General features: G+C 35.6%; 1 protein-coding gene and 1 pseudogene across 1 annotated transcript; both read right to left on the bottom strand.

Annotated features, from left to right (window-relative positions):
* Positions 1 to 36,235: 36,235 nt before the first annotated feature.
* LOC139892693 (protein IQ-domain 26-like) lies at positions 36,236 to 38,827 on the bottom strand (annotated as a pseudogene).
* A 384-nt stretch (positions 38,828 to 39,211) lies between these two features.
* On the bottom strand, positions 39,212 to 41,725 carry LOC139889467 (uncharacterized). Its single transcript, XM_071872419.1, has 2 exons — positions 41,638 to 41,725; positions 39,212 to 40,125 (listed from the first exon to the last, which is right to left on the bottom strand). The coding sequence occupies exons 1-2, from the start codon at positions 41,723 to 41,725 to the stop codon at positions 39,212 to 39,214; spliced, it is 1,002 nt and encodes a 333-aa protein (XP_071728520.1).
* Positions 41,726 to 72,089: the final 30,364 nt, after the last annotated feature.

The following is a 72,089-nucleotide window of genomic DNA, read 5'->3' on the forward strand; positions in this document are numbered from 1 at the left end:
AAACATACCAATCATACATAAACACTTTTCCCAACTATAAACATCAAAATCTAGCATTTACAATCAAGATTTGGGATTAATTCATCCCAAAATACTCACTTTATCATAAACTCAAGTTCTAACACACAATTCATCATTTTTAACAAGTTCTTGCTCAATTCACAGCATAATTAGATCATATAAACTATATAGCAACTATTTCTAACATCAATTAAACATAACAAACACAAATCATGAAGATTCAAGCTTAATTTCATCAAAAACCCATTTTACACCCAAAACCCAATTTCTATAAATTAAAGCACGAATTCAAGCAAGCTAACCTGGATAAATGCTTATAAGAATGATAAGATTCAGATCCTAAAGCTTCTTAATTCAATTTGTGACTTGGATTCAATTAGGGTTTTGAGATGATGAAAGTTAGGTACGGGTCTTGTTCTTGCACAAATTGGGAAATAAATGGAAGTATCCAGATATTAGTTACTTAAGTGGGTTATAAACCCACACCCCATAACACACGGGTATTTATCAGTTATCTGATATCTTTCGTACTTAATTTGGCAATCCTAACGGAGTCCAAATTCAACAAACGAACCATTTCTGTGACCCTTGTCACAAACTGGTCTTAACCAACTAATCAATTAATAATAAACATATTATTAAAATAAAAGCATTTTTAACCACAAATATAAACCTAAGGGCAATTAAGTAATCTTACTTCTAACCCCGGTTTCAGTCTGTTACAAATCCACCACCCTTAAAGAGATTCCGTCCTCGGAATCTGGTCTTGGTCAATCAGATGAGGGTAACGTGTCTTTATCAACTCTTCTGTCTCCCACGTCAAGTTAGCCCCTAAACTGTGCCTCCATTCTATCAAAACCATCGGGATTTCTTTCCTTCTTAACTTAGTAACCTTTCTGTCGACCACTCGGATAGGTTCCTCAACCAACTTGTTACTCAAATCAACTTTCAAATCTACTAGCGGTACGATTTGTGTCTCGTCATCGACTTTACACTTACGCAAATAACACACATTGAAGGTATTATGAATACCAGCTAGCTCAGAAGGAAGATCTAACACAACTGTCTTGTCATTAACTCTCTGAATAATCTTGAACGGTCCAATAAATCTCGGAGCTAACTTTCCTCGCTTACCAAACCTGGTAACACCCTTCCACGGCGAAACTTTCAAGTAAACACGATCACTTACCTCAAAGTTTACTGGACGTCTACGTGGATCAGCATACATCTTTTGTCTATCCCTGGCAGCTTTTAACTTATCTCGCGCGATAGCAACTTTTTCAGCTGTCATCTGAACAATCTCGGGACCAGCAAACTGTTTCTCTCCAGCTTCTAACCAACAAGTCAGAGTTCTGCAACGACGGTCGTACAACATTTCGTAAGGTGGCATCCCTATGCTCGAATGATAAGAATTATTATACGCGAATTCAACCAACGGCAAATGTGTATCCCACGAACCACCATATTCTAATACACATGCTCTCAACATATCCTCTAGCGTCTGTATCGTTCGTTCACTCTGACCATCTATCTGAGGATGATAAGCAGTACTTAGATTCACACGTGTACCTAGATTCTGTTGTATACTATTCCAGAAGTTCGACACAAATCTAGAATCTCTGTCTGACACAATCGATAATGGCATACCATGCCAACTAATTATCTCTTTCACATATAAATTAGCAAGTTCTCTTAATGATGCTGTCTCACGAGTAGCAAGAAAATGAGCACTCTTGGTCAAACGATCAACTACTACCCAAATCATATCGTGTTTTCTCTGAGTTCTAGGTAATTTTGTCACAAAATCCATCGTGATATGCTCCCATTTCCACTCTGGAATATGTAACTGACGCAACGAACCATACGGTTTCTGGTGTTCTGCCTTCACTTGCGCGCAAATATGACACTTTTCAACAAAACGAGCGATGTCTGATTTCATGGTCGGCCACCAATACATAGATTTAAGGTCATGATACATCTTATTACTGCCTGGATGTACTGTCAATCTAGATTTATGAGCTTCAGTTATGATCAAATTCCTCAAGTCTCCAAGCATAGGCACCCAAATACGGTTATTTAAAGTCTTAATTCCACGAGAATCATCAATTAGGTCAAATTTTTGTTTAGTCATAAGTTCAGATTTAATATGTTCATCCTCCAAAGCACAGGCTTGAACTGTTCGTAGTTGATCAATCAAATCTGAAGTTATACTCAAACGCAGAAATTTCACATTCTCATCAGACTTTTTACGACTTAACGCATCTGCTACGACATTTGCTTTACCAGGATGGTACTTTATTTCACAATCATAGTCTTTGATAAGTTCTATCCACCGTCTCTGTCGCATATTCAGTTCTTTCTGCGTGAAAATATGCTGTAGGCTCTTATGATCTGTACATATTACACACTTTGTACCATATAAGTAATGTCTCCAAAGCTTCAACGCAAATACTACTGCAGCGATTTCTAAATCATGAACCGGATAGTTACGTTCATGTGTCTTTAACTGACGAGACGCGTACGTGATAACTTTATCTCTCTGCATCAGTACACATCCCAACCCGGCAAATGACGCATCACAATAAACCACAAAGTCATCTGAACCCTCTGGCAATGCTAACACTGGAGCCTGACACAACAACTGTTTCAGAGTCTGAATAGCCTGTTCCTGTTGATCTCCCCATCGGAAACTTACATCCTTTCTAGTCAATTTGGTCATCGGACCCGCTATTTTAGAAAAATCTTTTATAAATCGGCGATAATAACCAGCAAGACCCAAGAAACTCTTAACTTCTGTCGGCGTCTTCGGCGAATTCCAACCCATTACCGCTTCTATTTTTGACGGATCCACTTTAATACCTGCCTCACAGATAACATGACCCAGAAATTGCACCTCTCGAAGCCAAAACTCACACTTCGAGAACTTAGCGTATAACTGCTCTTTCTTTAACAACTCTAACACTAATCAAAGATGTGTCGCATGATCAGCTTCTGTATTTGAATATACCAATATATCGTCGATAAACACAATAACAAACTGATCTAAATATGGTTTACAAACCCTGTTCATCAGATCCATGAAGACTGCTGGAGCATTTGTCAACCCGAATGGCATAACCAAGAACTCGTAATGCCCATATCTAGTTCTGAACGCTGTCTTCGATATATCTGATTCTGCAACCCGAACCTGATGATAACCGGATCTAAGATCTATTTTCGAGAAATACGATGCACCCTGCAGCTGATCGAACAGATCATCGATTCTAGGCAGAGGATACTTGTTCTTAACTGTTCTCTTGTTCAATTCTCGATAATCTATACACATTCTCAGCGAACCATCTTTCTTCTTTACAAACAACACTGGTGCACCCCACGGCGAAGAACTTGGTCTTATAAACCCTCTGTCTAACAGTTCTTGTATCTGAGACATCATCTCTCTGATTTCAGAAGGTGCTAACCTATAAGGAGCCTTAGCTACTGGAGTTGTTCCCGGAACTAACTCAATCTTATATTCTACTTCTCTTACCGGCGGCAACCCCGGTAATTCGTCAGGAAACACCTCAAGAAATTCCGAAACCACAGGAATATCAATAACAGATTTCTTCTCTATCTTAGCATCAATAACATAAGCCATAAAGACTCACATCCCTTAGAAAGTGACTTCCTCGCCTTCATCATAGAAATCAATGGAAAACTAAACCCACTTCGTTCCCCTCGGGCCACAATACGGGTTCCATCGGTCAAACAGAAAGTCACAATCTTCTTATCACACTTAATGTGGGCCTTATGTAGGCTCATCCAGTTCATCCCTAATACTACATCAAAACTAGGGATAGGCAACACTAAACAGGACATAGCAAGCGGTCTACCATCAATTTCTATACTAGCTCCAGACACATACGTTGTGACTAGAACCGTCTTACCATCAGCTACCTCTACTCTAACAGGCTCAGGCAGCACAGTAGCAGGTAACCCTAATTTAGTACAAAAATCTATAGACATAAATGTCCTATTTGCACCCGAATCAAACAATATTCTAGAAGGTATTGAGTTGATCAAGAACATACCGGTTATGACGTCATCATTATTAGTAGTAGCCTCAACTGTCATCTGAAAGGCCCTGGCTTCCGCAGTCGGTGGGTTCTTTCTCTTATGTCCACTTGAGGCTGTGGAACCCCCGACAGATGCCGAACGCGCCCCTGACCCTGCCCCGAAACTTGCGCCCTTTGACGCCTGACAACTTGCTGAACGATGACCCGACTGATGACAACTCCAACAAACATTTTCTCTGAAGGAACACCCCTGAGATTCATGACCTACCATACCACATCTTAAACATCTTCTTGTTGCCTCAGAACACTGACCACTATGTGAAGACTTACAACCTTTACACCAATCTTTCTTTCCAGAACCTGAACCTGATCCACCTTGGTTACCCTTACCCTTTTGTCTAAACCCAAACAATTTCTTAGACTTCGAACCTGATTGACTGGTAGCCTGACTACCCTGTGGTACCACATTTTCCCAATTCATACCCCTAGCTGCTCTTACATCACTTTCCACCATCTTTGCCATCACAAAAGCTTGAGACAATGTCGGTGCTGACCTCACAAAGGTCCTATACTCTGGCAAGATCATGTTTACAAAGTGCTGAATTCGGGATTGTTCATCCGGCACCCATTGTTGCACAAATCTTAGCTTGTCCATGTACTTCTCAATCACCTCATCAATTGACATCTGCGGTGTCATCCGCATTTCTAGGAACTCCATCTTAATTCTATTCATGTCAAACACATTACAATACTGTTCACGTACCTTCGTATAAAACTGTTCCCAAGTAATCATCTTAACTTGCTCTGGAGGGACACCAGCTATCACAGAATCCCACCACACCATTGCTCTATCTTTCAACAACCTGCTTGCATAAATCACCTTTAACTCAGGCTCACACTGACATGCATCAAACGCCTTTTCAACCTCCCGTAACCAATTGAGAGTCACGGCTGGGTCATTACTTCCTGAGAAAGGAGATGGTCCACAATCCCTGAACTGTTTAAAGGTACATCTTTTTGGTGGCTGATATTGTTGTTGGAATTGCTGTTGTGGGAATGGTTGTTGGTATGTAGGTGGCTGAACTTGGTTCATCATCATGGGATGTTAGTATTGGTAATAGTTCTGTGGTGGCATGATATGCTGAGGGAATTGGTTCTGTAACGGGTATTGGTATTAGTTCTGGTTTATCTGTGGTACGGCATGCGACTGTGCAGTGGAAAAACCTGGCGGTGTATCCTCATTACCCGACTGTCTAGCTAACTCAAGCTCAGCAATCTTTTCCTGAGCTTCCTTAAACTTACTTTCAAGCTCATGTACATAATCAGCATCATATACTTCTACCTCATCCTCCACATCAGGAGCACTGAAGGTTCCGGGGTGGATCGGGTTTGTAGCGTTCGCATTCCTGTTGTCTGCCATCAGTGCTACAAAACACTCGCACAAAAGCTTAGTGGATAACTGTTAGCTTACTAAACACTAACATGCACAACATCCTATATTCACTTAGCCCCACCCCATGGACATGTTTGACTTAATTCAAGGTTTAGGAACAAATACGCGCACGTACTTGCTGCTAAACCACGCTCTGATACCAACTTGTAACACCCTGATTTTTTTTTATATCACAGCGGAAGACTGAATTACATAAATACCCTTAGATAACATTTACAAACCATAGTTATCAGTTTAGCTTAGTTAACGTTATTACAATATTCCAAAACGTTGGTGTTACGTGAAAATATTATAAAACCAGAAAACATCAGAGTTAAGCACGTAGACAAACATGTCTTCAACCCAACAGCAACACCCTTCCTAACCAGCAGTACCTAAACCTGCAAGGGGTGGAAATGTGGGGGGAATTAGCACATAGCTAAGTGAATAGATACTATCTAACAGACCAAGCATAAGCAACTGAACATGCAAGGGATCACAGACATGCTAACGTCCTGAACTAGCATATAATAACTGACAATATGAGGATCGGCGGCTTGTACGAGCACACGACGTAGTTGATCAAGCTACAGTCTACCGATAGTCCTCTTTACTGATTTCACTACATAACCGTCCAGGCGCAACACATGCGTCCATCTATGCTATACTGAACAATCAGTAACTCATGACCCGACCAGGCTACCACAGTCAACCTCACATCAACCCTACCTTGCCGCCTTGGTGGGTTCCCAACCTTGCCGCCTCGATTGGTGTCCAACTAATAGTGTGCACATAAGATCACAGATAAAAATTCATGCAATCGTCCTAACTAGCATGGCAATATCTAACTACGCATGGTAATCGTAATGAACATAATCATAGTAATAAAGAGTCTGAACAAGTAGCGTGTTAGCTACTTAATACTCTATCCGGAGATAGACCCACTCACCGATTACCCGCAACTGAAGGTTCTCAGAGGTCTAATCTTTCCGAGCCTTCACCTTTTTGTTTATCACCTGTGAATCATCACATAATATCTCAAGTTAGTATTATATCCAAATATTAATACACAACTTTACATTCAATTGAAAATATTCACATAACAGGCAAGGTTTTCGAGCAACATGGGGTTCTCGAGCAAATTCGAGTTTTTCGAGCGAATTCGAGTTTTTCGAGCAGAAGGTTCTCGAGCAACTTGAGTTTTTCAAGCAATCGAGTTTTTCGAGCAGAAGGTTCTCGAGCAACTCGAGTTTTTCGAGCAATAATATGTTTTCGAGCAAAAGGTTCTCGAGCACTGTTTTCGAGCGAGTCTCGAGCACTGTTTTCGAGCGAGTTTTTCGAGCAGTTTCATCTTCACCATCAGCTTCGCTGATTTGGTGATTTTAAGCCCAAAAAACTCGATTTCAAGGTTTATAGTCCAAATTCAAGCATAAAGAAACATACCAATCATACATAAACACTTTTCCCAACTATAAACATCAAAATCTAGCATTTACAATCAAGATTTGGGATTAATTCATCCCAAAATACTCACTTTATCATAAACTCAAGTTCTAACACACAATTCATCATTTTTAACAAGTTCTTGCTCAATTCACAGCATAATTAGATCATATAAACTATATAGCAACTATTTCTAACATCAATTAAACATAACAAACACAAATCATGAAGATTCAAGCTTAATTTCATCAAAAACCCATTTTACACCCAAAACCCAATTTCTATAAATTAAAGCACGAATTCAAGCAAGCTAACCTGGATAAATGCTTATAAGAATGATAAGATTCAGATCCTAAAGCTTCTTAATTCAATTTGTGACTTGGATTCAATTAGGGTTTTGAGATGATGAAAGTTAGGTACGGGTCTTGTTCTTGCACAAATTGGGAAATAAATGGAAGTATCCAGATATTAGTTACTTAAGTGGGTTATAAACCCACACCCCATAACACACGGGTATTTATCAGTTATCTGATATCTTTCGTACTTAATTTGGCAATCCTAACGGAGTCCAAATTCAACAAACAAACCATTTCTGTGACCCTTGTCACAAACTGGTCTTAACCAACTAATCAATTAATAATAAACATATTATTAAAATAAAAGCATATTTTAACCACAAATATAAACCTAAGGGCAATTAAGTAATCTTACTTCTAACCCCGGTTTCAGTCTGTTACAAATCCACCACCCTTAAAGAGATTCCGTCCTCAGAATCTGGTCTTGGTCAATCAGATGAGGGTAACGTGTCTTTATCAACTCTTCTGTCTCCCACGTCAAGTTAGCCCCTAAACTGTGCTTCCATTCTATCAAAACCATCGGGATTTCTTTCCTTCTTAACTTAGTAACCTTTCTGTCGACCACTCGGATAGGTTCCTCAACCAACTTGTTACTCAAATCAACTTTCAAATCTACTAGCCAATAGATGCAACTGGTAGCCAGGACCCTTTAAATCGAAAATCCACAACTCGCCACTAACAAATCCAACTATTACTACGAACCAGAAAATTTAGGATGTCTATCAATTTAACCGCTTAAAATAATTTTTCGTCGAAATTTAAAGAAGATAAAAAGTCTATGTCCTAAAAACTAGAGCGTATAAATGAAAAAGAAAAAGCGCGTCGAAAAATAAGAGGGCGAAAAACAAACGTCGAAAAACAAAAATAAGAAAGTAAAGCGTCGAAACTTAAAAGTCTAAAAACTAAAAATTAAAACTTGCATCTAAAGGTATTAAAGCTTAAAAAGAATTCTAAACGGAAAACGGCAATTACTTAAAAAGGCACTAAAATCTAAAAATTGCGTCGCAAAATTCTAAAGCGCCTAAATCTTAATCTAAAGAAAAAGCACTTAAGGAATTTTACGGCAAAGCTTAGAAATCTAGAAATATAAAATAACTATAGCAAAAACTATAACTTAAAACTACTTACGAACGATAAAAATACAAATTACGAATTATATGTTTAAAATATACAATTTATAAAAAGAAACAAAAAATGATAAAATTACTTCTTTTTATAAAAATGTTATTTTTATATTATTATTTTATAAAAATATTAATTTATATATTAATAAAACTACTTAAAACTTAAAATACAAAATTAATTAAAACTAAAACTAATTATTATTTAATTAAAACCCTAATTAGGTTAATTAATAATAATAATAATTAATAAAACCCTAAACCGTAATTAATGAGTACTAGGTTTCCTGTCAGACACGCTCATGCGATCGCATGAGTTCTGGGTGTCTGGGCCATGCGGTCGCATGGAGTGCATATTCAAAAAGGTTGCAGGCCGAAATTTTGCAGGTTCAACATGTTTTTTTTACTTTACTTTGATTTTTATTTTCTGTTTTTAATTTATAGAAAATATAATTTAAATAAAACTTATATTTAAAAAAAATACTTATTAGTTTTTGTAACTTAAAATAAAAATTTTTAATTTAAACACTTAAAAATATAGAAATATATTTTTCTTTTTATGTTTTTATGTTTTTATATTTTTGTATTTTTATGTTTAAAACTTCTTATATTTTTACAAAAATAGATTAAAAATAAATAAATATATTTTTTTTAGAATATAGCGTTTCACTTCGGCTTTTTGTTCCCCGGCAGCGGCACCAAAAATACTTGATGTGTGCGAGGGGTAGTACGAAATACTATTATTTTTATTACGAAAAACTATTAAATACGATACAATTTACACAAGTTATTTATTTATTTATTGAATGGATATATCTAAACCTTGCAACAACACTTATAGGCAGTGTACCTAATTGAAGAGTAGTGTAGTTTTTAGTAAGTCCGGTTTGTTCCACAGGGAGCTAGCTGAGTTTAACGCTATATTTTTTTACAACTATATTTGTGTGTGTGTGTATGTGTGTGTGTGTGTGTATATATATATATATATATATATATATATATATATAAGTAGTATTATTATTATAATAAAAGGGGTTTTTACCGTTTAATGACCGGTTTGTCGATTTTAAAACTTAAGTCACAATTAAAACCTAATGCAAAATATTAAATATAAATTAATTTAAAGCGTAAAGTAAATTACGATAATTAAAAGTGCGATAATTAAAAATACAAGTAAAGCGTAAAAATAAAAGTGCGATAATTTAAAGTACGATAAATAAATGACAATAAATAAAAGTACGATGAGATATAAAATAAAGGAATAATGCTTTTTAAACTTCCGTAATCATGATGTTTGACGTGTTGATTTTAGTTTATTACCAAGGGTTAATTGTCCTTTGTCCTGGTTTATTTGATACGTCCATCTGGTTTTTATTCATAATAGTCCATCTGCCATAAATATAAAATACGAGTGTCCTCGTCAAATTACCCTTATACCCGAAGTCAAATATTCCAACTAATTGGGGATTTAAACTGTAACAAGGTCTTAATACTTTGTTAATGATTACACCAGGTTATCGACTGTGTGTAAACCAAGGTTTGAATACGTTGTTAACAATTACACCAATTATCCTTGTATGTAATCCACCCCTGTTTTAATGAGTCCGTTGACTATTAATTCATCCCCGTGTCCGGTCAAATGAACGATTATTAGTATTTATAAATATCCCGCCCATCGTATCCGATCGAGTGTATGTGGTTATTTATAGATACGTCAAATTGTAAATCTCTATATTAAATTAACGAACTATCATTCAGTTAAACAAATATAAAGCCCATTAATAGTCCATAGTCTAATTTCCGCAAGTATCGGTCTTTTGTCCAAACCCCAATTATGGTCCAAAACCCAATAACCCCATCTTAATATTTAGTCCAACATCACGATTACTTCGGCTTAAATAAGCATAATAATAACTTAGCTACGAGACATTAATTTAAAAAGGTTGAACATAACTTACAATGAGTATTAATCGCGTAGTGTTACGGACAGAGTTTCGACTTACAAAACCTTAAAACATTCGATACTATAACCTTATTATTATTATTAACTTAATATTAAAAGTATAATTAAAAAATAAATATAAATATATTGAGAGAGTAAGAGATAGTTGATGAAGGTGTACTCAAACTCGGCAGAAAACGTTCCAATTTATAGCACTTGGCATGCTACAGTAAGCCATGCGATCGCATGTAGGGATGGCAAAATAAACCGTACCCGATGATGAAACTCGAAATCCGTTATAATTGGGTCGGGTCTGACCCGAGTCCATCGGGTCATGGGCCGGGTATGGGGATGGTTACAAAAAAAATTCCGGGTTTGGGTTCGGGTATGGTTTTGGATACAAACCCGTTTACCCGACCCGTATACCCGACCCGCATACCCGTATACCCGGCCCGAGGAATTTTAATAATAATTTTTATGTAAAATTTTAGTATTAGTATTATATTGTTAATGCATGAAAGAATTCTCTTATTTGTTTTGAAAACGAGTATAGTTTTATTCAATATAATCATATACCACAAGTTTTCGAGATATGATATTTTATATACTTTGTGTATATGAGAATTTTTAGAAACTTTTCAATCAAATTTTTGTATGTGATATTTTTTAATACTTTAAACATGAAGTAGTTAAGTTATTTTTCGATATCTTGATTTGGTAACTTATTGAAAAATATATAATCGGGTATACCCGTTTACCCGTGGGGAAACCCGAAACCCGATAGTATGTAAGTAAATGGGGACCCGACGGGTTTCGTACCGGGTTTGGGGCGGAGTTTCTTAATCGGGTTCGGGTATGGGATTACCTAAACCCGACTCAAACCAGACCCGATGCCATCCCTAATCGCATGGGTTTAAGCCTTCTTGCCGCCTTCCACTGGTCCAAATGATTCCAAAACGTGGGCTGCTGTGATTTATTTAATATATATAATATAATATATATAATTTTATATAATTATATATATATATATTATATTATATTCTTGTGCATCGTTGACTTGTAATTTTAGCTCCGTTGCGTCGCGCATTGATAGTTGGTTCAGGTCTCGGTTCCGGATTTTCGAACGTCCTTTTGTACATTTAGATATCTTGTACTTTGCATTCCGCGGCTTGTACTCTTGTAATTTTTAGACGTTTCTCATCAATAAATTGAACCACTTGGATTGTATCTTGTACGTTTGAGCTTTTTGGCCATTTGCGTCTTCAAATCGTCGAATCTGTCTTTTGTCTTCACCTTTTATTATACAAACGAATATCACTTGTAAATAGAACAATTACAACTAAAAGCTTGTCTTTCTTGAAGGATAATGCTATGAAATATATGTTCGTTTTTAGCATTATCATGTATCCGAGTTCCTCCAATAACATCTTTAACCATACTGCCTCTTTAGCAACATGACTAGTGCTACATATTCTGCCTCTATTGTTGACGTGGCCAAAACTGACTGCAGTTTTGAAACCCAGCTTACTGTTCCACCACAAAGTATGAAAACATATGTAGTGGTAGATTTCCTGTTATCAATATCTCCTGCATAATCTGAATCAACATACCCTTTGACAATAAATTCTCGTTCCCCGTAACATAATGCAACATCTAAGGTTCCCTTGATGTATCTTAGGATCCTCTTAACCGCATCCCAATGCTCTCTACCAGGATTAGCCATGTATCGACTAACTACTCCCACTGCATGTGCAAAGTCTGGTCTTGTACATATCATTGCGAACATTAAACTTCTCACTGCTAATGCATACGGTAATCGAGACATCTATTTCCTCTCATCTTCACTGCTAGGACTCATGACGGAGGATAACTTGAGATTAGTAGAAAGCGGGGTTGAGATTGGCTTACTATCTTGCATATTGAAGCGCTGCAAGATTTTCTCAAGTAATTCTTTTGAGAAAGCCAAATCTTCCTATTATCTCTGTCTCGGTGAATTTGCATCCCTAGAATCTTGTTTGCAGCACCCAAGTCTTTCATTTCAAACTCCCTAGCCAACTGAGCCTTCAACTTATTGATACGATCTTCGTTAGGGCCTACAACTAACATGTCGTCTACATATAACAGCAAAATGACAAAATCATTGTCTCCAAACCTCTTGAAATATGCACAAAGGTCTGAATGAATTCTGCTATATTCAAGGCTCATTATGAAATAATCAAATCTCTTGTACCAACATCTCGGTGCCTGTTTGAGACCATACAGAGATTTCTTTAACCTGCAAACTGTAGTGACCCGAACTTTTCCATGTTTATATATATTAATTGAGATTAATATTTACATGATTAAATGTTTCCAACATGTTAAGCAATCAAACTTGTTAAGACTTGATTAATTGAAATAGGTTTCATATAGACAATTGACCACCCAAGTTGACCGGTGATTCACGAACGTTAAAACTTTTAAAAACTATATGATGACATATATATGGTTATATATATAGTTAACATGATATTATGATAAGTAAACATATCATTAAGTATATTAACAATGAACTACATATGTAAAAACAAGACTACTAACTTAATGATTTTGAAACGAGACATATATGTAACGATTATCGTTGTAACGACATTTAATGTATATATATCATATTAAGAGATATTCGTACATCATAATATCATGATAATATAATAATTTAAAATCTCTTTTGATATTATAAACATTGGGTTAACAACATTTAACAAGATCGTTAACCTAAAGGTTTCAAAACAACATTTACATGTAACGACTAACGATGACTTAACGACTCAGTTAAAATGTATATACATGTAGTGTTTTAATATGTATTCATACACTTTTGAAAGACTTCAAGACACTTATGAAAATACTTCTACTTAACAAAAATGCTTACAATTACATCCTCGTTCAGTTTCATCAACAATTCTACTCGTATGCACCCGTATTCGTACTCGTACAATACACAGCTTTTAGATGTATGTACTATTGGTATATACACTCCAATGATCAGCTCTTAGCAGCCCATGTGAGTCACCTAACACATGTGGGAACCATCATTTGGCAACTAGCATGAAATATCTCATAAAATTACAAAAATATGAGTAATCATTCATGACTTATTTACATGAAAACAAAATTACATATCCTTTATATCTAATCCATACACCAATGACTAAAAACACCTACAAACACTTTCATTCTTCAATTTTCTTCATCTAATTGATCTCTCTCAAGTTCTATCTTCAAGTTCTAAGTGTTCTTCATAAATTCTACAAGTTCTAGTTACATAAAATCAAGAATACTTTCAAGTTTGCTAGCTCACTTCCAATCTTGTAAGGTGATCATTCAACCTCAAGAAATCTTTGTTTCTTACAGTAGGTTATCATTCTAATACAAGGTAATAATCATATTCAAACTTTGGTTCAATTTCTATAACTATAACAATCTTATTTCAAGTGATGATCTTACTTGAACTTGTTTTCGTGTCATGATTCTGCTTCAAGAACTTCGAGCCATCCAAGGATCCGTTGAAGCTAGATCCATTTTTCTATTTTTCAGTAGGTTTATAAAAGGAACTTAAGGTAGTAATGATGTTCATAACATCATTCGATTCATACATATAAAGCTATCTTATTCGAAGGTTTAAACTTGTAATCACTAGAATATAGTTTAGTTAATTCTAAACTTGTTCGCAAACAAAAGTTAATCCTTCTAACTTGACTTTTAAAATCAACTAAATACATGTTCTATATCTATATTATATGCTAACTTAATGATTTAAAACCTGGAAACACGAAAAACACCGTAAAACCAGATTTACGCCGTCGTAGTAACACCGCGGGCTGTTTTGGGTTAGTTAATTAAAAACTATGATAAACTTTGATTTAAAAGTTGTTATTCTGAGAAAATGATTTTTATTATGAACATGAAACTATATCCAAAAGTTATGGTTAAACTCAAAGTGGAAGTATGTTTTCTAAAATGGTCATCTAGACGTCGTTCTTTCGACTGAAATGACTACCTTTACAAAAATGACTTGTAACTTATTTTTCCGACTATAAATCTATACTTTTCTATTTAGATTCATAAAATAGAGTTCAATATGAAACCATAGCAATTTGATTCACTCAAAACGGATTTAAAATGAAGAAGTTATGGGTAAAACAAGATTGGATAATTTTTCTCATTTTAGCTACGTGAAAATTGGTAACAAATCTATTCCAACCATAACTTAATCAACTTGTATTGTATATTATGTAATCTTGAGATACCATAGACACGTATACAATGTTTCGACCTATCATGTCGACACATCTATATATATTTCGGAACAACCATAGACACTCTATATGTGAATGTTGGAGTTAGCTATACAGGGTTGAGGTTGATTCCAAAATATATATAGTTTGAGTTGTGATCAATACTGAGATACGTATACACTGGGTCGTGGATTGATTCAAGATAATATTTATCGATTTATTTTTGTACATCTAACTGTGGACAACTAGTTATAGGTTACTAACGAGGACAGCTGACTTAATAAACTTAAAACATCAAAATATATTAAAAGTGTTGTAAATATATTTTGAACATACTTTGATATATATGTATATATTGTTATAGGTTCATGAATCAACCAGTGGCCAAGTCTTACTTCCCGGCGAAGTAAAAATCTGTGAAAGTGAGTTATAGTCCCACTTTTAAAATCTAGTATTTTGGGATGAGAATATATGCAAGTTTTATAAATGATTTACAAAATAGACACAAGTACGTGAAACTACATTCTATGGTTGAATTATCGAAATCGAATATGCCCCTTTTTATTAAGTCTGGTAATCTAAGAATTAGGGAACAGACACCCTAATTGACGCGAATCCTAAAGATAGATCTATCAGGCCCAACAAGCGCCATCCAAAGTACCGAATGCTTTAGTACTTCAAAATTTATATCATATCCGAAGGGTGTCCCGGAATGATGGGGATATTCTTATATATGCATCTTGTTAATGTCAGTTACCAGGTGTTCACCATATGAATGATTTTTATCTCTATGTATGGGATGTGTATTGAAATATGAAATCTTGTGGTCTATTATTATGATTTGATATATATAGGTTAAACCTATAACTCACCAACATTTTTGTTGACGTTTTAAGCATGTTTATTCTCAGGTGATTATTAAGAGCTTCCGCTGTCGCATACTTAAATAAGGACGAGATTTGGAGTCCATGCTTGTATGATATTGTGTAAAAACTGCATTCAAGAAACTTATTTTGTTGTAACATATTTGTATTGTAAACCATTATGTAATGGTCGTGTGTAAACAGGATATTTTAGATTATCATTATTTGATAATCTACGTAAAGCTTTTTAAACCTTTATTGATGAAATAAAGGTTATGGTTTGTTTTAAAATGAATGCAGTCTTTGAAAAACGTCTCATATAGAGGTCAAAACCTCGCAACGAAATCAATTAATATGGAACGTTTTTAATCAATAAGAACGGGACATTTCAGTTGGTATCCGAGCGTTGGTCTTAGAGAACCAGAATTTTGCATTAGTGTGTCTTATCGAGTTTGTTAGGATGCGTTAGTGAGTCTGGACTTTGACCGTGTTTACTTGAAAAATGATTGCTTAACAAATTTTGTTGGAAACTATATATTTTTAACATGTGAATATTATGTGATATATTAATCTCTTAACGCGTTTGATATTATGTGATAGATGTCTACCTCTAGAACAAGTCTCATTGACTCACCTAATAATAATAAAGAGTCAAATGTAAATTGGAATGATTCATGGACTGATTCACAAGTTCCCGAAGAGGAACCGGAAGAAGAGTCGGAACCGGAAGAAGAATCGGAACCGGAAGAAGAATCGGAACCGGATGAAGAAATAGAACCGGTGGGGGAAATAATAAAACGGTTAAGTAAAAGAAAATCCTCAACCAACCGACCAAGGTTAATTATGGTCAATGGTGTTTCCGCCAAGGAAGCAAAATATTGGGAGGATTACCAATTCTCCGATGAATCGGATTCCGACGAGAATTCCGATGATGTTATAGAAATTACCCCAACTGAATTTAAAAAGGCAAAAGAAAATAATAAGGGAAAGGGCATAAAAATAGAGAAATCTAATTCCAACCCCGATGAACTTTATATGTATCGTCAACCCCCGAAGTCCTTAAGTTGTAACAATGACCCGGGAACCTCTAAACCACCAGGTTTTTCTAAACCAATGTGGAAAACAACGGCTCGTATTAGGGAAACATCATATATCCCTAGAAACTTGGCAAAACGAACCAAAACCGAAGAAGAAGAAACAAGCGAGTCGGAATGAGATAGTTGTATTCGTGTGGTGTAATATATGTAATATAGTGTGCTTATGCTTTATGATATATGTAAAAATTGCTTGTATTAATAAGTATTTTTTTTTATGAATCTAACTCTTGTCTATTTTACAGTATAAAAACACAAAATGGATAGACAACCCAATATTTTAAGAGACCTACCCGGAGACATGATTGATGAAATCTTGTCTAGAGTCGGTCAAAATTCTTCGGCACAACTATTTAAGGCGAGATCAGTTTGTAAGACATTCAAAGAACGTTCCAAGAATGCCTTGGTTTATAAAAGGCTTTCGTTCGAAAGATGGGGGATATCACATTGGGAAATCCATAAGTTACGATGTGTTTACTTTGACGCATATATTGCGGGGAACCCAAATGCTATTTTACGCAATGGGTTAAGAAATTATTTTGACTCAATATATCCGAATATTGAACTTGGTGATTTAGAAAAAGCGGCTAACATGCAACATAAAGAAGCATGTTATGCTTACGGATTAGTAATGTTCGCTTCTCACCAAAGTGAGAACAAGAACATCGGGCTATAACTATTAAACAAAACGTTCCCACAAGTGACGGAGTCGGTAATTGGGGTAAGAAATGAGGTTTTTAGATTGTTACGGGACTGTTGGACATTACGTAACCCTCGTCCCTTTGACGACGTTACAACACGCTCTCTTATCAACGGCCATAACGGTTATGTTTCACAAGACCAAGGATGGGAAGTAATCCTAGTAAAACCAGAATGCATGATTTGTTTCTGGACGTATGAATTACGTGTCTTTATTGCCTTTGCAGAACGACTTGTGTACTAGCTAGAATTATCTTCACAACCATCTTGTATCAAATTTATTGTGTGCTATATTTCATGCTATATGTAAAATAAGCGGTATTGTAAGTTTGTAAAATATTGTGTAAAAGTTTGAACGCGAAATATTATTATAATCAGTTTTTAATATAGAATTGTAGTAGTTGAATTGTATATTAGCTACTAAGTATGAACTTAACGGGTAGGTACTACCCGAATTTAAACTTATAAAACGCTAATATGAAGAAAAAGCTTTTATAAATGAGTTCATATTATGCTACGAAATACTAAGAACTACTCTTAATATTCTGTATGATTAACTTGTTCCATTTGACTATTTTGAAGGAAATGGCACCGACTACTCGACACACCGTGAATATGAATGAAGAGGAATTCCGTACTTTTCTAGCTTCAAACATAGCCGCAGTACAGGCTGCGCTACATACCAACAATAACCTTGGATCTAGCAGTACAGGAAATCGTGTAGGATGCACCTACAAAGAATTCACTGCCTGCAAACCTTTGGAATTTGATGGAACCGAAGGACCGATCGGATTGAAACGGTGGACCGAGAAGGTCGAAACGGTGTTTGCCATAAGTAAGTGTACTGAAGAGGACAAAGTGAAGTACGCTACGCATACCTTCACAGGTTCTGCGTTAACATGGTGGAATACCTATCTAGAGCAAGTGGGACAAGACGATGCATACGCACTACCGTGGTCAGTATTCAAGCACTTGATGAACGAGAAGTACCGTCCCAGAACCGAGGTCAATAAGCTCAAGACAGAACTTAGAGGGTTACGAACCCAAGTATTTGATATTACAACGTACGAAAGACGATTCACAGAATTGTGCCTATTGTGTCCGGGAGCATTCGAAGATGAGGAAGAGAAGATCGACGCGTTTGTGAAAGGATTACCGGAAAGAATCCAAGAAGATATAAGCTCACACGAGCCCGCCTCCATACAACAGGCATGTAGAATGGCTCACAAACTAGTGAACCAGATTGAAGAAAGAATTAAAGAACAGACTGCTGAAGAGGCCAATGTGAAGCAAGTCAAAAGAAAGTGGGAGGAAAACGGTGATAAGAATCACCAATACAACAACAACAGCAATTACAACAATAATCGCAACAATTATCCCAACAATCGCAACATCAATCGCAACTACAACAAACGGCCCAACAACAACAACAACAACAACAACAACAACAACAACAACAACAACAACAACAACAACAACAACAACAACAACAACAACAACAACAACAACAACAACAACAACAACAACAACAACAACAACAACAACAACAACAGCAACTACAACAATCATCCCAACAACAATAATAAATGCAACAACAACAACAATCAGAAGTAGCTATGCCAAAGGTGTGAAAAGTATCACTCGGGGTTCTGCACCAAATTTTGCAACAAGTGTAAAAGAAATGGTCATAGCGCGGCGAAGTGTGAGGTCTACGGACCAGGGGTTAATAGAATGAAAGGAACAAATGGTGTCGGAACGAGTAATGGCGGAGCAAGTAGTGTCGGAGCAAGTTATGCCAATATAGTTTGTTATAAATGTGGAAAACCGGGCCACATTATTAGAAATTGCCCGAACCAGGAGAACACGAATGGACAAGGCCGCGGAAGAGTTTTCAATATTAATGCGGCAGAGGCACAGGAAGACCCGGAGCTTGTTACGGGTACGTTTCTTATTGACAATAAATCTGCTTACGTTTTATTTGATTCGGGTGCGGATAGAAGCTATATGAGTAGAGATTTTTGTGCTAAATTAAGTTGTCCATTGACGCCTTTGGATAGTAAATTTTTACTCGAATTAGCAAATGGTAAATTAATTTCAGCAGATAATATATGTCGGAATCGAGAAATTAAACTGGTTAGCGAAACATTTAAGATTGATTTGATACCAGTAGAGTTAGGGAGTTTTGATGTGATAATCGGTATGGACTGGTTGAAAGAAGCGAAAGCAGAGATCGTTTGTTACAAAAATGCAATTCGCATTATACGAGAAAAAGGAAAACCCTTAATGGTGTACGGAGAAAAGGGCAACACGAAGCTACATCTTATTAGTAATTTGAAGGCACAAAAACTAATAAGAAAAGGTTGCTATGCTGTTCTAGCACACGTTGAGAAAGTACAAACTGAAGAAAAGAGCATCAATGATGTTCCCGTCGCAAAAGAATTTCCCGATGTATTTTCGAAAGAATTACCGGGATTACCCCCACATCGATCCGTTGAATTTCAAATAGATCTTGTACCAGGAGCTGCACCAATAGCTCGTGCTCCTTACAGACTCGCACCCAGTGAGATGAAAGAACTGCAAAGCCAATTACAAGAACTTTTAGAGCGTGGTTTCATTTGACCAAGCACATCACCGTGGGGAGCTCCTGTTTTGTTTGTCAAGAAGAAAGATGGTACATTCAGGTTGTGTATCGACTACCGAGAGTTGAACAAACTTACCATCAAGAATCGCTACCCACTACCGAGAATCGATGTCTTATTTGATCAACTACAAGGCTCGTCTGTTTATTCAAAGATTGACTTACGTTCCGGGTATCATCAAATGCGGGTGAAAGAAGATGATATTCCAAAGACTGCTTTCAGAACACGTTACGGTCATTACGAGTTTATGGTCATGCCGTTTGGTTTAACTAATGCACCAGCTGTGTTCATGGACCTTATGAACCGAGTGTGTGGACCATACCTTGATAAGTTTTTCATTGTTTTCATTGATGACATACTTATTTACTCAAAGAATGACCAAGAACACGGTGAACATTTGAGAAAGGTGTTAGAAGTATTGAGGAAGGAAGAATTGTACGCTAAGTTTTCAAAGTGTGCATTTTGGTTGGAAGAAGTTCAATTCCTAGGTCACATAGTGAACAAAGAAGGTATTAAGGTGGATCCGGCAAAGATAGAAACTGTTGAAAAGTGGGAAACCCTGAAAACTCCGAAACACATACGCCAGTTTTTAGGACTAGCTGGTTACTACAGAAGGTTCATCCAAGACTTTTCCAGAATAGCAAAACCCTTGACTGCATTAACGCATAAAGGGAAGAAATTTGAATGGAATGATGAACAAGAGAAAGCGTTTCAGTTATTGAAGAAAAAGCTAACTACGGCACCTATATTGTCATTGCCTGAAGGGAATGATGATTTTGTGATTTATTGTGACGCATCAAAGCAAGGTCTCGGTTGTGTATTAATGCAACGAACGAAGGTGATTGCTTATGCGTCTAGACAATTGAAGATTCACGAACAAAATTATACGAAGCATGATTTGGAATTAGGCGCGGTTGTTTTTGCATTAAAGACTTGGAGGCACTACTTATATGGGGTCAAAAGTATTATATATACCGACCACAAAAGTCTTCAACACATATTTAATCATAAACAACTGAATATGAGGCAGCGTAGGTGGATTGAATTATTGAATGATTACGACTTTGAGATTCGTTACCACCCGGGGAAGGCAAATGTGGTAGCCGATGCCTTGAGCAGGAAGGACAGGGAACCCATTCGAGTAAAATCTATGAATATAATGATTCATAATAACCTTACTACTCAAATAAAGGAGGTGCAACAAGGAGTTTTAAAAGAGGGAAATTTAAAGGATGAAATACCCAAAGGATCGAAGAAGCATCTTAATATTCGGGAAGACGGAACCCGGTATAGGGCTGAAAGGATTTGGGTACCAAAATTTGGAGATATGAGAGAAATGGTACTTAGAGAAGCTCATAAAACCAGATACTCAATACATCCTGGAACGGGGAAGATGTACAAGGATCTCAAGAAACATTTTTGGTGGCCGGGTATGAAAGCCGATGTTGCTAAATATGTAGGAGAATGTTTGACGTGTTCTAAGGTCAAAGCTGAGCATCAAAAACCATCAGGTCTACTTCAACAACCCGAAATCCCATAATGGAAATGGGAAAACATTACCATGGATTTCATCACTAAATTGCCAAGGACTGCAAGTGGTTTTGATACTATTTGGGTAATAGTTGATCGTCTCACCAAATCAGCACACTTCCTGCCAATAAGAGAAGATGACAAGATGGAGAAGTTAGCACGACTATATTTGAAGGAAGTCGTCTCCAGACATGGAATACCAATCTCTATTATCTCTGATAGGGATGGCAGATTTATTTCAAGATTTTGGCAGACATTACAGCAAGCATTAGGAACTCGTCTAGACATGAGTACTGCCTATCATCCACAAACTGATGGGCAGAGCGAAAGGACGATACAAACGCTTGAAGACATGCTACGAGCATGTGTTATTGATTTCGGAAACAGTTGGGATCGACATCTACCGTTAGCAGAATTTTCCTACAACAACAGCTACCATTCAAGCATTGAGATGGCGCCGTTTGAAGCACTTTATGGTAGAAAGTGCAGGTCTCCGATTTGTTAGAGTGAAGTGGGGGATAGACAGATTACGGGTCCGGAGATTATACAAGAAACTACCGAGAAGATCATCCAAATTCAACAACGGTTGAAAACCGTCCAAAGTCGACAAAAGAGCTACGCTGACATTAAAAGAAAAGATATAGAATTTGAAATTGGAGAGATGGTCATGCTTAAAGTTGCACCTTGGAAAGGAGTTGTTCGATTTGGTAAACGAGGGAAATTAAATCCAAGGTATATTGGACCATTCAAGATTATTGATCGTGTCGGACCAGTAGCTTACCGACTTGAGTTACCTCAACAACTCGCGGCTGTACATAACACTTTCCACGTCTCGAATTTGAAGAAATGTTTTGCTAAAGAAGATCTCACTATTCCGTTAGATGAAATCCAAATCAACGAAAAACTTCAATTCATCGAAGAACCCGTCGAAATAATGGATCGTGAGGTTAAAAGACTTAAGCAAAACAAGATACCAATTGTTAAGGTTCGATGGAATGCTCGTAGAGGACCTGAGTTCACCTGGGAGCATGAAGATCAGATGAAGAAGAAATACCCACATCTATTTCCAGAAGATTCGTCAACACCTTCAACAGCTTAAAATTTCGGGACGAAATTTATTTAACGGGTAGGTACTGTAGTGACCCGAACTTTTCCATGTTTATATATATTAATTGAGATTGATATTTACATGATTAAATGTTTCCAACATGTTAAGCAATCAAACTTGTTAAGACTTGATTAATTGAAATAGGTTTCATATAGACAATTGACCACCCAAGTTGACCGGTGATTCACGAACGTTAAAACTTGTAAAAACTATATGATGACATATATATGGTTATATATATAGTTAACATGATATTATGATAATTAAACATATCATTAAGTATATTAACAATGAACTACATATATAAAAACAAGACTACTAACTTAATGATTTTGAAACGAGACATATATGTAACGATTATCGTTGTAACGACATTTAATGTATATATATCATATTAAGAGATATTCATACATCATAATATCATGATAATATAATAATTTAAAATCTCTTTTGATATTATAAACATTGGGTTAACAACATTTAACAAGATCGTTAACCTAAAGGTTTCAAAACAACATTTACATGTAACGACTAACGATGACTTAACGACTCAGTTAAAATGTATATACATGTAGTGTTTTAATATGTATTCATAAACTTTTGAAAGACTTCAAGACACTTATGAAAATACTTCTACTTAACAAAAATGCTTACAATTACATCCTCATTCAGTTTCATCAACAATTCTACTCGTATGCACCCGTATTCGTACTCGTACAATACACAGATTTTAGATGTATGTACTATTGGTATATACACTCCAATGATCAGCTCTTAGTAGCCCATGTGAGTTACCTAACACATGTGGGAACCATCATTTGACAACTAGCATGAAATATCTCATAAAATTACAAAAATATGAGTAATCATTCATGACTTATTTACATGAAAACAAAATTACATATCCTTTATATCTAATCCATACACCAACGACCAAAAACACCTACAAACACTTTCATTCTTCAATTTTCTTCATCTAATTGATCTCTCTCAAGTTCTATCTTCAAGTTCTAAGTGTTCTTCATAAATTCTACAAGTTCTAGTTACATAAAATCAAGAATACTTTCAAGTTTGCTAGCTCACTTCCAATCTTGTAAGGTGATCATCCAACCTCAAGAAATCTTTGTTTCTTACAGTAGGTTATCATTATAATTCAAGGTAATAATCATATTCAAACTTTGGTTCAATTTCTATAACTATAACAATCTTATTTCAAGTGATGATCTTACTTGAACTTGTTTTCGTGTCATGATTCTGCTTCAAGAACTTCGAGCCATCCAAGGATCCGTTGAAGCTAGATCCATTTTTCTCTTTTCCAGTAGGTTTATCCAAGGAACTTAAGGTAGTAATGATGTTTATAACATCATTCGATTCATACATATAAAGCTATCTTATTCGAAGGTTTAAACTTGTAATCACTAGAACATAGTTTAGTTAATTCTAAACTTGTTAAACAAAAGTTAATCCTTCTAACTTGACTTTTAAAATCAACTAAACACATGTTCTATATCTATATGATATGCTAACTTAATGATTTAAAACCTGGAAACACGAAAAACACCGTAAAACCAGATTTACGCCGTCGTAGTAACACCGCGGGCTGTTTTGGGTTAGTTAATTAAAAACTATGATAAACTTTGATTTAAAAGTTGTTATTCTGAGAAAATGATTTTTATTATGAACATGAAACTGTATCCAAAAATTATGGTTAAACTCAAAGTGGAAGTATGTTTTCTAAAATGGTCATCTAGACGTCGTTCTTTCGACTGAAAAAAGACTACCTTTACAAAAACGACTTGTAACTTATTTTTCCGACTATAAACCTATACTTTTTCTGTTTAGATTCATAAAATATAGTTCAATATGAAACCATAGCAATTTCATTCACTCAAAACGAATTTAAAATGAAGAAGTTATGGGTAAAACAAGATTGGATAATTTTTCTCATTTTAGCTACGTGAAAATTGGTAACAAATCTATTCCAACCATAACTTAATCAACTTGTATTGTATATTATGTAATCTTGAGATACCATAGACACGTATACAATGTTTCGACCTATCATGTCGACACATCTATATATATTTCGGAACAACCATAGACACTCTATATGTGAATGTTGGAGTTAGCTATACAGGGTTGAGGTTGATTCCAAAATATATATAGTTTGAGTTGTGATCAATACTGAGATACGTATACACTGGGTCGTGGATTGATTCAAGATAATATTTATCGATTTATTTCTGTACATCTAACTGTGGACAACTAGTTGTAGGTTACTAACGTGGACAGCTGACTTAATAAACTTAAAACATCAAAATATATTAAAAGTGTTGTAAATATATTTTGAACATACTTTGATATATATGTATATATTGTTATAGGTTCGTGAATCAACCAGTGGCCAAGTCTTACTTCCCGACGAAGTAAAAATCTGTGAAAGTGAGTTATAGTCTCACTTTTAAAATCTAATATTTTAGGATGAGAATACATGCAAGATTTATAAATGATTTACAAAATAGACACAAGTACGTGAAACTACATTCTATGGTTGAATTATCGAAATCGAATATGCCCCTTTTTATTAAGTCTGGTAATCTAAGAATTAGGGAACAGACACCCTAATTGACGCGAATCCTAAAGATAGATCTATCGGGCCCAACAAGCCCCATCCAAAGTACCGGATGCTTTAGTACTTCGAAATTTATATCATATCCGAAGGGTGTCCCGGAATGATGGGGATATTCTTATATATGCATCTTGTTAATGTCGGTTACCAGGTGTTCACCATATGAATGATTTTTATCTCTATGTATGGGATGTGTATTGAAATATGAAATCTTGTGGTCTATTATTATGATTTGATATATATAGGTTAAACCTATAATTCACCAACATTTTTGTTGACGTTTTAAGCATGTTTATTCTCAGGTGATTATTAAGAGCTTCCGCTGTCGCATACTTAAATAAGGACGAGATTTGGAGTCCATGCTTGTATGATATTGTGTAAAAACTGCATTCAAGAAACTTATTTTGTTGTAACATATTTGTATTGTAAACCATTATGTAATGGTCGTGTGTAAACAGGATATTTTAGATTATCATTATTTGATAATCTACGTAAAGCTTTTTAAACCTTTATTGATGAAATAAAGGTTATGGTTTGTTTTAAAATGAATGCAGTCTTTGAAAAACGTCTCATATAGAGGTCAAAACCTCGCAACGAAATCAATTAATATGGAACGTTTTTAATCAATAAGAACGGGACATTTCACAAACCAAGTTCTATTGTAGTTCAAAACCTTCTGGTTGAAGCATACAAATTTTTCCTTCAATGTTTCCATGAAGAAATGCAGTTTTCACATCTAGCTGCTCTAGATGTAAATCAAATGTTGCACACATTCCTAGAACTACTCGAACTGTTGTAAGTCGAACCACGGGGGCGAATATTTCATTAAAGTCTATTCCTTCTTTCTGAGCATATCCTTTGACCACCAGTCTTGCACGATACCACTCCACTTGATCATCGCCATTTCGCTTGATCTTATACACCCATTTATTTCCAATAGGTTTTCTACCTTCCGGTAATGGCACAAGTTCCTATGTTTTATTTTTATGAAGAGCTTCACTTTCTTCCTTCATAGCTGCCATCCACTGAGATGCATCTGAATGATTCAGTGCCTCGAGAAGAGTTACTGGCTTTCTTTCCTCTGTTAGAAGATAATATGCAACATTGGTTTCCATAATATAATCTGAGTGCCACCCTGGACGTTTCCTTTCCCCATTAGAAATACGAGTCGCTGGAGCTTCATCAACGACTACTTGATTTTCATCGTGCTCTGGTACTGCTTCAGAAGAATTTCTATGAAATTCATTTACCACCTGTATTAGTGTAGTTTCTTTTGAAGTGCTAACATCTTCAAAATCTTTTTCTTCTGTAAAGATAACATCTCGGCTGACGATTACTTTGTGGGCAGTGGGGTCCCACAAGCGATACCCCTTAACTCCGTCAGCATATCCCAAGAAAAAACACTTTCTGGACTTCGGATACAACTTTTTCGTTTCTTGAGAGTTGTACATTGCGTACACAGGACTTCCGAATACATGAAGGTCTGAATAATCAACCGGTTTTCCAGTCCACATCTCCATCGGCGATATCAAATCAATCGCAGTTGACGGTGACTGATTTATCACATAACAGGCAGTACTGACTGCTTCTACCCAGAATGATTTCCCCAAGCCTGCAGTTGCCAATATCGCCCTTGTTCTATCTAATAAGGTTCTGTTCATCCGCTCTGCTACTCCATTTTGTTGAGGAGTGTATGTCGTAGTGAACTATCTTTTGATGCCTTCTTGTTTGCAGAATTTATCAAATTCATCACCAGTGTATTCTCCTCCATTATCTGTCCTCAAACACTTGATCTTTTTACCATATTCAAGTTCAACCCGTGCTTTGTAAACTTTGAAAACTTCAAACACATCTGCTTTCCTCTTGATTGGGTACACCCAACATCTCCTAGTGTAATCATCAATAAATGATACAAAATACTTTGCTCCTCCTAGGGATTGAACTGGTGCTTGCCACACATCGGAGTGAACCAATTCTAGAACCAATTTACTTCTAGAAGTTGATGTGTTAAACTTTAGGCGATGCTGCTTGCTGATTACACAATGCTCATAGAAAGGTAGCGATACCTTTGTAAGACCAGGAATAAGATTTCTTTCAACAAAAATCTTCATAACTTGTTCAGACATATGTCCAAGCTTTTGATGCCATGTTATAGCAACCTTATCACTTGAACTATTCGAAGCAATGGATGCTTCCGCTTCCCGTATCGTCTCGCCTTTCAGAATGTATAGATTAGCACCCACATTTTCTCCTTTCATAAGTACAACTGCATCTTTTATGATTTTCATAATTTTGTATTGTATCTCCATCTTACAACCAAGATCATCCAATTGTCCTAAAGACAATAAGTTCTTCTTTAAACCCTCCACATGTCGTACACCTTGAATAGTACGAACTGTACCATCGTGCATCTTCAGAACAATATCTTCAATCCCAATGATCTTTAGTTTGTGATCAGTGCAACTGTACACAGATCCTCCTGAGATACGTTCATATTGTTTGAACCATTCTCTTCTAGGGGTCATGTGAAAAGTAGCTCCTGAGTCAAATAACCAGACATCAAAAAATGTCTTTCTGCCTTCATTTGCTACCACTGCTTCACTAACTAAAGCAATCCCATCTTCTGAAATGCTTGCAATATTTCCTTGAGGATTAGAGTTATTTAAACTCAGACAATCTTTCTTCAGATGACCTTTCTTGCCACAATTGTAGCATGTATAGGTCTTCTTCTTTCTAGACTTCGGTTTACCATGATTGTGACTCTCACTTAGGCCACACTCCGAAACCACCAAGGCCTCCACTTGTCGTGAACCGGCCTGTCTGTCTTCCTTATTATTGCGCCGATTTTCTTCTTCTAGAACAGCAGCCGTAACATCATCATAGACTAAATATTCCGTGAGAATATTATTGGTTAGGTTGATAATGAGTTGATCATACGAGTCAGGTAGACTCCGAAGTAGAATTTCAGCACGTTCTTGTAACTCTATATTGCAACTCAATGAAGTGAGTTGAGAAAATAGAGTATTTAAGTTATTAATGTGCTCATTCACTGAAGTGGATTCACTCATGCGTAAAGCATATAGCTTCCTTTTTAGGAATATCTTGTTGTGGAGTGATTTGGTCTCGTACAATTTTACGAGGTGATCGCAAATCTCTTTTGCCATCTTCTTTTCATCAATGCTAGTAAAACGCCATCTGCTAGTGCCAGATGAAGATTTGCGATAGCCTGACCGTCCATCTCTTCCCATTTTTCATCAGTCTCGGATGACCATCCACTGATTGCCGCCAAACACTTATCCTTTCTCAGGATAGCTTTCATCTTTAATTTCCATAATGAGAAATTACTCCCGTTAAACTTTTCAATTTCAAATTTCGTATACATTGCTATAATTACAATCTTCTTTTCGACAACACTATTTTTCGAGAGATAGTACTTGAAATCTTATATCGAGTGAAAATAATCTTACTTAGATAAGTAGATTAATACACACTAGATATAAGAACCTAGCTCTTGATACCACTTGTTGAGAAAAGCGACACCGAATTATAGCAAACCGCTAGTAATATTTGATATAAAGACAATAAAGGAACACCAATAGGATAAAAACCACGGGCAAGGAAAGAAACGTTTTACTAATAAGAATAATAGGAATTACACTTCTCTCTAATTACAAGGATAAGCACCAATCTTTATATCTCTTTTGATTAGGAGATTAACACTCACTAACTCTATATAGACTCTTTTAGTATACAAGAACACTTGTGATTTGGGATGTATAATGTTGAAAGCTTCGACGAGCCCAACACACCCACTATAGAGGACCTAGGTTATACTCACTCACTAGACCAACACTTTGACGTTGGTTAGCCTTTAATTTTATAAATCCTTAGTGCACAATAATACTTAGGCGACAGTGTCGACCATATATCATTCAGGCGGTATAACCGACCCTATATCACTTAGGCGGCAGAGCCGACCATATAATAAAAATAACACAAGTGCACTAAGAACTTAAACATTAACTAAGGATTAACCGGGAAACTTAACAAAGAACACTTTTATTAATACAAAATACAATTACAATATTACTTACTTACAAGCTTTTCTTCTCTACTCACACTCTTCTCACTTCTTACTTCTTCTCTACTTCTCAACTCACACTTTTCACAACTTACTCACACCTTACACAAATGAACTACTCATCACCCATATTTATACTACCCAATGGAACATTCTAGAAACTAGATATTTCCATGGATAAATATCTAGATATTTCTATACAAATATCTATATTTTTCTTTTCTAGATTTTTCTTTTCTAGATTTTTCTTTTATTTTCTAATATCTAGATATTTTCTTATACATATTAATATCTAGATATTTTACATATATACATCTACAAATTCCATATTATTTTATAATACCAAATTTGCATTGCATTTTAACACTCCCCCTCAATGCAAATTTTCTTCCGTTGATGACTTGCAGATCATTCCAAGTGCTTCTCTGAATTTTTCAAACTTTGGTTTACTTAGGCTCTTGGTGAATATATCTGCAACTTGTTCATCTGTCTTTGTTGGCACCATCTTGATCTCCCATTTAAGGACCTTCTCGCGAACATAGTGATAGTGCACTTCTATATGTTTTGTTCTCGCATGAAAGACTGGATTTTCTGCTAGACGTATAGCTGATAAGTTATCGCAGAAAAGCTTTACTTGATAATCTGTTGATTGATGAAGATCTTCCATTAGCTGCTTCAACCAAGTAATTTCTTGTGTTGCTGATGCTGCCGATCGATATTCTGCTTCAGTGCTTGATAAGGATACTGTTGGTTGTCTCTTGCTGCACCATGATATTACTCTCGATCCAAGACTAAACATGAATCCAGTTGTTGACCGTCGTGTATCATAGTCTCCAGCGTAATCGGCATCACAATATCCAGTCACATGACATTCTTTTATTTTCTTGTATAAAATACCAAAGTTGATAGTGCCTTTAACATACCTTAAGATGCGTCGTACAACATCAAGGTGAGGCTTCTTCAGATTGCTCATGTATCGACTAACCACTCCAACTGCATAAGATATGTCTGGCTGGCTTAGTGTGAGATAAATAAGACTTTCGACCATCTTTCGATACATGGTAACATCTTGAAGACTTTTTCCTTCATCTGCTCGTAGTTTTGTATTCGGATCCATCGGAGTTGAGATAGGTTTGCAATTAAGCATTTCGTACTTTTGTAAAAGATCTAGCGCATATTTCTGTTATCCAAGAAATAATCCTTCTCTTTTCTGCTCTATTTCGAGTCCAAGAAAATGTTTGAGTTCTCTAAGCTCCTTCATATGAAATCTGATAGACAGATTCTCTCTTGTTCTTTGGATCTCCTCATAGTAATCTCCCGTGATGATTAAGTCATCCACATATACTAGCACTATGGCTAGTTTTCCTTGATCTTGTTTCTCAAATAAACTAGAATCTGAAGGAGCAACTGTGAAACCACTTTGTACCAAGAACTCACCAATTTTCCCGTACCAAGCTCTTGGAGCCTGCTTCAAGCCGTATAGTGCTTTCTTTAATTTGCAGACATGGTCAGGATGGAACTTGTTCTCAAAGCCTCTTGGTTGCTCCATATAAATTTCTTTGTCAAGTTCTCCATGTAAGAAAGCGTTCTTGACATCCATCTGCCACAACTTCCAAGATTTGCTAGCGGCTAAAGCTAGTAGAGCTCGAATTGTTGTGATCTTCGCCACTGGACTAAACGTTTCTTCATAATCCAACCCATATTGTTGAGAAAAACCTCTAGCAATAAGTTGAGCTTTATACCTTTCAATGGAGCCATCTGATCGAGTCTTCACCTTGTAAACCCATTTACAAGATATTGGTTTTACATCTTTTGGCTTTGGAACTAAACTCGATGTCTGGTTTTCTTTTAGTGCATTAATTTCTTCTTCCATCGCTTTCTGCCATTCTCGACTTTGTGCTGCTTCTTCATAAGTAGAAGGCTCAATAGGTATTGATTCATCCACATGAGCAGCATTGGCATACCTCGAATTAGGTTGCCTCGGTCTTGTTGATCTCCGTAATTCTTGTACATGCTCCTTGACATCCATTTGGCTTGGACGAACCTCCTTGGATACAGATTAATGCACACCAGTTTTCCATGGACTCGTTTCCTTAGAGTACGACTCTTCTCCTTCTTTAGTTGGATCTACTATTTGCTCTTTACGTTCTTCTATTTCTTCTGGAACTTCTTCTAATCCATGAGATTCTGGAAGCTCTATCTTTTGAGGTGACCACCATGAAGAAGCTTCATCAAATACCACATTTCTTGAAGTATGACACTTTCCAGTATTTGGATCACAACATCTCCATCCTTTTCTTGATTCATCATAACCGACAAAAATGCATCGAATTGCCTTCTTATCAAATTTGCTTCGGAGATGATCTGGCACGAAGACATAGCATACACATCCAAAAACCTTGAGATGATTGACGGTTGGCTTGATCTTCCATAATCTTTCATATGGTGAAATATATCCCAACTTTGTTTGTGGGAGTCTGTTAATCACGTATGAAGCCGTCCTCATACATTCGGCCCAAAATCTTCCTGGTACATTCTTACCATGAAGCATACTTTGATAAGTTTCAGCAATATGACGATTCTTACGTTCTGCCACTCCATTCTGTTGTGGAGTATTAGGGCAAGTTAATTGCCTTCTGATCTTGTGCTTCTCAAGATACATATTGAACTCAGTCGATAAATATTCTCCTCCATTATCTGTGCGTAAGCACCTAATCTTATTATTGAGCTCACTTTCTATCTTCTTCTTGAACTCTTTAAACTTCTGAAAAGTCTCCGACTTTTCCTTTATGAAGTAAACCCACACATACCTTGAGAAGTCATCAATGAATGTCACCATGTACTTCATTCCTCCAAGTGATGTTTATTTCACTGGGCCAAAGACGTCTGAGTGTATGAGCTCTAGTGGTGTCTTGGACTGATGTTGTGACTCCTTGAATGGCAATTGGTGAGCTTTGCCAAATTGACATCTAGCACATATTGTATCTGTTCGGATATCAATTTGAGGAAGCCCATTTACTATGCGTTTCACCATCATCTCCTTTAACTTATTGTATCCCACATGCCCAAGACGTTCATGCCACAGATCAGTCGTCTCATTCTTTCGAGTCTTATCCACATAAGCTGTTTCAGCAGATAATACATAGACCGATTCTATTCTTCTTCCGTGCATAACTGGATTGCCAACCACCTTTAATCTCTTGAACACGGACACATCTTCTGGTCCAAAGAGTACATAGTTCCCTTCTGATGTCAATTGTGGTACTGATAGTAAATTCTTCTTTAGGCCAGTGACAAGATACACCTTCTCGAGTTAGAGCTTTTGAGAGTCGCCTTCATTTGGAATTATTATCTTTCCAATGTGAGAAATAGACAACCTTGAATTGTTGGCTGTCAACACGACTCTCTTTCCTTTGTAATCCTCCATTTCTTGCAGCTTCGTCCCATCGTTGGTCATATGATTTGAGCACCCAGAATCGATGATCCAATCATCTTTGTAGTTTATTTTTTACTTTAAAGTTGTTGTAAGAGCTTGATCATCTATGTCAGCTTCAACAGAAAATCCAGCTTCTGCATCCCATGTTTCCTCATTAATGGTTGCTTCAAATGTGACTTCTTTCTTCTCATCTCTTGCGGTGGCCACATTTCCTTCAAAGTTCGCCTTTTGGGGAATTTACAATCTCGAGCAAAATGACCCTTCTTGCCACAATTGAAGCATTCACCATTCTTTCTCTTATCATTTTCTCCGTATTGTTGGTGATGATCTCTTCTTCCTTGTTGAGCTCCCCCTGAAGCGTTGCCTTTTGATTTTGGGTGACCCTTCCACCCATATGTCTTACTTTCTTTCATCGCCTTTTGTCTTCGAGATGTTGCTTTCTTCTTATTGGTGAAGAGTGCATCTTCTCCGTCTTTTATGGTTACTTCATTCATCTGCTTGGCTAATGCCTCTTGATTAGCCAATAAATTCTCCAGCTCTATTAATGATGGTTGAGTAGGCCATCCTCTCACAGCGGCTATAAATCCATTATACTCGGATCTTAAGCCGTGGATGATAATTCTCTTCATCCTTGCATCACTCACTTTCTCTTCAGGAGCAAGTTGAGATATCTCACGACAAATAGATTTCACCTTGGTGAAATACTGAGAAATAGACAGACTTCCTTGTGAGATACCCGCGAGCTCATTTTCCAAGAGCTGGAGGCGTGCTTCATTCTTCTTTGAAAATAATTTTTCAAAAGTTTCCCAAGCGGCCTTTGGTGTTTTCTCGTCACGGATGTGCTCCAATAGATCATCCTCGATTGTAGTCTTCAATATAAATAAAGCCTGCCCAGACTTGATGTTCCATTTTCTCAAGGATTCAACATTTTCTTTCGGTGGAGGCGTTGTGTCACTGCCAGTAACTATTTCCCATAAATCCTGTCCTTGTAGGTAGGATTCTATACAGGTCCGCCAATAACCATAGTTGTGGTTATTGAGACTCTTGATTCCACTACTCGTACTTGCAAGATCTGCCATCATGACGTCCAACGTCCAATAAGCTTGATCCCAGACCGATGAGCTTTCACAGTCCCTAACTGTGCTCCGACAGAATCTCCCTTAGAGCTTTGGTGAAGTAAACGTCCAACGTTTACTGATGTTTTCCTCCACTAGAAATGGTCCCGAACGACCCGCTATGATACCAATTGTTGAAAGCTTCGACGAGCCCACACACCCACTATAGAGGACCTAGGTTATACTCACTCACTAGACCAACACTTTGACGTTGGTTAGCCTTTAATTTTATAAATCCTTAGTGCACAATAATACTTAGGCGACAGTGTCGACCATATATCATTCAGGCGGTATAACCGACCATATATCACTTAGGCGGCAGAGCCGACCATATAATAAAAATAACACAAGTGCACTAAGAACTTAAACACGAACTAAGGCTTAACCGGGAAACTTAACAAAGAACACTTTTATTAATACAAAATACAATTACAATATTACTTACTTACAAGCTTTTCTTCTCTACTCACACTCTTCTCACTTCTTACTTCTTCTCTACTTCTCAACTCACTCTTTTCACAACTTACTCACACCTTACACAAATGAACTACTCATCACCCATATTTATACTACCCCATAGAATATTCTAGAAACTAGATATTTTCATGGATAAATATCTAGATATTTCTATACAAATATCTATATTTTTCTTTTCTAGATTTTTCTTTTATTTTCTAATATCTAGATATTTTCTTATGCATATTAATATCTAGATATTTTACATATATACATCTACAAATTCCATATTATTTTATAATACCAAATTTGCATTGCATTTTAACATATAATTGAGCATGTATGATGCTCTATTTATACTACTTAGAAATGGAAGAAGTAGTATGTAAATTGACAACTATGTGCTAGTTGTAGACAACTTGACAACTATATGCTTGTTGTAAACAACTTGACAACGATATGCTAGTTGTAAACAAGTTGTCAACTATATGGTAGTTGTGTTCAAATTGACTTTGCCATGCCACCTTCTAGATTATTACTTCAACAATTGGTATTAGAGCATTTATTGTCAAAGGGGAACGAGAATTTATTGTCAAAGGGTATGTTGATTCAGATTATGCAGGAGATATTGATAACAATAAATCTACCACTGCATATGTTTTCACACTTTGTGGTGGAACAGTAAGCTGGGTTTCAAAACTGCAGTCAGTTGTGGCCACGTCAACAACAGAGGCAGAATATATAGCAGCTACTCATGCTGCTAAAGAGGCAGTATGGTTAAAGATGTTGTTGGAGGAACTCGGATACAAACAAGAGAATATCACTCTATTTTGTGACAACCAGAGTGCCTTGCATCTTGCAAGGAATCCATCATTTCATTCAAAGACAAAGCATATACGAGTTCAATATCACTTCATTCGTCCGAAAGTGGAAGAAGGAATCGTGGATGTGCAGAAAATTCATACTGACAACAATGTGGCTGATTTTCTAACAAAGTCGATCAACTGTGACAAGTTTATTTGGTGTCGTTCCTCATGCGGCCTAGCAGAAACGTAAGCAACATCATTGGCAAGGAAGGATTAACGTGTGAAGATTGATTGAGCTTCAATCAAATCTTCAAGGGGGAGATTGTTGAAGTAATAATCTAGAAGGTGGCATGGCAAAGTCAATTTGAACACAACTACCATATAGTTGTCAAGTTGTTTACAACTAGTATATAGTTGTCAAGTTGTCTACAACTAGCACATAGTTGTCAATTTGCATACTACTTCTTCCATTTCTAAGTAGTATAAATAGAGCATCATACATGCTCAATTATACATCCCAAATCACAAGTGTTATTGTATACTAAAAGAGTCTATAGAGAGTTGTGAGTGTTAATCTCCTAATCACAAGAGATATAAAGATTGGTGCTTATCCTTGTAATTAGAGAGAAGTGTAATTCCTATTATTCTTATTAGTGAAACGTTTCTTTCCTTGCCCGTGGTTTTTACCCTATTGGGGTTTTCCACGTTAAATCTTGGTGTTCCTTTATTGTCTTTATATCAAATATTATTAGCGGTTTGTTATAATTCGGTGTCGTTTTTCTCAACATGATGCTGATGTGACAGTCAGTTTTAGTGAGAAAATATCTTATGATCGGGAATGAGCTGGGAAAATGTATTAAAGTGGCAGTGATATAACAGAAGAGAAAGCATGTCGAGAATAGTGTTAATAGTGATAATGCACGAAAGAATATACTACTAATGCCTATTATGGAGTACAAATTACGATTGAGGGAATAATAAGTTTGAATGGGGACTTGAACCTCAAAAAACATCCCCAATTTAAAATCATTCGCATGAGTGTAAAACCATTTCTAACAGATAAAATACATTATTCATAAATGCAACAATTTTTATGATATATTTTCATAGTTACGTATTCGAGACAAAGCCTCGATGATTCAAGAAAGCTTCATTCATTTCAAGACACCTTAAAACAATTTACAAGCATAAAACACACTATTTCAGTATCTATCCTACTACTCGAACCAAATCAAGAAAAGAATTCTTGTTTACATCTATGCAATGATCGAAATCTCAACGGAAAACATTATTCGTTTGCTTGTTTATTTATGTAATGATCTAAATAAAATACTCTATCAAAAACACTAAAACAACACAGTTAACCACGCAGGCTTGCCTATTGTCCAATGAAGCGTACACCACCCGGGTTCGATTCCTGACTATGTTAAATCTTTCAAAAAAGGGAGTGTGACCAGAGAGTGCGCATAATGCACAATTCAATCGGTACCAGATCTCGCACTAGGGGCTTGATTACCCGAGCTGGAGAGCCAATGTGCTCGTTCATGGGTTTCCTCGCTAATATTGAAGAAAAAAAAAATAGCACAGTTGATAATCTAAGTCTACTTGGTAGCCCTTACTAATCAAAAACTTCTTGAACTTGAGAACAAGTCTTTTGCATCTTCAAACCCACTTAAACTGTATCTTGATGCCACTATATCATTAAGAGACAACCTCTGTTTAGGACTAGATCCAGGCCTTTGTTTAGGTGCACTATGTGACCTTAATTTCGCGCTAGATGAATGTGTACTCGCCATGTAACTCGGGTAGTTTGAATACTGCCTAAAATAACCATCTCCACATACACTTTTAGTTGGGGTGCTTGTCACATTTGATCAGTTTAAATTAGCAAAACGAGGCGTGCTTTGAGCAGTGGCTGAGTACTTGTATTCATCATGAGCGAATCCCCACTCGAAATCATGAAAATTGTTGAATTCGGGAATTGGTGCACACCCAGGGTTTGTGCATCTATGAGGAGATGGCATGTTATAGTAATGAGGGGAATGCGGCTTGTACGTGTCGATTTCAACTATTTTCGGGTTCTCGTCATAATGATTAGAATTCGAATCATAACTTGAAAGTCTCTTGCTATAGTATTCATTTCTCTCATGATCAAATCTCCCCTGATCATATTAAACAATGTAAAAGTTAACCAACAAGTATGCCAATTAGGCAATTACTACTATTGACTATGTATTATGTTTAATGGATACAATCTTACGGTTGATTTTCGACGATGTTCTAGCGGCTCAGGGCGGCGGTCTTTCATGAAAGACCGCCGTGCCCTTTCGAATCTGACGGCAGCCTGAGCTCTAATCAGAGCTTGCATACTGTGTAAAGTGGCAGCAGCCCTTTTTCTAACTAAAAATCCCCTCACAAGAGCTTGTAATTTCACTAATCCTTTTAATGCTCTTAATGCCTTTTTTGCCTGTTATTACATAATCACCATCAACATTAACATTAATATTTGCATAATCAAGGTTGCAAAAGACGTGAAACGTGGTCGAGACGGTCGGGTCCTAAAAAGGTCGAGACGTTCGAGACGGGGGTCGAGACGGACATTGACCAAAGTTGACTTTTAAATATATAAGTATATAAACGCATATATGTATACATATTTTAAAGCCAAAAACCTCAATTGACTAATTTGTACCCATAATCGCTATCACCGTTAATTTAATACTAAAAGTTTAAGCTAAAACACGACATATTTGAACGATTTTACCGACTTTCTGGCTTTTTCAAATTTTAACAGACTTTGACCCGATTTTTTTCAACTTGGACCCAAAATTTTGACCATAGACGGTCATATTAGACAGTTTTCTTCGAGACAGGACGGGGTAGTCACCAAATCGTCGCAACGGCTTGAGACGGGGTCTGGGTCTTTTGCAACAGTGAGCATAATCATAAGATTGTAATAATAATATATATGCTTTTATAATTATCATGAAATGTAACAATTGTAATTGTAATAATAATATATGCTTTTATAATTATCATGAAATGTAACAATTGCAATTGTAATAATAATATATGCTTTTATAATTATCATGAAATGTAACAATTGTAATTGTAATAATAATAATATATGAATTCATTTTGTTAACATTAGAGCATTCACAATAGATTGAGTGGTTTCAAGTAATATTAATAATAATAAAATTAAAACTAATTAATAATTATAATTTGAATTACCAGATGGGATCTAAACACCGTTTGAATCTTGACAGCAGCCAATGTATTTATGCCGCCGTTAAACGGTGTTGTTCTGCGGTGGTTGGTAAGTCTGACGACGGCGACGGCAGCTTGTGCGGCGGCCACAGCAGCATCAGCGGCTGCAGCGGTGGCGGCGCCAACTGCAATTGCGTGTTTGTTTTGTTCATTTTCATATTCCGACATGTAAGAATTCAACATATTATTATGGCGATCAGTGGTTTTTGTCGCCGGTGACTGAGGTTTTGCAAAGGTCCAACGTTTCTTGTCTTTCCGGTCACCGGAATTGATATTGTTAACGTTTTCTTTATTATCTAATTTCATACCCAATAAACCTTTGAACCACCTTGTAGCTTTACCCATTTTTTGGTGATTATTTATTTAATTTGTGAAAACAGAGAGCAAATAACAAAGTGAAACAGAGGCAAGTTTTTATTAGTGCGATTGGAGGAACATTTGGTAAGGATATTTAGAATCTTTCTGCAAGTTAGTTTAAAGGTGATGTTGCATATACCGTTAGTGGTATTTTTTATTTATGGAGTATTATATATTATATTATATTATATTATATTATATTTATATTTATATTTATATTATTATTATATTATATCTATATTTTAATTTTATATTAATTATTATAATTAAGGATGTTTAAAAATGTGATGATTTTAAATTCAAATATTTTACATTCTTTTTTTTTTTTGAAAAGCAAAAATTTCATTAGAACACACGAGAAAATACATACACCCAGGGATTCTTACAAGAAATGAATCTCCCAAGTAACCAAACACGAATTCGAGAATTAACTAACAAACAAAATAAAAACCAGGCAAAGTTGCAAAGGGAGCAACCAAAATTACTAGGATAGAAGAACACTCGGGTTAGAGATCCACGTGAGCCAATCAAACTTTTTATCTTTAACACAGGACGAGATCCACTCGAATGACTTGATTTGTACTTCATTTAGTGCCACCGGTGTGCTCCAACATTTTCCTTGGAACACCTTATTGTTTCGGTTCTTCCAAATTAAAAAAGCACAAACCCAAAACGTAGCTTGGAGAATCAACCGTCCAGAACTTGACATGGACAAGCTTCCAACATCCTTTAGGAGCTCGCCAAGATTGTTGAAACTGGGAGATCCTAAATTCCACCATTTCCCTACCCGGACCCATAAATCACGAGCAAGGTTACACGAGATAAAGGTATGATCAACCGATTCCACATCTCCATCACAAAGGGGACAACGTACACTATGAAGATCCATTCCTCTTTTATCTAACTCAACCCGTACCGGGATTCTCTTGTGCAATAATCTCCAAACGAAAATCCCAAATTTTTTTGGTACCAAATTGTTTTGAATGAAGCAATGTGGCGACACATAAATACCCAAGAGCTTCTCGTCGATAAGAGCAGCTAACCTTTTCGTCGTGAGGATACCATTCGAAGCAAGATTCCAAGTCCACCTGTCTCTGCAGTTGCCATTAAAAGAAAACGAAGCAAGTAACGTGATTAAACTGTGGAGTTCTGATGCCGTTATGCCTGATGGAGTTCGAGACCACTCCCACCGATGCTCCAGCCTGCCATTTACCAGCAATACTCGATCTTTTATTGAAGCGTTCTTGACCAGATCCAGCCTATACAATCTCGAGAACGAGTTACATAACCTGTCCGAGCCAATCCAGTGGTCATGCCAAAACTCTGTTGCCTCACCGTCTCCAATAGATCTCAGAACCGAGCTTTTAAATGGAATTTGCAAATCTTCCAATGCCGATCCTGTCACAATAATATTATGCCAAGTGCCAATTGGTGAAGAGTGGGTAAACCCGCTATCCACCAAGAGACCACCACAAGGGCCATAAATGCTACGAATAAGATTCGCCCAAAGGGAGTTAGTTTCGGTTTTGAACCTCCACCACCATTTCCCTAATGTGACGACCCGCAAATTTTCGACCAAATTTAAAATTAATCTTTGTATGGTTACGATACGATAAGCAAATTTTGTAAAGTTGAGTATTAAAATTTTGAACTATATTCTTGAGATCATTTGACCTTTGATCATTCCCGACGATTCACGAACGATTGTGTGCAAATAAACATGTAAACATATATACAAATATAAGTGTATATATAATATTTTAAAGTAATAAAGTACACTTTAATCATCTGAATTAAAATGTAATATAACATAATTAAGTTGTTATTGAAATAAATACATATATGATTTCTATATATATTGTAATGCTTGAACAGTAAATATTTAATATATGTTATTATATATATATATATATATATATATATATATATATATATATATATATATATATATATATATATATATATATATATATATATATATATATATATATATATATATATATATATATATTACATAATTAATAATATGTAATATTGATAACCAATATAGTAAGTTTAATTAAAAGTTAAAATATAATTGTTATAGTAATATATAATTACTTTTACTAAAATCAATATAAATATTAATACTATTACTGTATATAATATAAAGATATGAAATTAGATACATTTAACTTGTTATAATATTATTATTAGAATTATTATTACTATTAAAATTAATATTGAATATTAATGTTTGTATAATTAAATATTATTAGGTTCTTTATATATATTTAATTTATATATATATATTAATAAACATATATATATATATATATATATATATATATATATATATATATATATATATATATATATATATATATATATATATATATATATATATAAACAGATATATAAATAAGTATATAAAATCAAATATACATAAATACATATACATATATAATACGATGACATATACAAATATTTATATATACTACCATTACATACATATATATATATATACAAGTAATACGTATTCTGTTATACATTTAAATCACAGTTAAATCATTTATCTGATAAGGAAACTTTTGATTTATGAGAATTAATTAGAAAATAATATATATCTGATCTAAATTTCTCCATTCTCTGTTTCAAATCGTACGAGAGATCCTAATTCTGTTCAACATCACAATCATCCTTTTTATAATTTGTTTTTGTCTCTCAATTACATCACGAACTGAATTTAATCACAGAAGGGGTTAAAATCTGTTATCCATCCCTCTCTCTTTTATATATTTTATTTATTTTCTGTACTGGATTGATATTCCCTGTCGACCCAACTTGAGATACAAAACAAATGGTACAGGTGGTAATTGAGAGGATACAATCACACATTATCAATTATCATTCATGAGAACTCTTCACAACCTTCTTGAATAATCACCATGAGCAACCATCCTTGCTGTAACTTCTGCCTTCTGGTTCCTTTCTTATTGTCATCACCTTCGAATCCCATATTCATCACTATTCGATCACTACCTCACCATTTCTCTTTTGCAAAACTTGATCACCATCGCCAACCATGATCGACACCGAGAACAACTATCCTCACCATCATTACTACCAAACTCACCTTGTTGAGTTGATAATAACCTATGAGCCAAGATAAACGACATCATCTTCATCATATACTATTATTACATCACCATCATCGACTATTTCTATTTCACGAACACCTCTTCCAGTGCTATTACTTCTGTTTTAATCACCAACTGAACACCACCTCAATCCATAACAACCGAAACCCACAAACCCTTGAACAACTGCTACAATTATTATTGATCAACTGTTATTTTTTCTTCTTGTCTTCGATTTAATGAACAATCATCACCAAGATCATCTCTACCATGTTGCTGCTTGAACCCAAACCAACAGCCATTGAAACCATCTCGATCCTCCTCTCTGTCACTTACTCTCTCCCCACTCTTCCTCCTTTCTTCTTCTTTGTAAAATCACCCTAACACCAATCCTTACGCTACATTTATTGTATATTTTTTTGCTGCTACTAGATAACAACTACAACTACGTAAATATATGAAAATTCCTTTTCCCGATCAACTATAAATAACACTTTTTGATAGTGGATTAGTTCAATGATTTATATTGTATGTGGCGTGCTCCTTTTAATTATTGGCAGACAATCACAACCAAGCAATCCCACTTGAGAGTTCCTTTTCAAAAGTATAGGATTTATTAATATTTTCTTTTGGTTCGGGTTTGAAAAGGTAAACAAACAGCCAAGAGTTTAGTAGGGCCGAACCAATCCAATCACACCCCATTAATTCAATTGGGTCAAATAACATGTTTATTTGGCTACTGTTGGATGAGCAGAAGCCCACCATCGATTGCTTTTACAGCCATATACACGTTTCTTTTGAAACAAATGTTGCTGCTAACCTGCTATTTGATTTTTCGAAGAGACCATTACTACTGCAACTGTAGGCTTTGTTTCTAATCCTATCTTCTATATAATTATGATTATAGAAACGTGATGTTGTAGTGATGATGTTGGAATGATATGGGTCGATGATGAATTGTGTTGTTAAGTTGAACGAAGATGATGTTAGATATTATATGCGGATGAGAGTAAATCTAATGATAAAGGAATGATGATCATAATCATAATAAAGTTAATGATGATGAGGATACCGTATGATGATTAAATTAACATACGGTTAGGGTAAAGAAGGATGTTAATCATTGTTGTTAAAATCAAAAACCTTGATACAGATCCGATACATATTTATATTTTTTTCTTGCTGGACCAATACCCTTTGGGCTGCTATATTTGTTTTGGGCCGTGATCCAACTGATAGTTTCTGTTGTTGGGCCGAAGCAAGGCTGGACCAGACTGTGTGCTAGGGACGAGTTATATAAGTATTCAATTCGTATACATTACAGAAAAATGGAAATGGTCGAATGGCTTAGTATGTTATGGGTGAGCAAGCGGTCTTGGGTTCGAGCCCGGGCTGCGACATCTTTTTAGGAAGCTATTCTTTAAGGTAGTATACTTATCATTATTATTATTATTATCATTATTAAGGTTACTAAAATTATTATTTTCAATATTAACATATAACTAATATTATTATTATTAAATGATAGTATTAGTATTATTACTAAAATTATTATCATTATAATTAGTATTATTATTATTATAACAACAAATATTATTTATATAAAATATAATTATTACATGTAACACAACTATAGTAATATTTACATAATAAATATTAATAAATATAATTAATTAAGTTATTAATGAAAACAAATGATTAATATAACAATTAAATCACTAATAATAAATATATTTGTTCGATTACCATTATATATATATATATATATATATATATATATATATATATATATATATATATATATATATATATATATATATATATATATATATATATATATATATATAATGATATAGGTTCGTGAATTCGAGGCCAACCCTGCATTGTTCAGTTCCGTCGTATGAATATTTTTACTACAAAATATCGCATTGTGAGTTCATTTGATTCCCTTTTACTCTTTACATTTTTGGGACTGAGAATACATGCGCTACTTTTACAACTGCTTTATTAAATGCTTTTGAAATACATTTTTAACTGCGAATACATGAAATGCTTTTATAAATATTTGACGAGATAGACACAAGCAAAACATTCCTCGAATGAATTATGTGGACGTGATAATTGCCACATTTGAATTATGTGGACGTGATAATTGCCACAATTGATATGAATATTTTTCCCCTGATTATTATTGCTTGGTAACCTAAGAATTAGGGAACATCACTAATTTTGAGAATTAGTGCACGCCTAATTGACGCGAATCCTAAAGGTAGCTACCGGGTTTAACACCCCCACCCAGAATGTTCACTAGACGGAAGGGCTAGTGGGCGTGATGTTTAGTACTTCGAAGTTTATATGATTATTATACAGACGAGATGTTCTGTTTTGGGAATATTATTATGCGCATTATATGTTAAGGTCGGTTACCAAGCCAAGCTATGAAAGAAATGAAAAGTGAATGTTATGTATCGAGAGAATGATTTTATACACAGGTTATATGTATGTTATTTTTGTGCACGAGATATGTGTGCGGTTACTAAGATTTATGAAAGATGATTTCGTACACGAGAAAGGTGTACTGTATTTAAAAGATATCGCATGTTCATTACAGGTAGGTATAGGATTCGGGCCCATTTGTACCATGCAGGATTTAAATCTTGTGGTCTATCAAAATGATGAATTTTATTGTTTTATGATAAACTTATGAACTCACCAACCTTTTGGTTGACACTTTAAAGCATGTTTATTCTCTGGTATGAAAGAAATCTTCCGCTGTGCATTTGCTCATATTACATGGAGTCATTCATGGCATATAGAGGTCAGAACCTCGCAATGGGACCAACTGTTGAAGACTTCGTCCAGATGGATTAGGACGGGTCACTACATGTGGTAACAGGGCGGTGGTCTTAGCGAACCAGGTCTTGCATTAGTGTGTCTGACTGATAGTTGTTTAGATGCATTAGTGAGTCTGGACTTCGACCGTGTCTGCATGTCAAAAGTTTTGCTTATCGTTTCGTGTCAAAAATTACCTGCTTATCATCCTTAGGAAATTACCTGCTCATTATTCTTAGTCTAGACACATCTTACTGCATTGACTGCATGGTTAGTGTATAGACAAAACTTATATCTTAGCGTATCTGCTAATTCATATCTTAGCGTATCTGTTACTGTAAAACTTTGCCTGACATATTCTGTAAATCCCTCCGTAATCTACAAAATCCTTTGTTCTATATATATAGATATTCTATGTAATCAGAATACCATTCGATAGCCAGAACTCATTTCATATCAAAAATCCTTTATTCAATCGTACGAAATGGAACTCGTCACTAGTTCAAGTTCCTCGGATTCCGACAGCTATTCCGATATGGAAACACACTTGAGCTCCGAAAGCAGTATAACCGGAATGGATCAACAAATCAGTCATCACCAATTCTGGATAAATTGGGGATGGGTTCGTAGTCGAATTAATCAATAGAGACGAGAAGAAGGCGATCCTTTCTACCAACCAAATTCACCTCTTGGTGAAGATCATGAAGCACTTACCGGAAAACCTGTCCGAAACACCATATTAACCCTCATTTCCAGGATATCTCGTAACGATTGCGTAATATCTATAATTCTAAACCTTATCCATCCACTCCTTCCAACCGCCAATCATTCCAGAGTAATAGAAGAAGTCAACGAGCTTCGCGCTCGAGTAGTAGCTTTGGAAATTATGGTGCAAAAATTACCAGCTTCAGCAACATCACTGACATCAACAGCACCACCAGCATCAGTACCAACAACACAAGCCTCAACATCCGCATCACAAGCCTCAACCTCACAATCTGTACCTCAAGTACAATCTTGTTCTACATGACATTCTACACCGTTTATCTTCGTTCTACTTGGGAACTATGTAACCTCTAATGTTTTAGAGATTATGTATTCTAGTTCTAACGATAAATCAAATGAGATTAATATCATATTAACTCATTAAATCCATGATTACATCTGAAGAAAATATATATGTATATATATTTTCATAAAGATTGTAATTAAAAATTCTTTTGAACAAACTGTTAATAGTGAAAATATTTTAACGGGTAGGTAATACTAGAGGAATATTTAGTTTCACATTAATAAGTTACACTGTACATTCTTCGAATCTGATTCAACAGTTATTTACTATCCTACTTACATCCACAGATATACGAATCCGTTCACCACTGAATAACCATTTTTTTATTTGATTTCATATTTGAATTTTGACTTATCAGAATCCAACAAGTGGCATAATGAAGAAAACATTAGACAATTAAAATGAATTAAAATATTGATTATAACATATGAAACTAAACAATTCTTCAAGTCTGGCACTTGATTTTATCTTAAACCTCAATTGTATTTTGACGATTCCAATCTGCGTTCAAACATTTCATAATTCTTGAAAACACTTCAATCGAGAGGATGAATCAACCGCACATAATCTGCAGAAGAAAAGATTGATGCATATAGTTATGCACCTGAAAACACTCAGAACCTGAGTAAACGTTTAACATGTATCTGTGCTAGCTCCTTTGGCATTGCTATTATCGAAAATAACATTTCAATTCTTTTTCAAATTAGTCAATTTTGTCACAGCTCCAGCAAGTCAACTTCGACTTTTTATTCGAAACAACCCTATTATAACCTCGATATATATGCGTGCTCTTTTATTGTTATCGGAGAACCTTTTATATTCCACCACATCACCAGCAGACGTATCAGCAACCTCATTGCTCCTTGGCTTAAATCTCTCCGACAAATCACTATATTTATCTATTGAAGTCCTATCATGAACTCATCTGCACCTTGTAACGAGAATTGCCATACAATTACCAGAAATCAACGTTTAATCATCTAAAAACACAATTCTCTTCAAACCCCTCGGTTTGATAACCAATGATCCAGATCCGTTAACTTTGAAAATGCTGATGAAGCAGCATGTAATAAATGGTCTTAATGGCCAAAAGTGATGATAAAAGAATAGAATGTTGGGAACACTAGATAGAAAATTTGCTACTGAAAAACAGATTGAGCATACCATGAAGGAGACCAAGGACAAATACAAGGATCATACCCTATATTCAAAGAATTCAGGTAATTCTGTATCCAATGAAGTCTTCAGCGTATATCTTACCCCGAAGTCATGTTAAAAGTTTGCGAAAAATTTTTCTTCATAAACCTTCGAACGTAGAAATTCCCAAAATATCATCATAAATATCTTCGATATTTCTGAAGATATTTTCATAAATATTTTCATCCGAAATTATCTATATCCTCGTGCTATCTATGTTACAACATAAAAGAAACTGTTTTAGTTTCTATCCTTCTGTAAAATCTGAGTTTAAATTATGAATGATTTTTGGAGAAGTGTTGAGAATTGAAGCATGAGCTAGTATAATATAATGATGCTTGGCCAACGTGATTATATTACAGTAAGTCATGCTGAGTTTCTAATGAAACGTGATGATAGTTCACAGTAGATCATACCATCATCATGTGTCATGTTACATAACTCTATCATTCTACTTAACTTCTGAACATATCAAGAAAATGTATTCTTGATGGTTCTATCTTCCGTGATGTTGATAAATTTGAAAATCAAATCGTGCTATCACGTTCCTTACTGCTTAGAACGTTATAATCATTTAAAACTCTATATCTACGAATTCCGGACCATTATTCGCTTGATTTAGAATCGGGAAGAGAAAACAAGAGCATGGAGCTCCGAAATATGAAGGAAAATACAAAGCTGATCACAAACACATAAAATACAAACCGTGTATATCAATACATATAGCAACCTAAATACACAGGAGAATGAAAAACACTATAACCTCAAGGTAATAGTAGAAATAAATAGATTCCTCTGGTGGGAGTTGGAATAGAAGAATGATTGTTGTGATAGTCAGAATGAGATTAAGAACCAGAGTTGGATTAAGCATATTCACAATCATTGAAAGTATAGATCTAGAAAGAAAGTAATGGAGTGGTGAAAATAATGGAACGGAAGAAGTTCATTTATAGTGAAACTACCAGACAACGTAATCGAGGCAGATGATCGCATTTAATTATAGAGATCTTAATTTCCATAAAGCCGAAGAATCAGATCTTATAGATTTTCAAGGTTTTCTTTTAAATTTCTTGATTTCCGGAAACCAACTGTGACTACGTCAAAAAGTTAAATCTCTATCTCAAACTTTTGTGATAGCTTCACTCGTACTCTTCAAAAAAAAATCGAATTATTTTATCCCTATTACCCAGTGGTAATAAAACTCTAATTTCTAGCTTGTATGTGTCATGAAAACATATTTATTGTTAGCCATGACTATCTCACTCAAATTTCGGGACGAAATTTCTTTAACGGGTAGGTACTGTGACGACCCGGAAATTTTCGACCAAATTTAAACTTAATCTTTGTATGGTTACGATACGGTAAGCAAATTTTGTAAATTTGAGTCTTAAAATTTTGAACTATATTCTTGAGATCATTTGACCTTTGATCATTCCTGACGATTCACGAACGATTGTGTGCAAATAAACATGTAAACATATATATAAATATAAGTGTATATATAATAGTTTAAAGTAATAAAGTACACTTTAATCATCTGAATTAAAATGTAATATAACATAATTAAGTTGTTATTGAAATAAATACATATATGATTTCTATATATATTGTAATGCTTGAACAGTAAATATTTAATATATGTTATTATATATATATATATATATATATATATATATATATATATATATATATATATATATATATATATATATATATATATATATATATATTACATAATTAATAATATGTAATATTGATAACCAATATAGTAAGTTTAATTAAAAGTTAAAATATAATTGTTATAGTAATATATAATTACTTTTACTAAAATCAATATAAATATTAATATCAATATTAATACTATTACTGTATATAATATAAAGATATAAAATTAGATACATTTAACTTGTTATAATATTATTATTAGAATTATTATTACTATTAAAATTAATATTGAATATTAATGTTTGTATAATTAAATATTATTAGGTTCTTTATATATATTTAATTTATATATATATATATATATATATATATATATATATATATATATATAGTCGATACATATGGTTATACAAATACAGATATATATAAATACAAATACATATATAAATTTCTGTTTGATATAAATAAATAAAAATATATAAACAGATATATAAATAAGTATATAAAATCAAATATACATAAATACATATACATATATAATACGATGACATATACAAATATTTATATATACTACCATTACAGACATATATATATATACAAGTAATACGTATTTTGTTATGCATTTAAATCACAGTTAAATCATTTATCTGATAAGAAAACTTTTGATTTATGCGAATTAATTAGAAAATAATATATATCTGATCTAAATTTCTCCATTCTCTGTTTCAAATCGTATGAGAGATCCTAATTCTGTTCAACATCACAATCATCTTTTTTATAATTTGTTTTTGTCTCTCAATTACATCACGAACTGAATTTAATCACAGAAGGGGTTAAAATCTGTTATCCATCCCTCTCTCTTTTATATATTTTATTTATTTTCTGTACTGGATTGATATTCCCTGTCGACCCAACTTGAGATACAAAACAAATGGTACAGGTGGTAATTGAGAGGATACAATCACACATTATTAATTATCATTCACGAGAACTCTTCACAACCTTCTTGAATAATCACCATGAGCAACCATCCTTGTTGTAACTTCTGCCTTCTGGTTCCTTTCTTATTGTCATCACCTTCGAATCCCATATTCATAACTATTCGATCACTACCTCACCATTTTTCTTTTGCAAAACTTGATCACCATCGCCAACCATGATCGACACTGAGAACAACTATCCTCACCATCATTACTACCAAACTCACCTTTGTGAGTTGATAATAACCTATGAGCCAAGATAAACGACATCATCTTCATCATATACTATTATTACATCACCATCATCGACTATTTCTGTTTCACGAACACCTCTTCCAGTGCTATTACTTATGTTTTAATCACCAACTGAACACCACCTCAAGCCATAACAACCGAAACCCACAAACCCTTGAACAATGCTACAATTATTATTGATCGACCGTTATTTTTTTTTCTTCTTGTCTTCGATTTAATGAACAATCATCACCAAGATCATCTCTACCATGTTGCTGCTTGAACCCAAACCAACAGCCATTGAAACCATCTCGATCTTCCTCTCTGTCACTTACTCTCTCCCCACTCTTCCTCGTTTCTTCTTCTTTGTAAAATCACCCTAATACCAATCCTTACGCTACCTTTATTATTTATTTATTTTTGCTGCTACTAGATAACAACTACAACTACGTAAATGTATGAAAATTCCTTTTTCCTGATCAACTATAAATAACACTTTTTGATAGTAGATTAGTTCAATGATTTATATTGTATGTGGCGTGCTCCTTTTAATTATTGGCAGAAAATCACAACCAAGCAATCCCACTTGAGAGTTCCTTTTCAAAAGTATAGGATTTATTAATATTTTCTTTTGGTTCGGGTTTGAAAAGGTGAACAAACAGCCAAGAGTTTAGTAGGGCCGAACCAATCCAATCACACCCCATTAATTCAATTGGGTCAAATAACATGTTTATTTGGCTACTGTTGGACGAGCAGAAGCCCACCATCGATTGCTTTTACAGCCATATACACGTTTATTTTGAAACAAATGTTGCTGCTAACCTGTTATTTGATTTTTTGAAGAGACCATTGCTACTGCAACTGTAGGCTTTGTTTCTAATCCTATCTTCTATATAATGATGATTATAGTAACGTGATGTTGTAGTGATGATGTTGGAATGATATGGGTCGATGATGAATTGTGTTGTTAAGTTGAACGAAGATGATGTTAGATATTGTATGTGGGTGAGAGTAAATCCAATGATAAAGGAATGATGATCATAATCATAATAAAGTTAATGATGATGAGGATACCGTATGATGATTAAATTAACATACGGTTAGGGTAAAGAAGGATGTTAATCATTGTTGTTAAAATCAGAAACCTTGATACAGATCCGATACATATTTATATTTTTTTCTTGCTGGACCAATACCCTTTGGGCTGCTATATTTGTTTTGGGCCGTGATCCAACTAATAGTTTCTGTTGTTGGGCCGAAGCAAGGCTGGACCAGACTGTGTGCTAGGGACGAGTTATATAAGTATTCAATTCGTATACATTAAAGAAAAATGGAAATGGTCGAATGGCTTAGTATGTTATGGGTGAGCAAGAGGTCTCAGGTTCGAGCCCGGGCTGCGACATCTTTTTAGGAAGCTATTCTTTAAGGTAGTATACTTATCATTATTATTATTATTATTATCATTATTAAGGTTACTAAAATTATTATTTTCAATATTAACATATAACTAATATTATTATTATTAAATGATAGTATTAGTATTATTACTAAAATTATTATCATTATAATTAGTATTATTATTATTATAACAACAAATATTATTTATATAAAATATAATTATTACATGTAACACAACTATAGTAATATTTACATAATAAATATTAATAAATATAATTAATTAAGTTATTAATGAAAACAAATGATTAATATAACAATTAAATCACTAATAATTAATATATTTGTTCGATTACCATTATATGTGTTAATATATATATATATATATATATATATATATATATATATATATATATATATATATATATATATATATATATATATATATATATATATATATATAAATGATATAGGTTCGTGAATCCGAGGCCAACCCTGCATTGTTCAGTTCCATCGTATGAATATTTTTACTACAAAATATTGTATTGTGAGTTCATTTGATTCCCTTTTACTCTTTACATTTTTGGGACTGAGAATACATGCGCTACTTTTACAACTGCTTTATTAAATGCTTTTGAAATGTATTTTTAACTGCGAATACATGAAATGCTTTTATAAATGTTTGACGAGATAGACACAAGCAAAACATTCCTCGAATGAATTATGTGGACGTGATAATTGCCACCTTTGAATTATGTGGACGTGATAATTGCCACAATTGATATGAATATTTTCCCCTGATTATTATTGCTTGGTAACCTAAGAATTAGGGAACATCACTAATTTTGAGAATTAGTGCACGCCTAATTGATGCGAATCCTAAAGGTAGCTATCGGGTTTAACACCCCCACCCAGAATGTTCACTAGACGGAAGGGCTAGTGGGCGTGGTGTTTAGTACTTCGAAGTTTATATGATTATTATACAGACGAGGTGTTCTGTTTTAGGGATATTATTATGCACATTATATGTTAAGGTCGGTTACCAAGCCAAGCTATGAAAGAAATGAAAAGTGAATGTTATGTATCGAGAGAATGAATTTATACACAGGTTATGTGTATGTTATTTTTGTGAACGAGATATGTGTACGGTTACTAAGATTTATGAAAGATGATTTCGTACACGAGAAAGGTGTACTATATTTAAAAGATATCGCATGTGCATTACATGTGGGTATAGGATTCGGGCCCATTTGTACCATGCAGGATTTAAATCTTGTGGTCTATCAAAATGATGAATTTTATTGTTTTATGATAAACTTATGAGCTCACCAACCTTTTGGTTGACACTTTAAAGCATGTTTATTCTCAGGTATGAAAGAAATCTTCCACTGTGCATTTGCTCATATTACATGGAGTCGTTCATGGCATATAGAGGTCAGAACCTCGCAATGGGACCAACTGTTGAAGACTTCGTCCAGATGGATTAGGACGGGTTACTACACCAAAGAGGGCAAGGTTTTTGCTTTTTAAAGTCCCAATGTTAAGCCCCCATTCCTATAAGAATTGACAACAACTTCCCATTTGATCCATGAGATTTTAGAACCCGACCCTGACCTGCCCCAAAAGAAAGATCTCCTCAAACTCTCGAGTTTTTTAATCACACAAGGCGGTGGGAGAAAGAGCGAAAAGTAGTACAACGGGAGACTAGAGAGGACCGATTTGACAAGAAATGATCTTCCTCCAAATGACAATGAACGCATTTTTCAACTCGATAGCTGTTTGTTGAATTTATCGATAACCGGGTTCCAATCCTTGAGTTTGTTCATTTTCGACCCGATAGGTAGCCCGAGCTAAATAAAAGGGATTTTACCGGCTTGGCATCCCAAACAACTAGCTAAAGACACGACATCCTCATGATTAACCCCAACAACATATAAGCAACTTTTTTGGATATTTACTTTTAACCCGGAAGCTAATTCAAAACATATAAGGATTTTCCTCAAATTAAATGCGTTAGTGCGGTCCCAATCCCAGAATAATATGGTGTCATTCGCATATTGGAGATGCGAGACAACAACACTATCGTTCCCGATTTCCACCCCTTTGAAGAGCCTGTTTTCTAACGCTGCCTTTGCAAAAATGTTCAACCCCTCAGCCGCTAGAATAAAAAGGAAGGGGGATAGCGGGTCCCCTTATCTCACACCTCTTTCAAGTGCAAACTCATGCGTAGGAGCACCGTTGACGAGGATGGAGATTGAAGACGATTTGAGACATGATAAGATCCACCTTCTCCATTTACCTCCAAACCCCATACAATTCATTACCTCCGAAAGAAAATTCCAGTTAAGGCTATCGAACGCCTTTTCAAAATCCACTTTGAAGATGAAACCCTTCTTTCGATGTGATTTGAGGAAGTCAATTGTTTCATTTGCAATTAGAACATCGTCTAGAATAAAGCGTCCTTTTAGGAAGGCACTTTGTTCCGTGCCCACCAACGAAGGTAAAACTTTGCGAAGCCTGTTTGAGAGTAGTTTTGCAACTATCTTGTAGTAGCTACCTATAAGACTAATAGGTCTAAAGTCGTTTAGACAAACAGGATCCGTCTTTTTTGGGACTAAGGTGACGAAAGAGGCATTGCATCCCTTAGAAATCTCCTCGTTAAACCAAAACCAGTTAATTGCTTCCACTAAATCACCTTTCACGATCTCCCAAATTTTTTTATAGAATCGAAGGTTGAAACCGTTAGGGCCAGAAGCTTTTGAACTACCGCAATCTAAAATTGCCTCATGTATTTCTGATTCCAAAAAGGCTTTCTCCAGTTCATGTGCCTCATCACTTGAAATTGTGGGATAAACCAAGTCGGTTAGAGAAGGTCTCATGGAATCAGGCTCCTCGAATCTCTTTTTGAAATGGTTGAAAACTTCAGCTTTTATGTCTTTCGACTCTTCATTCCAAATGCCATTAATATCGAGTCCACGAATGTTGCATCTATTGTATTTGTTCCTAATGGCCAAGTGAAAAAACCGAGTGTTTTCGTCACCCTCTAGGTTCCATTTGAGTCGAGCTTTTTGCTTTAGCATATTCGCTTTTATTTTTTCCTTTTCCAGCTACTTATATCGAGCGTCCTTCCACAATTCCAATTCTTGATCACTCAGAACAACAGTTTCTGCTTTAATTTCAAGTACAGATGCCTGATCTTTTAGGGTTTCGATGTCTTTATTGTAAGACCCAAATATTTATTGTACATAATGTATTTATGGTGTACGATGCGTGTATGAAGTGTACGACGTACGTACGTGTTGCTTGCTCGAACGTCGAAGGAAACTGGACGTTATCTGAAGTGACGAGGTGTGTATTTATCTTTTCAACCCCAAATAAAGTTTTAGTTGATGTTTCAAAGCCTTACCATTTGAAAGAAAATCTTATTACGTTTCCAACGATACTTGATTCATCGAAAACGGAGCTACGGTCAAAAAGTTATGGCCAAAACAAGTTACTGAAAACTGACCTGAAGGGTGGAGCGGCGCACCACCTTTTGGAGCGGCGCTCCGATTGCTGCTGAAGCAATTTTCAGCCTTTTTAAAGGGTTTAAATGAGGGGTACTTTGGTCTTTTCACTTGGGGTCAGTTTGGGGTCATAAAAACTGATCCATTGCTCAGTTTGGATCACTTTTCACTCATCAAACACTCTCATCCTCAAACCCTAGAGAGAGATTGAGTTCTAGTGAGAGAGAACTCTATTTAGAGAAGAAGGAGGTTGTTTCGGGTCAAACCTCAAGCATTAAAGTTGTTCTACTCGTCAACGGCATCATTTTGGCGGTATTGATAAGTTCTAACTCCGAATTTCATTGTTGATTTTGATATTCAAGATTAGGGTTTGAACTTAAATTGTTGAGAAACCCATTTAAACTCTTGAAATGAGTTTATTGATGCTAGTAATCGGGTTATTGGTTGATGTTGGTGGGTTTCGGGTTGGAAACCGACTTGGCCTTGATTAGAACTTGTAATTGAGTTTAATCACTAGGTTTAGTGATTATGGAAGTGTTGAAACTCATTTAGGTGAGTTTGGTTGACTAAATTTGACTAGAGTCAAAATTAGGGTTTGGTGGTAATTTTGACCCAATTGTCGATTTAATAAGGTTTATAAACTTAAAATGGATTAAGTTGAACTATAAAACCGAGTTAAATATGTTTTGGTGTCAAAACTTGCTAATGGCATGATGTTGACTTCTTATGGGTCAAAATTAGGGTTTAAGTGTCATTTTGGGCAAGATAGGTTTTTAACACCTATGATTGGGTTTAATTGGCATATTAGGACCATTCTCACTTGTGTTAGTGATTATTGGTTAATTAGGGCACGGTTTGTACTCGAAAGTGCATTTGGATCGAAATTGTACTAGTTGTCAATTTGGGTTGGTTTGTAAGTCAACCTTAATTGTGTTACTTGTTATGTGATAAATGGAATAGGTACATTCCATCGGAGATTTGCGGATTTTTGGTTTGGCATACATCAAGACTTCAAGGTGAGTGTTAATATCCTATATGCATATGTATGTGTAGGATGGGTGCGGGTAGGGTGAAGTGGTTCTCGGTTATAGAGCTCACTTCACATATAGGTGGATTGATGGACTTGCGTATAGGTCCAATTGGCACGGTTGTGCGTTTTGGTTGACCACCTTTGACGAGGTGCACACTTTGTGTGTACGTTATCACATGAGCGTGTGATGTGGACTTATATAACCCCAATGGCGAAGGGTTAATATTGTGAGTGGAATAATTATGCGTGTGCATATATAATGTATTTACTTGTGTAGTGGTGGAATGTGGGTTAGTCGCGTTGTTTAAGACACCACATTCTATGTAACGAGTGATATGGTCGCGTTGTTCAAGACACCGCTCATAGGCTTGATTGACATATGGGTTAGTCGCGTTGTTTAAGACACCACATTCTAAGTGACTAGTAGTATTGTCGCGTTGTTCAATACACTACTCATTGTTGGATCGACATGTGGTATTGTCGCGTTGTCTAAGACGCCACATTGTCATGGAAGTGGATGTCGCGTTGTTTAAGACACCACTCATTGTTTTGATTGGCATGTGGATTCGTCGCGTTGTTCAAGACGCCACATTGTCATGGGGGTGAGTGAGTCGCGTTGTTCAAGACATCACCCGGGGAATTAGTGAATACGCGGAGTAATGTACACTAATGGATGTTATGAACTCCGACGATCTTTCAAGTACTATTCCCTTGTTCGATTGGTTAACCATGGTTGCTTTACGCGTTGTTATATATATATATATATATATATATATATATATATATATATATATATATATATATATATATATATTGTATACGTATAATGTTGTATTGTCGTGATGTAGCTAACCTTCTGGTTGTAGCTTATTGGCATTGTTCACAATGTTGTTTGCGAACTTACTATATTGTTGGTGTTGATAGCTTGTGCTTAGTGAACGTACGGTATGCTAGGTTTAGCTTGCCTTATACTTGGATGCTCCGGTATGCGCTATTTGATTATTATTGTGGCGTGTACATTTTATGCATATATATGTATGTAATATATTTTCACTCACTAAGCTTTAGCTTACCCTCTCGTTGTTTACATTTTTATAGATTTGCTTGGATGCGGTGGCTCGGGTAAGCGTGGGAACTAGTGGCTCGCGTAGTTGCTTTAAAAGGCTTGCTTTTGGATTCACTACTACATTTATGTGAAATTAGACCTCTATAGGTAGACCGGTTATGGATTAAACAGGTCTAAATAATCCCTCCGCCAAATCAATAATATAGAACCGGTCTTGATGTGCAACAAAAGCCAGCCTAAATTGTACAAACTGGTCTACTTGACGAACCGGTCTAGAAAAATTTCATTTCAAGCGGTAATTAAAAAAAAAATTCAAAAACTTTTCACATATAATTGTAGGGACTTATCTAATCGGTCGCCCATTTTCTTTCTATGTTATCACTTTTACCTGCATCTACTTATTATTCACAAAACATCAACACTTTCTACCTTCCTACCACCCAGCCCGTCATTAGTAACTGCATCGGTGCTGTTGCATCTAAAGCTAACTCCACTATCTTCGAATTTGATAAAGTTGAATTCTGCGTGACAATGGTAACTGTTATTGTGTTTTTCTTTAGATCCTTTTGATATTGTTTTATTCAACAAATTGGCTCTCTTAAACTCTAGATCTATCACTCACTATGGTTAGCATTCACTATTCCCTTTTCAAACGTAATGTCTGTGTTATGCGTTTTAAGTGACTTTATATTTGTGCTATTTACATTGAAAAATGTCAATACAACTTATCTAATTATATTGTATAAACATAAATATTCAGTAGGAGATCAATCGCTAAATACTTTTTGCTTAATTGATAATAAAGATTACATTACATTTTATAACATTAAGTCTTCATCATCCTATAACTGTATTTTTATCAAATACACTATGATTTATGTTGATCGAATGTGTATAGTTTCAAACTTTTGGTTATAAAGTAAATAATATACTTAGATACTTGGATTGAATCATTTTCTTAGTCTACAATCACCATTCTATGAAACTTACATCTGGATGCCAAATCACATGCTAGAATTAATGTTTCATATATTAATATATTGATGCTATATGTTTCGTGTGATTATCTGCACCATAAAAAATAAGGGAATATAATTGGTACTTTTGTTAACTGTATTCATCAATTTTGATTAAGAATAACATTATTAATAAGTTTCTTATAAATTATGCGTGGATGCAGACTATGTGTATTTTTCAAGGTATAATGAGGAAGTGCTTCAAGAAACTAAAAAGCCTCCTTATGCATGTAAGTTGTTGGTATATTCTCTCAGAAGTCCATTTGACCATTGACCATATCTATTTTATTGAAATAGGAACTCAAGATGCTGAAAAGTAGCTTATTAGTAGATACATTCCACAGAGAAATGGTGTGTGCCTAACTTCAAGCATAACTTGTTATACATGAGGCATTAAGTTGATTATAATGATCAAATATATTAGATTTGCAATCACTTGTTGTTTTTGATGAGAATTAAAAATAGATAAATATTTGTAGACTTGTAGATCTGTTTATTTCTTTTTCAGTTTTGAACTTGCATTTGATGACTATGTTTCATCATTCCCATTATGATTGTATAGCATGCTTTACTGCCCTTAGCAACAATTCATGGATATGATCCTTCAGCGATGGAATAATTAAAGATTTAAGGCTTATAATTCAAGTATTCATAGAAAATCTTAAGACCATTACAGGTAGGATGTCCAAATTATATATGTTGTATTACTACTTATGTTTCATGGCTCATTCTTTTTGTATTCCAGAAATTGTAACCACTGTCCACCCATTTGCAGCTCGCTTTATCTTGGAGATCGATAGTTGATGATAACGAGAAGGAGGCTCTGTCACGAATTGTCATTAAAGCTCCTACAAATGGTTTTTGAGTAGTAGTAAATCTTTATTATATTGAAGTTCTAAGTTTGTTTTATTCGTTAGAAACAAGGTTCTAAAGATACACCCAAGTTCCTTTATATTTATCTATTCAAATTAGTGTATTGATTTGATTTGGGGAATAACTTTAGCAGTTTGTATTGATAGAAATGATTGTTGGTATATACATAATATGAGTTGGTTTAGATTTAATAGTATGTTTTGGTTTGGCTAATCTTTTGGCCAACATATTTGTGGTTTGATTTTCATCTATTCATTAGCTAGGTTTGGTTTTGTAACCGGAAGAATTGAAAAAAAGGCACTCTGTAGCATATAAATAGATCGGTTGTGAGGTCTTGGAACCGGTCTATATAATCATCAATTAGCGCCAAACAAAAGTTCCAACCGGTCTTCATATTGTCATTAAGACTGGTTTGTAAACACGTCTTTTTGATGTTTTGCAATTACACCTGTGCTATCTAGACGTGTTCAAAAACACGTCTAGATAGTCTTTTCAACACGTCTACTTGACTCTTTTTGTAGTAGTGATTTGATTAGGATTGGGTAGCATATCCCCAATCGCCATGCTCGGTCTTTATTTTGTATTACAAATCATGTGATTGAAAACTTGTATTTTCGTATGAAAGTCGTAAAACGTCCGATGTGGGCCCGGCTTCGTAAAACTTATTTTATGAATGGAACGTGTTAGTTTTTCATATATGAATAGGTTGTGAAAAGCGTTTTGTCTAAATACGTCGGGAAGTGGTCAAACATTTTCGCATTTCATGACTTTTTGGACAGGCCATTTTGGCGAGCCGCGCGGCCATATGGCGCGCCGCGCCATATGCTCTTCCAGCAAATTTTTTTTTTTTATTTGATATTTCTGCGTGATCGTTTGTATATCGGGTTGGGTTGTTACAAGTGGTATCAGAGCATGGTCTAAGGGATTTAGGTGACTTGATATAGGTGCCTAGACTTAGACTTTTGTGTGTGCTTAATTGTTGCGGGACTTGTAGGATTACGGGTCGGAATGGGTTATAGTTAGTGCCTTGTTTGTAAGTGGACTAACGTTTATATTAGTAATGCGGATATTATTAATATATTATTGTGTTGTGATAATAATTCTCGCGTGTGTTGTTGTCGCGTAGAATTTGTTTGTGTTTGTTTATGACATCAAGCGAGGCGGTCGTTGTACTAACAAGTTGATACGGCGTGTATGCGTAATAAGGACTTGCAAACCTTATTACGGGTGCAAATCATGTCTAACAAGTGATGTACGACGAGTGTTTAGCAAGATGGGACGATGTTGTACGTGTGGCTTATACGTTCGTGATCTAATCGTTTGCATTCCCTAGAATGAAAACGGAAGATGGATGCGGAACGAGTGAGCCTATTCACGAAGGGAAGGATGAGTTAACGTTAAAGATTGAGGCCGTGTTTGAACAATATGTCTCGATTTTCACCGGCAAAGTTAGAGAAGTAACCAAGGAGTTGGTCGAAGGACAAATGACGGAAATGGTCCGAGACCAAGTGACTAAAGTTGTAAAGGAAGAGTTTGAAAAGAGGTTTCCCAAACCCCGAGGTAGTAATGATGGAGATGTACTTGCAAGGTTAGGATTACATGATACTCATGGTAAGAGGGAACGAAGTACGCCTGAAGGCGTCGGGAATGTGAAGAAGAAGAGTAAGAAGGGTTACAAGCTCACGTGCTTTAAGTGTGGGGAACGGGGTCATTTGGCACAAGATTGTGCGGTGGTGCCTTTGGGCTCAATCAGGTGTTTCATTTGCCAGATGGAGGGAGACCAGAAGTCAGAGTGTTTCGAATCGCATGACGATTGGGTTAGGAGGTTAGAGCGCGAATACATGATGGGAAGTGCAGCACGGAAGCCCAACAGTTCTACATCAGGTACTTTTAGTACGAAATTATATGTTGTTCGTTTGTAATAACATGCGGTATTAAGTCTTAGCTAAACTTTATTCTCCGTTGGAGATAATTCGTAGCAAGCGGGCGGTTTACGTTTATGGTTCCGATTTGCTCTCAGTAGAGCTTATAAGTGGTGTGTTGTGCCTTGACTCTATGGTGCGAATCCTTGGGCGCTTAGGCATTTTGGTTGGTATCGGGTCGTTAAGCTCGTTCGAGTGAGACCTTTAAAGTCTCAATGGTGTTGTGCATGTTACTGATATGGGTGATGTTCCTAATGGAAGTACCCTATGGTGACGTTTGATTGTCGGGCGAAGGGCGTAAGACTTGGTGCAACCAAGCATTCCTTAGTATTTGGAAAATGTTTCTACCAGACCATGGAAAATGGGTTCTGGTGTTCGGTCGTTAAGCGCGTGTTCGCTTTCGCGTTGAAGTTGATGAACCATGAGGTTCGTCGGGTGGATTGAAATTCTTGAAATCGAGTGTTGATCTCGAGGTATGTTGGTAAAGGAGTCTATGTAACGCGACATTAGGTGCCTTTTCATACCTACTAGCGTGGTGTTCGACTCCATTTGTGTTGCGGTTACATTGTACTTAGGGTACCAAAGTGAAACCCTTAGGTTCATGAGTGATCGGGTGAAATTCGACAAACTAAAGCAATTGGATGATTGCGAGTGTATAGTCATGTAATTTGTGGTACACTTTTCGTTCGAAGTGTTTAAGGATAGGTTAGGATCCTTGGTATGCTCAAAGTTGGAGCAAGACATGGTGATGGGCCGTGTGAACCCAATTATTGGTAAAGTCTACCTTTGGTAGCATTGTACGGGTGTACGAGATGCGGTTATGGAACGTAATTCCAAGTGGGGGAGTTACACTCCCGCACGAGGAGGTTTTAGTGTGAGATTTCGGACAATGCTTATGGTAGATCCGAAATTTGTGTCGGGACCTAGATTTGGTCGATTTGTGGTAGAGTACAATTTCGGTAAAATTGTACCTATGATTTTGGATTTGAATTATCACCAAGGTGGTAATGTGGTAAATCTCGTTGAGAGATAATGGACGTGTTTGGCAAGCAAGGTGAAATCCCTCGGTTAAGGGATGTGCGTATCAGATCCTCTTTTAGAGAATTATTGTTTTGTGCCTATGTTTGATATAGGTGGTTTCTTGCTCGATTGTGTGAATGGTTAGTGGTTTCCGTTAGGATTCACTATGGCATAGCAGAGCACGATGTTGCGCTACTCGTTGTTCAAGGCCAAAAGGGATTTGATTTGGTGAAGCATGACCTTCGGGTCCGCTGACTTCATCATGGTATTGTTGATTGGTGAAGCATGACCTTCGGGGTCCGCTGACTTCATCATGGTATTGTTGATTGGTGAAGCATGACCTTCGGGGTCCGCTGACTTCATCATGGTATCGTTGATTGGTGAGGCATGGCCTTAGGGGTCCGCTGACTTCATCATGGGTGTAGTGTTATATCGGTGAAGCATGACAGTTGACGGGGTCCGCTGACTTCATCCGGTGTTGAGTGATCTATCGGTTGTTTTATACACCGATGGTGGGGTCGTAAGGACCGTGTGGTGTGATCTATCGGTTGTTTTATACACTGATGGTGGGATCGTGAGGACCATGTTGTGTGATTAGTGATTGCGATAGCCGTGTTTCGCTCACATGTTGTTACGGGTGTGACAATAGTCAATTTTGGACACCTTAGGATTAGCGTTGCCATAGTCGTTTTGGGCGCTTTTGGTTTTAGCCGTTGCTTATGATGTTAGGATAGTGGCGTATTGGTTGTATTGCGCACTACAAAGGATGTTTAGCGGTAAGTGTAATCCGTAAGAATTCATGTGGTTCGATTTTCAACGTTCGGATTGTTGACTTTAGGTTGAGACTTGGTCGCTTTTAGCGTTGTCCTTGGTAAAGGTACGCTAAGGAATTGATATCTCGGTACAAGATTGGTTGAGTTTCTCCCGATATGGGGAAAAGAGCAGGTTTTTAGTGCTCGGATGTTGATTTTGTTAAATCGCGGGTGACGATTTAGTTGTTAAAGGCGATTCATTGGGAAGGATTGCCTAAGAAAGTCGGATTGGAACATATGTTGAGAACCTTTGAGTGTAGGTCCGGATGGTTAAGTGACGAGGATCACGAGGACGTGACCGAGTTTAAGTGGGGGAGAGTTGTAAGACCCAAATATTTATTGTACATAATGTATTTATGGTGTACGATGCGTGTATGAAGTGTACGACGCATGTACGTGTTGCTTGCTCGAACGTCGAAGGAAACTGGACGTTATCTGAAGTGACGAGGTGTGTACGTATCTTTTCAACCCCAAATAAAGTTTGAGTTGATGTTTCAAAGCCTTACCACTGGAAAGAAAATCTTATTACGTTTCCAACGATACTTTATTCATCGAAAACAGAGCTACGGTCAAAAAGTTATGGCCAAAACAAGTTACTGAAAACTGACCTGAAGGGTGGAGCGGCGCGCCACCTTTTGGAGCGGCGCTCCGATTGCTGCTGAAGCAATTTTCAGCCTTTTTAAAGGGTTTAAATGAGGGGTACTTTGGTCTTTTCACTTGGGGTCAGTTTGGGGTCATAAAAACTGATCCATTGCTCAGTTTGGATCACTTTTCACTCATCAAACACTCTCATCCTCAAACCCTAGAGAGAGATTGAGTTCTAGTGAGAGAGAACTCTATTTGGAGAAGAAGGAGGTTGTTTCGGGTCAAACCTCAAGCATTAAAAATGTTCTACTCGTCAACGGCATCATTTTGGCGGTATTGGTAAGTTCTAACTCCGAATTTCATTGTTGATTTTGATATTCAAGATTAGGGTTTGAACTTAAATTGTTGAGAAACCCATTTAAACTCTTGAAATGAGTTTATTGATGCTAGTAATCGGGTTATTGGTTGATGTTGGTGGGTTTCGGGTTGGAAACCGACTTGGCCTTGATTAGAACTTGTAATTGAGTTTAATCACTAGGTTTAGTGATTATGGAAGTGTTGAAACTCATTTAGGTGAGTTAGGTTGACTAACTTTGACTAGAGTCAAAATTAGGGTTTAGTGGTGATTATGACCCAATTGTCGATTTAATAAGGTTTATAAACTTAAAATGGATTAAGTTGAAGTATAAAACCGAGTTAAATATGTTTTGGTATCAAAACTTGCTAATGGCGTGATGTTGACTTCTTATGGGTCAAAATTAGGGTTTAAGTGTCATTTTGGGCAAGATAGGTTTTTAACACCTATGATTGGGTTTAATTGGCATATTAGGACCATTCTCACTTGTGTTAGTGATTATTGGTTAATTAGGGCGCGGTTTGTACTCGGAAGTGCATTTGGATCGAAATTGCACTAGTTGTCAATTGGGGTTGGTTTGTAAGTCAACCTTAATTGTGTTACTTGTTATGTGATAAATGGAATAGGTACATTCCATCGGCGATTTGTGGATTTTTGGTTTGGCATACATCAAGACTTCAAGGTGAGTGTTAATATCCTATATGCATATGTATGTGTAGGATGGGTGCGGGTAGGGTGAAGTGGTTCTCGGTTATAGAACTCACTTCACATAAAGGTGGATTGATGGACTTGCGTATAGGTTCAATTGGCACGGTTGTGCGTTTTGGTTGACCACCTTTGACGAGGTGCACACTTTGTGTGTACGTTATCACATGGGCGTGTGATGTGGACTTATATAACCCCAATGGCGAAGGGTTAATATTGTGAGTGGAATAATTATGCATATGCATATATAATGTATTTACTTGTGTAGTGGTGGAATGTGGGTTAGTCGCGTTGTTTAAGACACCACATTCTATGTAACGAGTGGTATGGTTGCGTTGTTCAAGACACCACTCATAGGCTTGATTGACATGTGGGGTAGTCGCGTTGTTTAAGACACCACATTCTAAGTGACGAGTAGTATTGTTGCGTTGTTCAAGACACTACTCATTGTTGGATCGACATGTGGTATTGTCGCGTTGTCTAAGAAGCCACATTGTCATGGAAGTGGATGTCGCGTTGTTTAAGACACCACTCATTGTTTTGATTGGCATGTGGATTCGTCGCGTTGTTCAAGACGGCACATTGTCATGGGGTGAGTGAGTCGCGTTGTTCAAGACATCACTCGGGAATTAGTGAATACGCGGAGTAATGTACACTAATGGATGTTATGAACTCTGACGGTCTTTCAAGTACCGTTCCCTTGTTCGATTGGTTAACCATGGTTGCTTTACGCGTTGTTATATATATATATATATATATATATATATATATTGTATACGTATAATGTTGTATTGTCGTGATGTAGCTAACCTTCTGGTTGTAGCTTATTGGCATTGTTCACAACGTTGTTTGCGAACTTACTATATTGTTGGTGTTGATAGCTTGTGCTTAGTGAACGTATGGTATGCTAGGTTTAGCTTGCCTTATACTTGGATGCTCCGGTATGCGCTATTTGATTATTATTGTTGTAGTGACCCGAACTTTTCCATGTTTATATATATTAATTGAGATTGATATTTACATGATTAAATGTTTCCAACATGTTAAGCAATCAAACTTGTTAAGACTTGATTAATTGAAATATGTTTCATATAGACAATTGACCACCCAAGTTGACCGGCGATTCACGAACGTTAAAACTTGTAAAAAACGACACGACGATATATATATATGGATATACATATGGTTAACATGAGATTATGATAAGTAAGTATCTCCATAAGTATATTAACAATGAGTTATATACATATAAACAAGACTACTAACTTAAGGATTTCGAAACGAGACATATATGTAACGATTATCGTTGTAACGACATTTAAATGTATATATATCATATTAAGATATATTAATATATCATAATATCATGATAATATAATAATTTAACATCTCATTAGATATAATAAACAATGGGTTAACAACATTAATTGAGATCGTTAACTTAAAGGTTTCAAAACAACACTTACATGTAACGACTAACGATGACTTAATGACTCAGTTAAAATGTATATACATGTAGTGTATTTAGAAGTATTAAAATACTTTTGGAAGACTTCAAGACATATATCAAAACACTCATACTTAACGAAAATGGTTACAGTTACTTTCCCATTATTTTCTTTCATCAAGAAACCTAGTCGTATTCTTACCCGTATTATACACAGCTTCAAAACGTACTTACTATGGGTATATACCAATAGGAACTAGCATGGGATTCCACTCTTGATTATATCATGTAAGACTAATCAATTTTAACTTCTACCATGAGCTAGTCAACTAACTAGAACTCCTTTTAACCCCACTCACCACTCACCAATTACCACTCATCATTCACTCCATTTCACTTCCAATTCTCTTTCTAATTCTCTCTCAACACACACACACTATTATGAATGTATTTTTCCAGTAGTTAATCATCATCTTCATCAAAAATCACTTCAAGAATCAAGCTATAATCATCATAGGAAGAACACTTCAAGAACACTTTAAAAATCCCTTCAAGTTTACTAATTTACTTCCAAGCTTTCTAATCCATTCCAAGTAATCATCTAAGATCAAGAAACCTTTGTTATATACAGTAGGTTATCTTTCTTATTCAAGGTAATATTCATATTCAAACTTTGATTCAATTTCTATAACTATAAACTATCTTAATTCGAGTAAAAATCTTACTTGAACTTGTTTTTGTGTCATGATCCTACTTCAAGAACTTTCAAGCCATCCAAGATCCTTTGAAGCTAGATCATTTCTTGTAACTTCCAGTAGGTTTACCTACTAAACTTGAGGTAGTAATGATGTTCATAACATCATTCGATTCATATATATAAAACTATCTTATTCGAAGGTTTAAACTCGTAATCACTAGAACATAGTTTAGTTAATTCTAAACTTGTTCGCAAACAAAAGTTAATCCTTCTAACTTGACTTTTAAAATTAACTAAACACATTTTCTATATCTATATGATATGCTAACTTAATGAATTAAAACCTGGAAACACGAAAAACACCGTAAAACCGGATTTACGCCGTCGTAGTAACACCGCGGGCTGTTTTGGGTTAGTTAATTAAAAACTATGATAAACTTTGATTTAAAAGTTGTTATTCTGAGAAAATGATTTTTATTATGAACATGAAACTATATCCAAAAATTATGGTTAAACTCAAAGTGGAAGTATGTTTTCTAAAATGGTCATCTAGACGTCGTTCTTTCGACTGAAATGACTACCTTTACAAAAACGACTTGTAACTTATTTTTCTGACTATAAACCTATACTTTTTCTGTTTAGATTCATAAAATAGAGTTCAATATGAAACTATAGCAATTTGATTCACTCAAAACGGATTTAAAATGAAGAAGTTATGGGTAAAACAAGATTGGATAATTTTTCTCATTTTAGCTACGTGAAAATTGGTAACAAATCTATTCCAACCATAACTTAATCAACTTGTATTGTATATTATGTAATCTTGAGATACCATAGACACGTATACAATATTTCGACCTATCATGTCGACACATCTATATATATTTCGGAACAACCATAGACACTCTATATGTGAATGTTGGAGTTAGCTATACAGGGTTGAGGTTGATTCCAAAATATATATAGTTTGAGTTGTGATCAATACTGAGATACGTATACACTGGGTCGTGGATTGATTCAAGATAATATTTATCGATTTATTTCTGTACATCTAACTGTGGACAACTAGTTGTAGGTTACTAACGAGGACAGCTGACTTAATAAACTTAAAACATCAAAATATATTAAAAGTGTTGTAAATATATTTTGAACATACTTTAATATACATGTATATATTGTTATAGGTTCGTGAATCAACAGTGGCCAAGTCTTACTTCTTGACGAAGTAAAAATCTGTGAAAGTGAGTTATAGTCCCACTTTTAAAATCTAATATTTTTGGGATGAGAATACATGCATGTTTTATAAATGATTTACAAAATAGACACAAGTACGTGAAACTACATTCTATGGTTGAATTATCGAAATCGAATATGCCCCTTTTTATTAAGTCTGGTAATCTAAGAATTAGGGAACAGACACCCTAATTGACGCGAATCCTAAAGATAGATCTATTGGGCCTAACAAACCCCATCCAAAGTACCGGATGCTTTAGTACTTCGAAATTTATATCATATCCGAAGGGTGTCCCGGAATGATGGGGATATTCTTATATATGCATCTTGTTAATGTCGGTTACCAGGTGTTCACCATATGAATGATTTTTATCTCTATGTATGGGATGTGTATTGAAATATGAAATCTTGTGGTCTATTGTTACGATTTGATATATATAGGTTAAACCTATAACTCACCAACATTTTTGTTGACGTTTTAAGCATGTTTATTCTCAGGTGATTATTAAGAGCTTCCGCTGTCGCATACTTAAATAAGGACGAGATTTAGAGTCCATGCTTGTATGATATTGTGTAAAAACTGCATTCAAGAAACTTATTTTGTTGTAACATATTTGTATTGTAAACCATTATGTAATGGTCGTGTGTAAACAGGATATTTTAGATTATCATTATTTGATAATCTACATAAAGCTTTTTAAACCTTCATTTATAAAATAAAGGTTATGGTTTGTTTTAAAATGAATGCAGTCTTTGAAAAACGTCTCATATAGAGGTCAAAACCTCGCAACGAAATCAATTAATATGGAACGTTTTTAATCAATAAGAACGAGACATTTCAGTTGGTATCCGAGCGTTGGTCTTAGAGAACCAGAATTTTGCATTAGTGTGTCTTATCGAGTTTGTTAGGATGCATTAGTGAGTCTGGACTTCGACCGTGTTTACTTGAAAAATGATTGTTTAACAAATTTTGTTGGAAACTATATATTTTTAACATATGAATATTATGTGATATATTAATCTCTTAACGTGTTTGATATTATGTGATAGATGTCTACCTCTAGAACAAGTCCCATTGACTCACCTAATAATAATGAAGAGTCAAATGTAAATTGGAATGATTCGTGGACTGATTCACAAGTTCCCGAAGAGGAACCGGAAGAAGAGTCGGAACCAGAAGAAGAATCGGAACCGGAAGAAGAATCGGAACCGGATGAAGAAATAGAACCGGTGGGGGAAATAATAAAACGGTTAAGTAAAAGAAAATCCTCAACCAACCGACCAAGGTTAATTATGGTCAATGGTGTTTCCTCTAAGGAAGCAAAATATTGGGAGGATTACCAATTCTCCGATGAATCGGATTCTGACGAGAATTCCGATGATGTTATAGAAATTACCCCAACTGAATTTAAAAAGGCAAAAGAAAATAATAAGGGAAAGGGCATAAAAATAGAGAAATCTAATTCCAACCCCGATGAACTTTATATGTATCGTCAACCCCCGAAGTCCTTAAGTTGTAACAATGACCCGGGAACCTCTAAACCACCAGGTTTTTCTAAACCAATGTGGAAAACGACGGCTCGTATTAGGGGAACATCATATATCCCTAGAAACTTGGCAAAACGAACCAAAACCGAAGAAGAAGAAACAAGCGAGTCGGAATAAGATAGTTGTATTCGTGTGGTGTAATATATGTAATATAGTGTGCTTATGCTTTATGATATATGTAAAAATTGCTTGTATTAATAAGTATTTTTTTTATGAATCTAACTCTTGTCTATTTTACAGTATAAAAACACAAAATGGATAGACAACCCAATATTTTAAGAGACCTACCCGGAGACATGATTGATGAAATCTTGTCTAGAGTCGGTCAGAATTCTTCGGCACAACTATTTAAGGCGAGATCAGTTTGTAAGACATTCGAAGAACGTTCCAAGAATGCCTTGGTTTATAAAAGGCTTTCGTTCGAAAGATGGGGGATATCACATTGGGAAATCCATAAGTTACGATGTGTTTACTTTGACGCATATATTGCGGGGAACCCAAATGCTATTTTACGCAATGGGTTAAGAAATTATTTTGACTCAATATATCCGAATATTGGACTTCGTGATTTAGAAAAAACGGCTAACATGCAACATAAAGAAGCATGTTATGCTTACAGATTAGTAATGTTCGCTTCTCACCAAAGTGAGAACAAGAACATCGGCCTACAACTATTAAACAAAACGTTCCCACAAGTGACGGAGTCGGTAATTGGGGTAAGAAATGAGGTTTTTAGATTGTTACGGGACTGTTGGACATTACGTAACCCTCGTCCCTTTGACGACGTTACAACGCGCTGTCTTATCAACGGCCATAACGGTTATGTTCCACAAGACCAAGGATGGGAAGTAGTCCTAGTAAAACCAGAATCCATGACTTGTTTCTGGACGTTTGAATTACGTGTCTTTATTGCCTTTGCTGAACGACTTGTGTACTAGCTAGAATTATCTTCACAACTATCTTGTATCAAAGTTATTGTGTGCTATATTTCATGCTTTATGTAAAATAAGCGGTATTGTAAGTTTGTAAAATATTGTATAAAAGTTTGAACGCGAAATATTATTATAATCAGTTTTTCATATAGAATTGTAGTAGTTGAATTGTATATTAGCTACTAAGTATGAACTTAACGGGTAGGTACTACCCGAATTTAAACTTATAAAACGCTAATATGAAGAAAAAGCTTTTATAAATGAGTTCATATTATGCTACGAAATACTATTAACTACTCTTAATATTCTATATGATTAACTTGTTCCATTTGACTATTTGAAGGAAATGGCACCGACTACTCGACACACCGTGAATATGAATGAAGAGGAATTCCGTACTTTTCTAGCTTCAAACATAGCCGCAGTACAGGCTGCGCTACATACCAACAATAACCTTGGATCTAGCAGTACAGGAAATCGTGTAGGATGCACCTACAAAGAATTCACTGTCTGCAAACCTTTGGAATTTGATGGAACCGAAGGACCGATCGGATTGAAACGGTGGACCGAGAAGGTCGAATCGGTGTTTGCCATAAGTAAGTGTACTGAAGAGGACAAAGTGAAGTACGCTACGCATACCTTCACAGGTTCTGCGTTAACATGGTGGAATACCTATCTAGAGCAAGTGGGAAAGACGATGCGTATGCACAACCGTGGTCAGCATTCAAGCACTTGATGAATGAGAAGTACCGTCCCAGAACCGAGGTCAATAAGCTCAAGACAGAACTTAGAGGGTTACAAACCCAAGGATTTGATATTACCATGTATGAAAGACGATTCACAGAATTGTGCCTATTGTGTCCGGGAGCATTCGAAGATGAGGAAGAGAAGATCGACGCGTTTGTGAAAGGATTACCGGAAAGAATCCAAGAAGATATAAGTTCACACAAGCCCGCCTCCATAAAACAGGCATGTAGAATGGCTCACAAACTAGTGAACCAGATTGAAGAAAGAATTAAAGAACAGACTGCTGAAGAGGCCAATGTGAAACAAGTCAAAAGAAAGTGGGAGGAAAACGGTGATAAGAATCACCAATACAACAACAACAGCAATTACAATAATAATCGCAACAATTATCCCAACAATCGCAACATCAATCGCAACTACAACAAACGGCCCAACAACAACAACAACAACAGCAACTACAACAATCATCCCAACAACAATAATAACCGCAACAACAACAACAATCAGAAGCAGCTATGCCAAAGGTGTGAAAAGTATCACTCGGGGTTCTGCACCAAATTTTGCAACAAGTGTTAAAGAAATGGTCATAGCGCGGCGAAGTGTGAGGTCTACGGACCAGGGGTTAATAGAACGAAAGGAACAAATGGTGTCGGAACGAGTAATGGCGGAGCAAGTAGTGTCGGAGCAAGTTATGCCATTGTAGTTTGTTATAAATGTGGAAAACCGGGCCACATTATTAGAAATTGCCCGAACCAGGAGAACACGAATGGACAAGGCCGCGGAAGAGTTTTCAATATTAATGCGGCAGAGGCACAGGAAGACCCGGAGCTTGTTACGGGTACGTTTCTTATTGACAATAAATCTGCTTACGTTTTATTTGATTCGGGTGCGGATAGAAGCTATATGAGTAGAGATTTTTGTGCTAAATTAAGTTGTCCATTGACGCCTTTGGATAGTAAATTTTTACTCGAATTAGCAAATGGTAAATTAATTTCAGCAGATAATATATGTCGGAATCGAGAAATTAAACTGGTTAGCGAAACATTTAAGATTGATTTGATACCAGTAGAGTTAGGGAGTTTTGATGTGATAATCGGTATGGACTGGTTGAAAGAAGTGAAAGCAGAGATCGTTTGTTACAAAAATGCAATTTGCATTATACGAGAAAAAGGAAAACCCTTAATGGTGTACGGAGAAAAGGGCAACACGAAGCTACATCTTATTAGCAATTTGAAGGCACAAAAACTAATAAGAAAAGGTTGCTATGCTGTTCTAGCACATGTCAAGAAAGTACAAACTGAAGAAAAGAGCATCAATGATGTTCCCGTCGCAAAAGAATTTCCCGATGTATTTCCGAAAGAATTACCGGGATTA

Source organism: Rutidosis leptorrhynchoides, chromosome 2 (assembly GCF_046630445.1).
Source record: "Rutidosis leptorrhynchoides isolate AG116_Rl617_1_P2 chromosome 2, CSIRO_AGI_Rlap_v1, whole genome shotgun sequence".
Classification (NCBI taxonomy): domain Eukaryota; kingdom Viridiplantae; phylum Streptophyta; class Magnoliopsida; order Asterales; family Asteraceae; genus Rutidosis; species Rutidosis leptorrhynchoides.

Coding starts and splice junctions, on each gene's coding strand:
- LOC139889467 (XM_071872419.1), bottom strand. CDS start 41,725: ATGGGATTCGAAGGTGATGACAATAAGAAAGGAACCAGAAGGCAGAAG. Junction 40,126..41,637: donor CATGGTGATTATTCAAGAAG/GTTGTGAAGAGT, acceptor TTATTGTGACAG/GATCGGCATTGGAAGATTTG.